Source organism: Hyaena hyaena, unplaced genomic scaffold (genome assembly GCF_003009895.1).
Source record: "Hyaena hyaena isolate Hyena2069 unplaced genomic scaffold, ASM300989v1 scaffold_66, whole genome shotgun sequence".
NCBI lineage: Eukaryota > Metazoa > Chordata > Mammalia > Carnivora > Hyaenidae > Hyaena > Hyaena hyaena.
Window position 1 is genome coordinate 3,126,749 of NW_024080696.1, and position 71,581 is coordinate 3,198,329.

At 43.6% G+C, this 71,581-nt stretch overlaps 2 protein-coding genes and 1 non-coding gene across 4 annotated transcripts in view; 2 read left to right on the top strand and 1 right to left on the bottom strand.

Moving 5' to 3' along the window:
- Positions 1-2,679, top strand: part of GABRR2 (gamma-aminobutyric acid type A receptor subunit rho2) — a 43,404-nt gene extending 40,725 nt beyond the window's left edge. Inside the window, exons 8-9 of the mRNA XM_039232176.1 lie at positions 1-18; positions 2,175-2,679. The exon at positions 1-18 is cut by the window's left edge and continues 179 nt beyond it. Of these exons, the coding sequence (XP_039088107.1) occupies positions 1-18; positions 2,175-2,486 (330 nt within the window). The 3' untranslated portion in view covers positions 2,487-2,679. The remainder of the gene's footprint in view (positions 19-2,174) is intronic.
- Positions 2,680-16,229: 13,550 nt separating this feature from the next.
- TRNAK-CUU lies at positions 16,230-16,302 on the bottom strand. The gene has a single exon. It is a non-coding gene; the product is annotated as a tRNA-Lys (tRNA).
- A 14,129-nt stretch (positions 16,303-30,431) lies between these two features.
- Positions 30,432-58,170, top strand: GABRR1 (gamma-aminobutyric acid type A receptor subunit rho1). Of its 2 annotated transcripts, XM_039232185.1 has the most exons (11): positions 30,432-30,553; positions 43,526-43,541; positions 44,060-44,094; positions 46,124-46,230; positions 47,901-47,968; positions 48,952-49,175; positions 49,973-50,055; positions 52,973-53,113; positions 54,999-55,151; positions 56,557-56,753; positions 57,877-58,170. In XM_039232185.1, the coding sequence occupies exons 1-11, from the start codon at positions 30,432-30,434 to the stop codon at positions 58,168-58,170; spliced, it is 1,440 nt and encodes a 479-aa protein (XP_039088116.1). The 2 variants fall into 2 exon arrangements, with proteins under 2 accessions (XP_039088116.1, XP_039088117.1); XM_039232186.1 differs by lacking the exons at positions 43,526-43,541; positions 44,060-44,094.
- Positions 58,171-71,581: the final 13,411 nt, after the last annotated feature.

Below are 71,581 nucleotides of genomic sequence, written 5' to 3' on the forward strand. Positions count from 1 at the left end.
AGGAAGCTTCGGGAGAAGGCGAGACAAGTTCCATTCATTTCCTGTCCTAGCCGAAGCTACTGGTTGGATGAGAATGGCAGGAGGGAGGGCTGTGTGTCGAAAAGGGCGATGTTTATGCAAAAGGAGGGGTATCTGTTTTAAAGTAGGTTCTAGCTTCTACCACAATGGATCCCAGAAAGCAGAAAGTCTTTGGATCAAGACTAGGAACAAGAAGACTTGGGTTCTTGGGTCCAATTCTGCCACTTATGCTGGGCTTCCCTTTCCTCATCTGTAAAAAAGGTATAGCTGAACCCTCACTCGCCTTCCTCCCAGGATTATTGTAAGGATCTCATGAAATAATATATATAAAAGTTGTTTTGAACCTGTGGGGTTCTAGGGGCGCTTGGGTGGCTCAGTCAGTTAAGCGTCCAACTTCGGCTCAGGTCATGATCTCACAATTCGTGAGTTCGAACCCCACGTCGGGCTCTGTGCTGACAGCTCACTCAGAGCCTGGAGCCTGTTTCAAATTCTGTGTCTCCCTCTCTCTCTGACCCTCTCCCGCTCATGCTGTCTCTCTCTCTTTCTCAGAAATAAATAAAACATTAAAAAAAATTTTTTTTAAGAAACTGTGGGGTCCTAGACAGACATAAAGTATCACTATTATTATTGAACATGTTTAGGGATGGTGCCTCCATGTCCTATGACCAGACAAGGAGAGAGTTCTAGGATTAAAAATTCCTGTATTTATCTGTGCTCTGACCCAGTGAAAATTCAGCCAAATATACCTTTAGCATTTAGACTCATTGGAAATACTATGCTATGTACACTGTACCACCATACTATATTAACCTGCAGCATGAGAGAGAATGCAAATGAGAGATTCAGGCAATGTGCATGGGCCTTTGGCACAAGGAGAGAACATTAATTCCATTCATATTCAGGCTCTAATTAATCACAGCAAAAAATAAAATGCCAGCTTGTTACCAAATCATTGCTCATCATTGCACCAATCAAAATGGGCATTCACCTAAAAGGTATAAAGATCAGGGATATTAAAATCCCACATTTATGCTCATCTAGGTGGCTAGTAGCTCCTTAATATAAGGGAACTTTAAATTTTAGGAAAAGAGGATGCATTACCTTTTCAAAAACAGTCTTTCAATGCCCACATCATACCTGTTAAATATTTCTACATTGTCTCCAAATAGGCTAAATTGTTTAAGGATTTATTTTTAAAATTCTATTCAAACTTTTTCTACTTTAGCACTTGAGTAGTATTCACTCAGATTTTCAATAATCTGCACATTGGTCACTGTCAAATGATTTTGGATTATATTTAAACACTTTTGATTTATAATCCAATGAACTTTCCTGAATAGAGCTGCTGAGAAAAATACAAGCCTTCATCTGACAAATATGGACTCATGACTTGTTGAATGGTGCCAGCTAGAAGCCCACTCTTGGCTGACTCAAATTTTGGAAAGAAGTTAAGTGAAACCATTTCCTTCCTTAAAAAAGGCATTGCAGGGGCATCCAGTTGGCTGAGTTGGTAGAGCATACGACTCTCTATCTCAAGGTTGTGAACTCAAGCCCCACATTGGGCATGGAAGCTACTTAAAAATAAAATAATAAAAAAGGATTGAAGGCACCCTGATGTTTTATGCTTAAATTTAACTCTTCAGAATTACTATAAAATTAGCCTAATTTGAATTTATGCTTAAATTTAACTCTTTAGAATAAGGATGCTCTCCTACCTAATCATCTTTTGCCTCATGCACAAAGAGGTGGAGACCCACAACTGGAATGAAAATGCATACGTTTAAAGTTTTGACTCTGACACTAGCTATTTAATCTCAGGAGAACTATATGGTCTCTCTGGGTCTTAGCCTCTCTATAGTTGAGAGCATGTGAACTAAATCAATGATTCCGGACCGCGGCTGCACAGTAAAATCACCTGGAGAGCTTCAAATTAATTAGTTTAGAGTGGAGCCTGGGTGTGGCCATTTTAAAGAGCTCCCTGGGTGATTCTAATATGCAGCCAGGGTAGAGAGTCATTGGACTAAGTGACCTCTGGAGATCCTTCTAGTTCTGCCTTTCTGAGTAGCCAGGAGGTTCTGCTCTCCGCCCACCACCTTCTTTGCCCGTCCACAAGGTCTAAACATGCCTGCCATCCCTCTTGTGTTTGCTACCCACAGTTCCCCTGCATGTGTGGAATGCTGCACTCGAGAACCATGATGCTGGATGGAAGCTACACCGAGTCTGAGGCCAACAGCCTGGCTGGGTACCCAAGAAGCCATGTTCTGACAGAAGAAGAAAGACAAGACAAAATAGTGGTCCACCTGGCTCTGAGCAATGAATCCAACTCCTCCAGGAAGAAGGGGCTTCTGAAGGGCCACGTGGGTCTTCGCATCTTCCAGAACACCCACGCCATTGACAAGTACTCCAGGTTGATATTTCCGGCCTCCTACATATTTTTCAACTTAATCTATTGGTCAGTGTTTTCCTAGGAGCCCTGAGGCTATGCCTGGGAAAGGACATAGACATCAACGGGGCCTGGCCAGCCGTCTGCTCGTGGACCTGCTGCGCACCTCTTCCCTCACCAGAAGGAGCAGCCGCCCCTGGACCACCAGCTCCTGGACCACCATGGCAGTACCTCCTCTCAGAGGAGCCCAGGAGCCCTCCAGCTCCCCTTTCCCTGACCTCATGGGTTTGCTCCTCATTAATGGTGTGTTTTGTGTCCTACCTCATGTCTCATTGGGACTGTCTTCTTCTGTTCTCGTGTGCAAACAAGAGCACAAGAGCCTCCCTCCTATAAAAAATGACTCAAATGCCTCCTGGATATTGAGACCCTAAGAAAGCCCAGGGTTCGGTTGCAAAGAGACAAGAAAGAATGAAGGGTAAGCTTAGGGGCTTTCAGAATAAGATATAGGAAATAGGATTCAAAATAGGAATTAAAAAATCTGTAAACCCATACAACTAGGTTCAGTGCCTACCCAGGAAGGAAAAAAAAGCTCATATCCCAGATGGGAAGTGATTTGACCTGTGTGAGTCTGGCAACTCACATATTTTTCAGTCCATTCGATCATTCATTAAATATTGAGCACCCATCCTGTGCCAGGTACTGTGGAAATGAACAAATAGAAGTCTCTTTTCTTAGAGAACTTCCTAAGCCTGCACGCATTCTACATATGGCAGAGGATACTTCTGCCCTTCTCTCTCTCCCGGCCCCTACTTATCCCACGGATCTGTTCTGTCTGCTGGTGCTTTTACTCCTATGTCTGCTTAGAAAAGCACTTCCAGTCTCCCAAGAGGCCCTCCTGAGGCCAGCCTGATGCTTCTCTCCTGGAATCTCCATGCAGGGCAAGTATAGTGCTGGGGAGAAGGCCAGGGACTTGAGAATGGGTGAAAACAGAACCCAGTCGTAGAGACGAAGGAGCCATGAGTCTGCTGTGGAAACGTTTTCCACACGCCATCCTACTTTCATATCTGGATTTCTCCCCCAGCAGGCAGATGTCCTGTGTCCAAGCCCACCCCGGGGACCCTACCTAACCAGAAATGCCCCCGGAATGATTTCGCCTCTCCACAAGGCAGTGACTCTCCTCTAACGTGGCTGAGCTCAGATTAGGAAAGCAATCTGATTTACTGGATCTACAGTAAGTTGTGAATGACCATTTCTCTTAACCCTATTTTAGGTGTTTGCTAGTTAACTCAAGTGAACTTCTAATTAGCAGCATCTATGGAAATATAAAGGATATGGTTTTGAGAAGGGGGCCATTTCTTTAAATCACAGCACTTGGAATCAGAGGGCTGATCTGGGGAATAGAGAAGGAATGCCCAGCTCAAATTCCTTGCTTAATCAAAGAAGCAGTTCTGCTCTTTCCCCTGCCTACTGCCCCTTCTGCCTTCCTGTTCAGGGTCTGAGCATCTGGTCCTTTGGTCACAAGTATACAAATGGTACAGCAAAAGTAAGAGTATAACCCTGCCTTAAATCAGGTGAGCTCTGGCCTGTGGAGCTCCTGACTCCCAGGGGCAGGAATTCTTAGTTCCTGAGGAACAGAGCACAGGGGGGTACCAGAGCCTCCTTAAGTTTCAAGTCAAGGACCCGTACATCCCTGATCTGCTCCCTTCTCCCTCACCACAACTGCCACACAGCTGCCCCATGCGTCTCAGCTTCCCTGGTCTTTCCTTTCTTCGGTTCCCCACACATTTCCTCTGTTCCCATACCCATTCCTTGTGTGATCCGGTCCCAAACACCCCCTTGCTTCACCACTCCATTGCCCATATTGAGACCCAGACTCAGCGCCTCTGGCTACCAGCCGTGATGTGAACTGGGGCCTCCAGCCCTACCAGTCCGGAGGCGGTGTGATCAGGGCTGGGGTCGGAGGAGTTAAACTCTCAACAAGTCATGGGGCGCCTGGGTGGCTTAGTCGGTTAAGCGTCCGACTTTCGCTTAGGTCATGATCTCGCGGTTCGTGGGTTCGAGCCCCGCGTCGGGCTCTGTGCTGGCTGCCAGCTCAGAGCCTGGAGCCTGTTTCAGTCTGTGACTCCCTCTCTCTCTGACCCTCCCCTGCTCACGCTGTCTCTCTCTCTCTCCTAGAAATAAATAAAACATTAAAAAAAAAAAAAAAAAACTCTCAACAAGTCAGCCTCCAGGCAATCATATGGCATAGACTACCTGGGGCAGCTGTGAGTTTGGGACCTTCCCAAGAACACTCTCAGGTTTAATAATTCACTGGAAGAACTCTCAGAACTCAGAAAAGCCATTATACTCACAGTTATGCTTTAAAGTGGCAAAAGGGTACAGATTAAAATCAGCGAAGGAAAGCAGCATTTAGGGCAGGGTGCAGGAGAGACCAGGCGCGACTTTCGACTGTTCTCTCTCAGTGGAACCATGCAGTTAGTGCTTATGCCGCTCAGCAATGATGTGTGACAATATGCACCAACTATACGCACCAAGGAAACGTACCCAAGTCCATCGGGATGTGCAGAGTTTTTATTAGAGACTGGCCATATAGATAAAGCTAACTTTCCACCTGGCTGACCTTAGGCTCTAGCCCTTTCAGAGGCTGAGCTGAGAACTCTTAGCCTAAGGCCTCCATCATAAATCACCCTGTTAGCATAGACTATTTGGCTTGGAGCCCAAGGCTCCAAGGTAAAGACTCTCCTATTAGGCAGGATATTCCAAGGGATTAGGAATTACCTCCAAGGAGCTGAGACTGACCCAAACCCTTTCTTTTGTCAAAGTTAGTCCTTTCCGACACAGCAGTTTTTGTAAATTGCTTACTGTTAATGCTGATTGCTGCGTTGCTATTATAGACTCATGCAACAAACATTTTAAAGCATCCCTTGCACTAGGATGTTCAAATTAAGGACAAGTCAGTTACCGCTGTCACAGAGGGTATACATATGTAGAGGATAGCGTACACAAATGCCTACAAGTCAAAAAGTGTTAGGTGCTACAGTAGTGGTTCAAAGTGCAGTGGGCATTCAGAGGAAGGAGAGAATGATTTCCACCGGGAAGACTGGATCTCATGGAGGAAATAGCCCCTGAGCTGCTACCCCTTGAGATTTGGAGATGTACATGCTAGATGAACATGTAGAAAAGTACATATTGGGTCTGTGCTGTCCAACATGGTAGCCACTAGCCGTGTAGCTATTGAACTTTAAGTTAAATTAAAGTACAATTCTTGGCACTGCACTAGGCACCTTTTCCAAGTGCTCTGCTCAACTGTTGAGGATAGTGCAGACCTATAGAATATTTCCACAATCACGGAAAGTCCTATTAGATAGTGCTGTTGTGGATGAAGGGGTCAGCCTAAGCAGAGGCGTGAGAGAGGCCGGGAAGCCTGGGGCTGCACAGGGCAGGGTTTGTGGGACAAGCCATCTGTTTTCGCTGGGCCCTAGGCTATGGGAAGAGGGAGTGAAAGACCAGCACTTTCCACAACACTAGGGTCATGGCAGGCTCCCCCCAAGGCACTGCCAACAAGGACAGTGTCCCCTCCCTGGAGTTGTCTGGCTCAGAACCGCTGGATTTCCCAGCTTCATGGACAGATGAAAGATGAAACTACATAAACAAGGATTATTGGGTGGTACAGGGCATCTGGAGTCGTTTAGAAATGTTTACTCTCTGTAGATTCTCCTAGGCCACAATGCTACTCAAAGAATGATAATTATGTTGTCATTAAATATATTGCTGTAGTTGTCTTATTTAATTCCAACACTGCTCTGCTTCTGACTATGTTGTCTTCATAAATTGAGGCTCATATGACATGGTGGCCTGTTTACACTTAAACAAATAAAGATGTATTTTAACTAGCTTATATATTTAACTGGAGTAAATTATATAGCAAACATGTTTATAATCATAAGCAGCATTTTATCATGTAGAATCATAATATAATGACAGCACTGTATTTAGCACTGCCTTACTGCAGTGTAACACAGTTTGACTCTACTTGAGAAAAGTAGAAAATTGAAAGGAGGTAAAGAAGAGACAATAGTAGGGGTGTCCGGGTGGCTCAGTCGACTAAACATCTGATTTGGGCTCAGGTCATTATCTCCTGGTTCACAAGTTCAAGCCCAGCATCAGTCTCAGTGCTAGAAGCTCAGAGACTGGAGCCTCCTTTGGATCCTGTGTCTCCTTGTCTCTCTGCCCCTCCCCTGCTTGTGCTCTCTCTCTCTCTCTCTCTCTCTGTCTCTCTCTCTCTCTGTCTCTCTCTTTCTGTCTCTTTCTGTCTCTCTCTGTCTCTCTCAAAAATATAAAATTAACAAAAAAAAGAAGAAACAACAGTGGGAACTAAGGAAATGCCGAGGACATGGAATGATTCACTCTAGAGGCAGGAAGACAGCAGTAAACATGATTGTTATCAGGGATGCTTGAATGATACTTTATTTTACTGAATCTAAGGCACCATCAACGTAAGATGCACCCATATTTTATGTACCACAAAGAAAGAAAAAAAAAATGCTACTAATTAAATTATAGCATGCCAGGGATTATGAGTCCTGATTTCACCAGTGTTAAATTGTGAAAAAATATGCATGTTGGATAAATGAAATAGGTATCATACAAAAGCTGGTGATTGGACATACTTCTTTGACACCACAGAACCAACATTTATTATGTGCTTGTCCTCAGGGTCTCGTGCCTAGGTGGGGGATGAAGTGATGGCAGATAAATAAACGGGAAACACCTTCCAGTGATTAAGAAGTTTACACTGCAGTGGGTGTGTTTCAAAGGAGGGAGAGATCATAGAATCTGAGGAATAAATGCCATTCGTGGGACATTTGGAACAATGGATCGATATGATTTTGACTAGTAGCAAAGGAGGGGAGGAGGTGGTAACATGGCAGAAGGAAAGCTGAGGTGTGTTCAGGGGACAGTGCGCAGACACCCTACCAAATGTACAAAAAGCCTCAGGTTCTCATCTTTCTAGTTCCATGATCCTGGTATCAAGGTCCTTTTAGGTTCATTCTGCTTAGAATAAATGTGGGGGTGAAATTTGTCTGGTCTGGTCTGGGTCACACAGATTGAAAATGATCAGAGCTCTGTGTTATGTGTAAATTTAGAAAGTTAGAACTCTTCCAAGACATTTTGATTTGGTTCAGTCTTTTTGCAAACATCTGCAAGAGGGCCAGGAATTCAAAACCCGGAAAGCTGCGTAGTCTGAGGGAACCAGTGAGGCAGAAAAATAATGGTAAGTATAGTGGAGAAGGTTCACGTTACGTTCAGTTACGTGTGAGAGCCACAGCCTGTGTGGGAAGCCAGGGGAAAGAACTATTCCATGTGGAGGGAGAGGAGTTTGAAAGACAAGTGCAGATGTGAATGAAAGTCATAAATGTTCGTCTGGGGCTGGAGGGAGGTAAGGACCCCTCCTAGATGGGCTCAGTGAAGCTATCAGAGTGGGTGGACTCCAGGAGCAAAGCAGAAGAGATGAAGTCTGCAGACAAGAGCTTAGGACTATATATTTAGGTGGGAGGAGAAGGACTGATCAGAGAGGTAGGAGACACAGAAGACTGTTATGCCTTAGAAACTGGAAGAAGGGAGGCTCTCAAATGGAGGAGGGTACAGCTCGGGGTAAACGATAACCATAAAAATAAAGAAGGATAAACACCGTGATCAGACATGGCAAGAGGGGGGCCAGAGGCTTGGTGGGATCCGGCACACAGGTAGATGTTAAAGAAGAGGGACCTTTTTCCTAACTATAAGTGATTTAGGAAAGTGGAATGGAAAATGCTCAGAGAATTAACTGCTATTGATTATGGAAATATTTTAGACTCTGTTTTCTTGGAGGATTTAAACCTAACACAGTGGCATATCTGGCCTGAATGAGGATTGTGATCTCAGTGGTTGGTGTCCCAAGCCATTATGCTGGCGTTCAGGGGACCGGTCTGAAAACAGTGCTTATAACCTGGTCGCCAGGCCTGTGGACAAGCATCGGTCCTGAGGACTTCTGCTATCCTCTGTCCCCACGTACATGGAGACAGTGTGGCCGCTGCTTCAGCCATCATGGAAGATAGAACGGATGTTAAAGCAACCTCGGTGTGTAAAGGGCCAGGTACTGAGTGCATTCTCTGCGCTTGGCACCACGGTGAGAGTGGATATATGGTTCCCAGCTCAACTCTCACGTAAACGCCGCTGAGGTAGGAAGGATTGCTCCTCCTACATACCCACTAAAGCACGCTGCCTTCCAGAACTGTATTCAATACATTTAGGTAGGTGGATTTCATGAAGCAATTATTTCCCATAGTATTTTCAGGCAAAAGGGCAATTTATTCCCTTACTTACATGGATGGAGATAAGGTTGGAAAGAGTAGAAAGAAAACCCACTCTGGTCTGGGTTGCGCTGAGAAACGTGGACATGGAGTCATCCCTACACCCAGGTAGAAACTTGGAGTCAGTTAGGACACGTGGTTCGCTCTTGAGGCTGGAAGCTGGCCCATGGGATCCGCAGCTATTCAGCGCGGCCAGGACAAAGCAGGATGGGTCTCCACTACCTGTGCTGTCACAGGGAAGGAAAAGGTTTTCCTCGACCCTCTTAGAGTCCCTGTCTGAGCCTGCAAATGAAGCTGAAAAAGACAGAAAGACAGATTAAGAGGAGAAAAACATACATATTCATCTAAGTTCACATGACACCGAGCTTTTGTAAAGAAACGAAGACCCAAAGAAACAGTTATGCCTGACCGTTTTTGTGCTAGATTTGATGAAGAGTGAAGAGTCATGGGAAGATAGGACAAAGGGTATGAGACAAGTGTACCAAATGGGGGTGGGGGACTTAGAAAGCCCTGTTTCTTCAGATTCCTCCCTGTGTCCCTTCATCATTGGAGATAACGGTGCTCTTTTCCTGTGGGTGTGGAAGAGACACCTGTCACATAGCAGTTATGACTTGCTTCAGAGGGTGGTTAGAAAGTCCTTCCTGCACAAGCTGTTTCTCAAATTCCTTACTCTTGAAATAGTCAATAGGCTATATTTTGGGGGTTGTATGTCTTGTTTAAATAGTACAGACCAGGGGCGCCTGGGTGGCTTAGTCGGTTAAGCGTCCGACTTTCGCTTAGGTCATGATCTCGCGGTTCGTGGGTTCAGGCCCCACGTCGGGCTCTGTGCTGACTGCCAGCTCGGAGCCTGGAGCCTGTTTCAGTCTGCGACTCCCTCTCTCTCTGACGCTCCCCTGCTCACGCTGTCTCTCTCTCTCTCCTAGAAATAAATAAAACATAAAAAAAGAGAAATGTTTAAAAATAAAATAAAATAAAATAAATGGTACAGACCAGCAGGATTCCCAGCCCCACCACCATCCTGGAGACTTCTTCCTCTTTCCTTTCGTTGCAAGAGAACAGACAGCTGTGGTTGTGGGATCAACACTGGATTGGAAGCAGCAGACGCCCCCACCCCCAGGCGATCACTAGGAAGTCTGGCAGGAGTCAAAATGGTTCCCACAAGGAAGCCTGTGTGAAAGTGCTACCTGAGGGTGAAAGTGCTGGCCGGTTCGCACAGAGACCTACATCCCGAGCCAGGAGGCTCCGTTGTCCCAGCCTGTCCCACCCCCGGAGTCACCGGGGAGCATCTGCATGGGTAGTATAAAAACATTCGCCATTAGCAGATTGGATAAAGCACTCAATCCTCACCCTCAGACCTTCAGATGTCATTACGAAATGACATTTGGGTCAGCCATTGAGAACATTAGGTTTGGGATTTATTTTAAAAGAGAAATTGAAAGATCAACCTTGGCTATAGTAAACCCTTGTTTAATCTAAACATACCAGGTTTGTGGCGGCAAAGCTCTTCTCCACCTTGTCCATTTAGACCAAGACTCTGCAGGGCACATGAGTAACCTGGGGGCTTGTTAACATGCACACTCATGTCCAGTAGGTGTGGGAGGGGACCCAGATTATGCATGCCCAGCAGGCACCTGGGAGATGTTTGACCTGCAGACCACGCTTCAAGTGGCAAGCCCTAGAGACCCCTGCTCATCATTTAAAGTTGAGCTTAAATGTCACCTCCTCTCTGTTGATCTCCCGACATCCTCTTCCTTCTCAAAGCAGAATTTATTACTACTCTACTGGCACCCCCAAAGTATTTTGTGCATTTGAGCATTAAGAAATTTTCTTTATGTTGTGATTATGCTCCTTAATCCATGCTTTCTTAGCTCTGGCAAAATAGTAGTCACCTGGGGAGTTTAAAACAAATCTCAGTGCCTGAGTCCCATGACCTCAAGAGTTTCTGATTTTATTCTGGCCCCCACTCTGGCAGCTATGGCAGAGGGGAATCAGAGCACCTGGCTCCTGGGGTCCCACACAGACCAGGTTCAGCCACTCGTCACTGACAGAACCCAAAGGCAGAGAAATGGAGTGGTGGTGAAACAAGAAAGTTTATTTCAGGGAGGCTGATGCTGAGCAGACAGCAGACTGGAGTCTCGAAGACTGTCTCCCAAGTGCAGAAAATACTTCCCGGTTTATATGAGAAAAATGTGGGACAAACGCTGGCGGGAAAGTGCAGAAGGGCAGCAAAGATCAAATTGCTCATTGTCTTGGAGTCCGCCAAGCTATGAAGTCTTGCTGGCTCAGGGTGGTGCTTATTGCCTCGGGGTGGGGGTGGGGGGTGCGTAGTTTTAGATGCAGCAGAGGATGCTCTCCCTGCAGGGTCTTTTGCCTGAGTTAAGAGATAAACTGGAAAGAACTTAGTGAATTAGAAAATTACAGACCAAGGTCAGAAGGGAGGTAGTTGAAGTGTCTTTCACTCTCTTAAATAACACTAATGCTTTTTGGGAGGCAGTTACTAAAATCTGAAATACATTTCTTTGGGAGAGTATTGTCTCGACCTGATTTGCATGGTTTGCAAACTGTGTTCCCTGGGACCTAGTGGGCTACTCCAGGGGTGGGAGATAGGAGACTAGAAATGCGCAGAGGGAGTGGGGACAAGGCAATGGACCCAGCCAGAATGGGGGAACAGTAAGGAAGGAACAGAAGCTCATCCTTCCTCTTTTCCCAACAAAATTTTTCATCCTGCTCTTGGGCAAACCAACTAGTGCAACAAAGAAGACAACCTGACCTGCTGTAAGCAAGTGCCCAGTGCTTTAATCTTTCCAAGATCCCCGTGAAGTAAGTTCACAGAGGAGATAAGAGGTAAATATGGCAAGTTACAGCGCCAGGACTGCAACAGGACTTTTGACCCCAAGTCCTTTCAGCTGGCATGGTTCCCTGCAAGAAAGCTGTGGAGTCTGAGACACACACCCCCACCCCCCAGGGAAGCCTCGTCCTCTCCCATCAGCACTGCTCGGATCCGTCCTGAAGATACCTGGCTTCTTGGTGGCGCAGGTGGAATGGAGGTTCAAAGTGGGAGGGACAAGTAGGCACCAACCACCCACAGAACTTCAGGTTTCTGCACCGACATCGGATCTGCCCAAACTATTTGGAAAATCTTCCAGCTCTGGGTCCTGGTCTTCTGGCCCCCAGCCTTCACCTACTTCTTCCAATCCCCATCACCCCTCCTCTTCCCTAAGACAGCACCACTGCCCCCACTTCCGGTAGGAATGCCGGCATGATGACCCCATTTCTCCCCCGATGTCTGCTCTGCTGTTGCAGGGTTGTAGAGGCAACATGGCCGCAAACTTCTCTCATTCCTCCTCTCCACCCCTGGGTGAGAGCTGCGGCAGAAGATGCCATCACAGCGGTAATAAGCCCTACCTAGAATGTAAGCTCCACAGGACGGGGATTTCCATCTATATTCTTATCTGCTGTATCTCCTGGTATCTCCATGCTTGGCACATGGCCCAGTAAGTATTTATGGAAGGAATAAATGAACAACTACTCTTTGTGAGTACCCACTATGGGCTAAATACTGTGCCTGGTGCTTTACTTACACTTTGTCATTTCCTGCTAGCTACTGAAATGTCTTACTCATGTCCCGTGTGGAGGCAGGAGGCTGGCGATTCAGTGAATGCATTTTGCTAACTGTGTGACATTGAGCAATGTACTTAATCTCTCTGAGCTTTAGTTTCTCCATCTGGGGGTAAAAAAAAGACGGTATTTCTGGCCTCTTAGGGTGGATATGAGGAGTAAGTGAGTTAACCGGTCTAAAGCACTCAGCCCAGTGCTGACCCAGAGAAAATACAATGAAATACAATGTAGACAAAGGAGAGGAGTCGAAGAGCAGATGAGGAGGAGAAAGGTCAAGAAGGAAAAAGAGAGGAGGGAAGAAAACATTTAAAAGTGCGCTACAACCCAAAATACCAGTTCCATCTGTAATTGCAGTCATTTCTCAAACAACAAATATTTTAACACTAACCTGATCACAGAGTATATAAAATTCTTGGCAAGAGAACCCAGTTTGCCTTTTAACCAGACGTTTTCATCAAAAAGGTAGATGAAAACTTTGTCATGGACCAATCCGTGCTTTGGGGGACCACCTTCCTTTTTCTAAATGTTTATTTGTTTTTGGGAGAGAGAGAGCCTGGAGGGGAAGAGGCAGAGAGAGAGGGGGACAGAGGATCTGAAGTGGGCTCTGTGCTGACAATAGTGAGCCCAAGTGGGGCTTGAACTCATGAGCCATGAGATCATGACCTGAGCCGAAGTCAGATGATCAACTGACAGAGGCACCCAGGCGCTCCTGGGAATTATTTTTCTGTGAGGAGGATTCATTCTTCATTTTGCAGAAGAGAAAACAGACCCAGAGAGGTTGAGTAACTTGCATACTGGCAGACAGCTAATTTTTAAAGGAAAAGTGCTTACCCAGATACTCTTTTCTGGCAGTTATAGAATCCAAATTAGTTAATATTCCTCAAGTGACATGAATTGGTAACAGCATGTGACCTGGGTTAAGACTTCTCCCTTTGGCTAGAGACTTCATCCTCTCAGCCCTGTGACCCACTGGGACACCTACAAGTGTCTAGCCTTTGGTACTTCATGTGTTTTTTTCTGAAGTTGGAATGACGACATGGGTCACCTCTCAAGATTCTTCACTCAATCATGCTTTTCACTGAGTTTCCTAGAGCATATCTCTGGCCTTAGGAAAACTCCTTTGAAAAAATGTGCTTGATGTCATTGAATACTACTTGTTTTTAGTGACCTCCTGAATGTCACCTACACCAGGTTCAGTTAGATTCAGCTACAAGTAAAGAACATGGGCTTAAAAAGAAAGAAGTCTGGAAGAGACAGTCCAGAATGCTCTAGCAGCTTTCTTCCATGTAGTCTCATGAAAACTCAGGCTGTTTCCAGCTCACTGCTTGCTGCCTTTTGGGGTATGGCCCTTGACGTCATGGTCCAAGATGGTGCTAGGAATCCTAGAGTTCTTTCTGCAGTTGAAGAGGCAGGATGCTTAAGGGAAGGAAGAAGGAAAAATGGAGCATGCCAGCTATCTTTCAAGGAAAGTTCCAGGGAGCTGTTGTACACTTCTCCATTGGCTGAAGCTTGGTCTTATGGCCACATCTAGCTGCAAAGAATGCTGGGAAATGTATTTGCTCTGAACAGGCATATACCTAGCTAAAACTCAGGTTATTCTGGAAGAAAAAGAAAAACATATAGTGTAGGTAAGAGTGGTTCCCACCACGCCACCCAAGAACACACCCACTTGTATCCATGAAGCCCCGGCTGAGAACAGCAAGGAAGGTCATAAGAAAAGACAAAATGTTCAGCCATTGCCTCATCCCTCCCTCTCGTCCAGATACCTTCTTGTTACTATTCTCAAATGTGAAGCAGGGCAGAGATACACGGGTCTTTCTAAAGCATTGTGTTGATGCCAGGAGCTTCTGTTACTACTGAGCTCAGAGACTTGGAATGTTTCTAGACCCAGAAATAAGACCTGGGAACTGAGTCCCTGCCATCGTTTATTTTGAAAGAGGGCGGGCGTTTTCCTTTCCCCCCAACTCTGCCAATTTTAGGGACAAGCAAATGGGGTTAGCAAATCTGAGGCAATTCTCCTTGGTATAGACTGTGAGGGCCTTAAAGCCCCTGCCCTCACTACTGCTCCACCTGTTTGTGTGACTGTTGTCTCCAGGGGCTGAGCTGGCCTGTCCCCCTCACACTCTCTAGTATTCTCAGGGGCCTTGAATACTAGAGTCAAGAGAGCAAAACAGCCTCCAAAGTGATTCTCAGTCTGAGGTTTTTTGTCCAGGAATAATGAAGGGTTGGCCCTGAATCACCCCATCCTCTTAGTTAACAGTAGTACATTGTTTTGAGATTTCCTGCTGGCTTGAAGGATGTAAATGTGACACAGAGGAGAGCTTCTTCTGAGTCTGAGTATCTTTAGAAATTCAGCTGGTCGGCAAATATGATATACATACATTAAAAATAAGGGGCGCCTTGGTGGCTCACTCGGTTAAGTATCTGACTTCGGCTCAGGTCCTGATCATAAGGTTCCTGAGTTTGAGCCCTGTGTTGGGCTCTGTGCTGACAGCTTGGAGCCTGGAGCCTGCTTTGGATTCTGTGTCTCCCTCTCTGCCTCTCTCTCTCTCAAAAATAAACAAACATTTAAAAAGTAATAATAAGAAAAATACCAGAGTAAGATTAAGTAGCTGGAATCTATTGTTTTGGAGCTTCTTTCTTAATAAAAGAAACAAAACTACATTTAAAACAATATATTGTGAATAACAATGTGTTTGTTAATTACGTTAGTCACGTGGGCCGTTGTGTGCCTGTGATTCAACTTACTGCAATACTCTTCTGTTCCTGTCTAGTTCATGTTAATCAATGGTCCACACGAATATGGGCATCTAAATGGTTGGCATGTCTAGTCATATCTGTATTTCTGGAAAAGCTACCTTTTAGTAAACTATTAGTTTATTGTATAAACTACCTACAGCTGACAGCTTTTATTGATGCATGCTCTACATGCAATGAAATGCACAGATCTTAATTGTATCATTCATTGAGTTTCAACAAGTGTGTATTCCCAGTAACCCACCTTCCCAGCAAGAGACAGAACCTTTCTGACACCTGTTACGCCTTATTTCCAATCATCCCTTATGTCCACCTCCCCCTGACCTCCCAGCCACTGCTCTGAGTTCTATCACCAGTAGATTTGAGTTGTCATTTCTCAGACTTCATATACACGGAATCGAAAGGTATGTACTCTTTCGTGTCTGGCTTTTTTCATTCAACATACATTTTTGAGATTCATTCATGTTGTTGCAAGTACCTGTAGTTCATTCCTATTTGCTGCTGAGTAGCATCTCGCTGTATGAATAAAGCATGATCTCTTTCCCATTCTCTTGCTGATAGACATTGAGATCATTTTCAGTTTGGAGAAGTAAAGCTTTTTGTGATAATTACAATAAATAACTTAAATAAACCTATAAATAATAAATTTATAGTTTATAAATAAAGAGACTGACAGGCGTGAGTGAGGATATGCTTGACTAATCACAGAAGCATTCTCATCAAAGACACTCCACTAACAACTAACGCTCTGAGGCACAAGCATGCATCTGGAACGTGCTTTGGTGAGTGAGGAGTTTGTGGATGATGGCAAGTTTGAGAAAGTGAACAATTACCAATTCATGCACTTAAAAAAAGTTTATTTATTTTTGAGGGGGGAGAAGGAGTGGGAGAAATCATGAACTTAAAAACAAATGTTTATTTTTGAGGCGGGGAGGAAGCAGACAGAGAGGGATACAGAGGATCTGAAACTAGCTGACAGCAGAGAGAGCCTAATGCAGGTCTTGAACTCATGAGCCATGACATCATGACCTGAGTCAGATCAAGAGTTGGATGCTTAACTGACTGAGCCACCCAGGTGCCCCAGAGAAAGGAAAAGTAACCGCCCAACGTGGGGCTCGAACCCACGACCCTGAGATTAAGAGTCTCATGCTCTACCGACTGAGCTAGCTGGGCAGTTCATGCACTTTTGAAAAGTTGTTGTCTTCCAATTGCAATCAAATGAAGGAAGTAGGCTTGGTTTGAAAATGCTTTACAACTTAGAAATGAGTCACTCCTGATTAATTGCCCCATTTTACAGTGGAGAAAATTCTTGGACTTTTTGTTTTCTTATGTGTAAAATGGAGGCACTAGTTTCTATCTAGTCTACTTCACAGGTTTTTTGGTTTCTTCCTTTCTTTCTTTCTTTCTTTCTTTCTTTCTTTCTTTCTTTCTTTCTTTCTTTTTGAGAAGCAAATGAGAGAAAGCACACAAAGTATCTGTCAGCTGAAAGCTCTGTGTACGTGCAAGGTGGTAGTGTTGTCTGTGACAAATTCACAGTTTTCCCTTGAACACTTATAGTGGAATATTTCACATGTGTCATGAATGTTTTGTTTATTAACTCATCTACCTTCCTAAAAGGTAAACATTATTGCTATCATTCCCATTTTACAGATGAAGAACTCGAGGCCTGGACAGGTGTACCTCCCAGAGGCCACACAGGTATAAATGGCATAAATGGGATTTGAATCCATAGAACTGGCTCGAATCTCAGCTGTTACCATTGTGCCATCTGCCTTTCTAAAAAGATGTCATTATACCTCCTCCTAGCAGCTCACTTTACGGTAATCATCTTCATCTACTGCCTTTATTTCCTCGTGGGAGGGTTGCTATTTCAAATTTGCTGGTAAGCTGTCTACAAGATATAACAGAAGGAAACGGCAAGTTTGCCTAAAATCTTACTGACTTCCCATTTTGGTCTTCCTGGAGGGTTGTGGTAAGACTGTTGGGTCAGCCATATTCTTAGCAAAAACTCTGTATTTATGAGATAATCAGAACCACCCACAGGATGCAACAGACCCTGTGAGCTCCTACTTTCCCAGGATACACAGTTTGATGCCCCGCTGAGGTAGGAAACACTCCCGTAGCACTGAATGCTAAGAAGGAAGCATCCCCATATCCAGGACCATTTGGTCATTTACTGGAATGTCTATCCTCACTGCCTGGACATTTGGCCTTGCTTCTTACAGACCCTTGCACCTTAGGCTGCACCCCCTTCTGTTCAAGAGGCTGTGAACAACTGAGTCAGAAGGCACCTTACATGACTGGGTGGGGATGGGGGAGGGGGATGGACAGCACAGCATTTATTTTTTTTTCTTTCTTTTATTTATTTTTTAAATGTTTATTTACTTTTGAGACAGATAGAGAGAAAGAGCATGAGCAGGGTGGGGTGAGAGGGAGACAGAGGATCCCAAGCAAGCTTGGCACAGACAGTGGAAAGCGCCACGCTGGCTCCAACTCATGAACTGTGAGATTGCAACCTGAGCTGAAGTGGGACACTTAACCTACTGAGCCACCCTGGTACCCCTTTTTCTTTTTTCTTTTAAAATTACTGGGGACCACTCCTTAAAAAAACAAAGTGAGGGCACCTGGCTGGCTCAGTGGGAAGAGCCTGTGACTTTTGATCTTGGGGTCATGAGTTCGAGCCCCACGTTAGGTGTAGATATTACTTAAATTAATAAATAAATAAAAACTTAAAATAAAATAAAAATCCTGGGGACCACTAATTAACACCTCCAAATTGATCTAAAAATGAAGTTCAGTTTTTAAGCAAAATAACCATGGTTGTTTAAAATATTGCATGTCCCTAACACTGAGGTTTCAGAATGTGAGCTGTGGAAATTCTTAAGTTAGGTGAAACTTAGCAACTCCTGAAACTGAATATTCAATTCTAGAAGAACCAGCTGAGAAAACCACCTGTGCTGTTTTCTTTAGCATTTTCTGCAGAAAAATTAGAAGCAGAAGTTATGACCCCCCAAACCACATCACCAGGGATTGGCTACCTATCTTCAGCATTGACTAAAACAGGAAATTACCAGTAGTACCTAAATGGAGCTAATAAGAATGAGAACCTCCTACAACTTTGTAGCCACTGGGAAAAAGGAACCCAAGGGGCGCCTGGGCGGCTCAGTCTGTTAAGTGTCTGACTTCAACTCAAGTCCCATCTCACAGTTTGTGAGTCTGAGCTCCACATCGGGCTCTGTGCTGACAGTTCAGAGCCTGGAGCTGTTATACCCAGATCGCAGTATCCTCACCGACCAGAGACCACTGGGGAGACCGAGTCACGCATGCAAAGGCAAAGGGCTTTATTACGGGCTCGAGCTCGGGCTCACAGACCTCACCAGTGCCATGGGTCCGTGCTGAGAGCCCCGAACAAGGGCAGAGTAGGGTTTTTATGGGGTTTGAGACGGGGGAGTTACAGAAGTTGTGACATGGGAACAGTGATCCAATCATAATTATACAACATCATTGAAAGCGGGTTTGACCATACACATTGTCTAGAGTATTCGTTACTTTCGGCGGGATCCAATTACAACGCTTAGAGTACCTTTAAATTCAATCACAGAGCGAGCCTAGGGTCTTGTTCAGCGACAAAGGGGTTAACTTTAACATTAGGTAACAGGGTCCTATCTATAGTTTCTATCTCCAGGCCTCTCCCTTAGTAATGTGGAGGGTGGTCGCTGGCCTTTCCTGATTGGGTGTTACAAGGGTGGTTTCTCCTGCCTTGGGCAATGTGTAACTGCCTGATAGTTTCCGGGGAAGCCGAAACTCAGGCCTTCTAGTTTAGAGGGGAAACTTAAAGCCTGTCATGGAGTCAGTTTGGTTTAGACGTTTAGACTTGTGGCCTTACAGAGCCTGCTTGGGATTCTGTGTCTCCTTCTGTCTCTGCGCCTCCCCCAGTTGTGCTCTGTCTCTCTCTGTCTCTCAAAAATAAATACATGTAAAAAAAAATTTGTTTTAAAAAGAAAGAAAAGAAGAAACAAACCAAAGTACCCATCTGGACTTGTTTTCTGTTCGTAAGTGAGGTAGGTGAACTTGGGGAACACCAACTCCTCCCCCAGCTGGAAGGGCCATGATTCTCTCCATCGATGATCAAGGACTACAGTCCTCCACTAACCTGTGAGTTTCTATCACACGGGAGCCGTCGTGGGTGTTTTCCTGGTGGGACGGCGGCATGTGGAGCAAGATTCAGGGTGATTTCCGAAGTCTCTAAGGAAAGCCCAGTGCTGGCCCTCAGGGGACAGAAAGTGGACACAAATCTGCAAAAAAGCATTCATTTCATGGACTCTTAAGGGTCTCCAGTGTTTTTTCTCTCCTTAAAGCAAAGAACCAAGTCATTTGAAAAACTGGAGACAAATGGATACTCTGTGGCTTGCCATTTTGTTTTTGTTTTTCAACAGATTCAAAGAGAGAGTGGAATTTATGTTAATTTGTTTTAAGAAATTGTATGCAACGAAAATCTGGGAATCAAGGTAGTCACATGCTTAACAACATTTTGTTTTGTTTTTTTAATTTTTTAAATGTTTCTTTATTTGAGAGAGAGAGAGAGAGAGAGAGAATCAAGAGCAGGCTCCAGGCTCTGGGTTCACTGCAGAGCCCACAGAGGGCTCGAGCCCACAAAGGCTCGAACCCACGAACTGTAAGATCATGACCTGAGCCGAAGTTGGACATTTAACCAACTGAGTCACTCATGTGCCCCTAAAAAAAGATAAATAGTCAGACATTAAATTGCACAACTGTTAAGTCCTTCTTTTCTGCTGCTGAGTTCAGTTTAAGCCTGTTGTTTATTCTCTGGTAAAATTAAATGACATTCTTTCTTTCTTCAAGAGTTGAGCAGTTCTAAATGTGGCTTCTTATTTAAAGAATCAATTCTTACCCTAGCCAAAAAGCCTCTCTTTCATTTAAATGAATAATTTCCCCTAATTAACAGGGAATAATCTGAAACTAATTAACTAAGATCTAAGGTGTCTTCAAAATGCTTTGGGCAACATGTTAAATAAGAAGATTATGTGACAGGGGCACCCGGGTGGCTCAGTCAGTTAGGTTTCTGACTTCAGCTCAGGTCATGATCTCCCAGTTCATGGGTTCGAGCCTCATGTTAGGAGTGTCATACTCTGTGCTGACAGCTCAGAGCACGGAGCGTGACTGTCTCTATCCCCCTCCCCTGTTTGTGCTCTGTCTCTCTGTCTCTGTCTTTCTCTAAAAAATAAATAAACATTAAAGAAATTTTTTTTAAAAAAGAAGACTGACAAATAAGATGATTTTGCAGACCTGCCATTTCAGAAAGGGGGCGGGGTTAGAGTCAATGGAAAAGCCCAGGTCCTGGGATCAAAAGTAGAAGTTTTCCTGTTTATTAACCACATGTCCTGGGAGAAATAACTTAATGTCTTGGGGCCTTGGTTCCTCGTGGATAAAGTAGAAGTAGTGCTCCCGTGCCTGCTTTCAGGCCTGGTTTGGGGGCCACACGGAACCCTGTATATAACAGTGTTTCGTAAATGCCAGGGGACCACTCAGTTGCAAACTGCAATTATTCAGTTGGGTGGCTTTGGGGACAACAAAAGAAGTCCTTGTTTTTTGCATTTAGCCCTCAGACCACATAATACCACAGAGGGAGCCTCACATCAACACCCCTCTTTCATCCCAGCTACCCCATGAAGGGATCCAAATAGTCACTGTGGCTTTAGGAATAGATCTCCTGGTATTTGTTTTTTTCCCCACAGCGACTCCCCTAGAACTGTGGCAAGCATATCAAACTCCACTGACAAGAAACTGGGGGACTTTCTGTGAAGTTCTGCCTGAACCTAGAAGCCTTCTGTGTTTCAGAAAAGGTTGCCTTAACAATTTTATCTTGATTCCAGCAGAGGGAGACAGGGCTGCGCCGACTCCCCATGGGACCAGTAGTGTTATTCATAGATTTACATCACAAACAGCCTCTCTTCCTTCTTTCCTTTCTAATCAGGTGACTATAGTCATAATTTTTAAAAAATGTTTAAATGTTTACTTATTTTGAGAGAGAGAGAGAAAGAGCAAGCAGGAGAGAAGCAGAGAGAGAGGGAGAGAGAAAATCCCAAGCAGGGTTCCAGCTATAAAAGCAGAGCCCCATGTGGGGCTGGATCTCACAAACCACGAGTCATGACCTGAGCCGATATCAAGACTCCGGTGCTTAACTGACTGAGCCATCCAGGTGCCCCTGTAGTCATAATTTTAATATCACCAGCTGGAGAAAACATATGGGTGAAGGTCCTTATGAATTCAGTTGCACTTGCAAAACATTTCTAAAATGTGTTTGCATTTTGGGGTGCCTGGGTGGCTCAGTCAGTTAAGCATCCAACTTCGGCTCAGGTCATGATCTCACAGTTAGTGGGTTCGAGCCCCACATAAGGCACTGTGCTGAAAGCTAGCTCAGAGCCTGGAGCCTGCTTCAGATTCTGTATCTCCCTCTCTCTCTGACCCTCCCCTGCTCATGCTGTCTCTCTCTCTCAGAAATAAATAAAACATTAAAAAATTTTAAATAAATAAATAAATAAATAAAATGTGTTTGCATTTTATTGATCACAGGAGCCACTAGGGCGTTTGGAAACAGAGGCAAAGGCAGGTCCTCACAGTGCCATAGTCTTCACAGTGCACAGGCTTCACAACTGTGGTGGGTACCACTGGTGGCTGAGCCAGCTTTCACCCTGTTTCCTCCTTCCTGAATCACAGCTCCGGTTTTCTTCACGCATCTGCCCCATTCCCAGTCCAGAGGTGGATCCTGATGATTCTAAGTCAGTCAGATCACATTTTCCCCCAGTGAAGGTAACTGGTCCAGCGACGGACTTATGACCTTACTTGGCCCAGTCAAACTGAAGAGAAGACCTTATCTTTTTCCCACTGGATATGAATAAGGAATCTTGTTGCTGTTGGCAGCCATATTGCAACCATGAGTAAGGAAATAGAAGACACATGAAAGAATGAGGAAGGAAAGAACCTAAATTGTTTTTTAAGAACCTGAGTTTTTGATGACTCTGCTAAATCAAACAAACCTGCAGCCTGGATATCTTGCTTTGTGAGATAATATGTTTCTTGTTAAGCCTGCTTGAGTCAATTCTCTATTTTTTGCAGATATAGTATCTGTACAGATTGATGGACTCCCTTGGCTTTTGCCAAAGGCAACCAGTGCTCTTCAGTTCACTGGGTGGGCTGAAATACTGGTTGAGAACCACAACTTTTTGTTTCTATTTTTTTAAAAAAACTCCAGTATAGTTAACATACAGTGTTATATTAGTTTCAGGTGCACAATATTGTGATTCAACAATATTCTATACAGTACTCAATGCTCATCATGATAAATGCACTCCTAAATCTCCATCACCTAATTCACCCATCCCCCCAACTCCCCTCTGTTAACCATCAGTTTGTTCTCTGTAGTTAAGAGTCTGTTTTTTGAGAGCCACTACTTCTGACTACTTTTTAAACGATCTATTGGTTTTCCGTGGGTCACTTGTTGAGGAGGTTGTTGCAAATTATTTCTGTGATATTATTATTTTCATTGACATAGCACTTTATAGATACTTATTATTTATTGCTAGTCCTAGATGGATCTGTGACTTAGAAGGATTATTCCAAATGAAAGATTGCAGTACAGCAAGTCAAAGTCACCCAAGATGTCCATTACTGTGCTGAAAATACTCTGTATACCATAAGTGCTCCTCTCATTACTAGTTCTAGCCTGATGGAAGGAAAAATTCAAGTCATCTAAAATGGCAAACCATGATAATTTAAAAAATAGGAATCATTAGTGCTGTCTTCTTTCATTCTCTTTTTCAAGGGTGGGGGTTGTATATGTGTTTTTCTTACTGATTCTGTTGCTAGTTGATGTTCATAACCTCTAGTCAAATTAAACTAAAAATTACATTTTTTTTAAAATTTATTTCTAGGAGAGAGAGAGACAGCATGAGCAGGGGAGGGTCAGAGAGAGAGGGAGTCACAGACTGAAACAGGCTCCAGGCTCTGAGCTGGCAGTCAGCACAGAGCCCGACGCGGGGCTCAAACCCAGGAACCACAAGATCATGACCCAAGCGAAAGAACCGCGAGATCATGACCCAAGCAAAAGTCGGAAGCTTAACCGACTAAGCCACCCAGGCGCCCCAAAAATTACATTTTAAAAACTCACTTGTGGCTCCTACTGGAAAGAACTTGCCAAAACAGGAAGTAGGGGTTGTCTCCCAGGAAGGAGACCAAGTACCCAACCTCCCAAGGCCCAATGTTTGAGAGATTATTCAGAGAATCACCAGATAAGCATTAATGAAACATTTATTTTTTGACCATAATTATGAGAAATAAAGAATCAAAAAGGAAGGAATTTTTCAACCAACAGTGTACAAGTTCTTGGGCTGGATGCTAGTGTGATAAAAAGATGAAAAAGATACAGTTGATGACATTTATATCAGAGAAAGAAGGTTAATACAGTGTATGTGAAATAAGTAGCCAACCATTTTAGGCAGTAGATAATTAAATGCTAAAATTTGGAAGGCCTGACTGACTCAGTTGGTTAAGTGTCTGACTTTGGCTCAGATCATGATCTCACAGTTCGTGAGTTCAAGCCCCATTTTGGGCTCTGTGCTGACAGCTCAAAGCCTGGAACCTGCTTCAGATTCTGTGTCTCCCTCTCTCTGTGTCCCTCCTCCACTTGTACTCTGCCGGGAGCCACACCAGCATCTATGGATGGCAGTCACAGCAAGGAAATGGCAGTGTTTGCACAGCTCCTGCCATGAGAAATGAAAACTGGTATCTCCTGCTACTACTGGCTCATGTTGTGCTGGTATTGACCAGGCCTCACAATATTCCATATCAGACCAATATTCTGAAGACAGATACCGCATAAGGAAAAGCATATTCCTGCCTTTACAAGAGAGATTTTAGATGAAAGCTCTACGGATGATTGTCAAAAGGCTCTTCCTAAGGGCCTTGCAGATCCAAGACTTAGGGGGTTAAGAACACAAGAATTACAACTGAGCCTGGCCCCGAGACAAAGAGCCTAATTTAGAGTTAAGGTACAGATAAAGGCAGAACTTAAGTTAATACTTACACCTTCTCCTAATTGGTGATGTATGGCAGTCCCTTCCCCAAGTCCTACTTTCTGCAAACACCCTCCCTTACAGGTGGCTGGGATAAAGATAGATAAGAGTAGCTAAAGCATTACCCACAAACAAAAGGTGGACATATTTAGGGCCTCCATGGTGTTCACACATTCAACATCAAATAGGTTTCCACAAACAACTTATTAACCAACTCAGAAACATTCATTTGAGAGCCAGACAGAATGACCCTTAGCCCATCTATACACTTAACCTATGACCTAACCTTAAAGTGATTAACTTAGAACAAATATGTATCCTGTCTTTTACTAAGAATACCCTGCTAAATCTTTAGTTATAAGATTTACTTAACCTCACTATAATTGGAATAGTTCTGCAAGAATATTTCTGTAAAACCTGCTTCTGTACACTTTCCAAAGCATCTTATCACAAAGAGTTATCCATTGTAAAAATTCCTTTTTCTGATGTCATGTTATCATTTAACCTATAAATAAAGACACCAAAACCGACAGGACAGAGATGCCTGCCTGGTGATCAGAAAGAATCTCGGGGCTCTCTTTCTCTCTCGCCGACACCGTCCATCCTTCAGGGACCCCTGGACCTGCTGGAGCCGGCTCAGCCTCCAGCAGTACTCTCTCTGTCTAAAATAAACACTTAAAAAATACTAAATTTGCGATATAGAATAAATGATACCAGTACACAGAGAGAGAATTTAAGATGAGTTATTGTGATCAGAAAAGATTATTTTATAAAAAAGATTATTTGAATTTGGATGAACTTTCAAGGTGAGAGAATGGGGGCAATTATGGTATTGTTTAAAAACTTAAATCAATGTTAATCAAAAATAATTTTTGTTTCAAACATTGTTGAACGTTTTCCTAAAATGTATCAATACATGAGTATCAGAAATTTTCTCCTATGCTTTGAAATGCTTCAAAATTAAACTTAGAAAAAATTTAAATGTATTTATGTATTTTCTTCCTTAAGAAATAAAAGCATTGGGTATTTAATAGGTTCATTCACTAAATATTTATTGAGCACCACCTGTGAGCAAGCTAGGATTCTAAATGATGAGCAAAAGAGATATATATGCCTCACTGATAATTGAAATCTTGTTCAGGGAGATAACAGTAAACAAGTAATTAGAAAGGGAAAGAATAGACACAAAATCTATTGATCACAGGAGCCACTAGGGCATTTCTTATCTCTGATTTCCTACCTAGCAAACTTCAGTACAAAGCTGAGAAACCACATTTAGATACTAAGCTCAGAGCCAGAGCAAAATTGATGTCATGTACCTAGAGAATGTTCTGGAGTGAGTAACTTAGAAACAGTTCATAAAGGCCCAGGCCATTGTCTTGGAGCAACCAGGAGTGTGATGTCTGAAGTTGACTCTCTTGGTCAGTGAATGCCTTGGGCATGGAGTGTTGGGCTGGTTCTGAGGGCCAGAGTTAAGGAGACACATGAAGAGTCTAGAAGAAGCAATGAAAAAGCCAACTAGCCTCAACTGCTGCCTTTTCCTTTCTCCACTGAAGGAATTATGACCCTGGAGTTCTTGCATTGATGTAGAGAACGCCAGGATGACTGAGGAATAAAAAAAGAAATTGGAAAGAGAGGACATTGGTGTGCTGAATAAAGGAAAAGGAAGATTTGGCCAAAAATAGTGGTTTTAAAATTGTTCTGGAAATACTATACTTGAGTAGGTCAGTGTGGGTCCTTGATAAGCCTTGGGTCATGATTTCTAACCCCTTTGCCTTCCTGAATATGGATATTAGCTCCAGCTGGTTCTCTTAGGCCACGTGTACTCTTTATAAATCCCTATTATGTCCTTGTCTTGCAAAAATGACATGGATATTCTCTGCAATAGAGTCACATGATACTGATGGGGGAAAAACATTTATTAAGAACACTTTTAAGTAGGGTGGCACCTAGGTGGCTCAGTCAGATAAGCATCCCATTCTTGATCTCAGCTTAGGTCTTAATCTCATGGCTAGGAGTTCAGGCCCCACCATGGGCTCCACACTGGGTGTGAAGCCTACTTAAAAAATAAAGGGCATTTAAAAGTAGAGCAGTAGCAAAGTGCACATGACTTTTTCACTCATCATGATCCCCTCAAGAAGGGTACTGGGGCTAGATATGGTTGGCTAGGGCCAAATGAAAAAAGTGCTCTGAGACAGTTTCCCTCCCCTTAGGGCTATGCCATTGGAGCTTTCTGGTGGGGGAAGTGGCCATATTGGGAAGGCTGGGCACCTAGCATCAGCCTGTCCTTCCATTGAGCTAACTCAGACTTGCTGAGCTGGCTTTCTGCTAAGCTACTGAGACAAGATAGGAAATGCGTATTTGAAGCCATCTGGATTTGCTCTCTTCGGTTATGTTCAGGGTCCTCCAAACAAGAAAGAAATGCATTTTCCAAAATGAGTATCAAAGAGCCATTTAATGGTCCCATGGTCCCCTCCATGACTTCTTGTCCTAGAGATTTTTATGTACTCATCCCCAGAATCTTTCCCCTTTGCCACTTTGGTTCTTCAGGTCACCAAGTCCCTACCAACTATCTAATCATGCTTGGCTTTCATTGACTTCTGGAAACATCATATATTCTGCCTTTATTTCTATATGTGGAATTATTTTCTTTCTTTTTTTAATATAATTTATTGTCAGTTTGGTTTCCATATTACACCCAGTGCTCATCCCAACAAGTGCCCTCCTCTATGCTGAACTATTTTCAACATCTTTTTTTTTTTTATTTCTAGGAGAGAGAGAGAGAGAGAGAGAGAGAGCGTGAGCAGGGGAGGGTCAGAGAAAGAGGGAGATACAGACTCTGAAGTAGGCTCCAGGCTCCGAGCTGGCAGTCAGCACAGAGCCCGATGCGGGGCTCGAACCCACGAACCGCGAGATCATGACCTAAGTGAAAGTCGGACGCTTAACCGACTAAGCCACCCAGGCGCCCCTCAACATCTATTTTTGAGTGCTGTTAAAGGATAATTTATATAAGAAGATCTAATTACAACTCATATAACTATGACACATGTCAAAGTTTTTATTTAACTCATTAATTGGTGAGAGGACCAATAAGATGTTACAACTAGTACATTTAAGGATCTGATTTACAGAGATTTGTATTCTTTACTGGAGAAAAGGAATAGTTTACATAGCTATGGGCAGAAAAAATATATTACTGTCAGTTTTCTACATGTTAATGTCTACCATTACAGAGTCGTAAAATAGCCTGGTCAAAGGCAATCAAAGGCCACATCCCTCTAGAATGAGAAGGGCCCACTGGACAAAGCTTAGCATTCCACCGTAAGGACACCCCATAATCTGTTTTGGCCATTTCAATATCTGACAGTTTTTACTAACAGGCTTACTCCTCCCTGTGATTATACATAATTTCAAAGATTATTCTTGGTCACCAAAAAATGCTGGTCTCATTAGGTTTGGCTGATTACTTAAGTAGGTGCATCAAGAATGTTGATCAATCAGACAGCCCTCCTTCAGCTTGCTTTGCAAAAGCTAGGGTTTTACAGTATCGAATGATTCCAAGTTAACTTCTTTCTAGAAGTTATGATAAGAAATCTCAGACTGGCCTTTGAAAAGCATGTCTTATTTGCTGTTCCAAGATACTCCACCAGACTTTAGCTGCAGTAACTTTGGGCAAGTTCCTCTCTTCCTGAGGTTTTGAAAAATACCCCAATGGCTTGCGTTTGAAGGACCTTCCCTACTACCTGACAGGGTGGTCCCTATAAACTGGTCCAGATCAGTTTTCCTAAGAGGACTTTGTAGGCACTGACTCCATAATTACAGCCAAATTTTGTTCTTTATTTTTAAAATTGATTTAATTTTTAAAGATTTTATTTTTAAGTTATCTCTAGACCCAACATGGGGCTCTAACTCACAGCCCCAAGATCAAGAGTTGCATGTTCTACCAACTGAGCCATCCAGGTGCCCCCAAACTTTGTTATTTAAAATAGCTTGTCACATCTAGTCAACTGAGCATCATTCTCAACTATAATATTCCAGGCAAGATCTTGATTGCATAATGGAGTCTTCTAGTTATATCCTGGCAAAAAGGAGGACAGATTTTTATTGAATATATGTAAATAACTATATTGAAAAGTAAAGAGACTAGGTAAGTTTCTGTATTCTGAGGAGGGTAATTGACTGTGTCAGTGGGAATCATATCATTTTTAAATGTTTCATTTTAGTTTACAACAGCAGAATTTACAAAATTATTGTGAATTACAGAGAGCATACAAAGAAAAAGGTTTCTTTACACATCCAGTAAACAAGGCAATAAAACAAATCAACAATATTCCAAATAACCTCAATAAAATTTCCTGCACCCATTGGTTCAGTCTTATGTAATTAATTCTCATTCTGATGGATGTTGGGTTAGCAGTTTCATGAAACTGTCTGCTTTTCAACTATAAAGAGCCCTGGAAATCCTGACTAACTTCTGCCAATATGCTCTGAAAATTATCCAAGCCATGTCAGCCAAGATTTGAAGAGTCAGTAGTTTGAAGGACCTTGGGCTATCTTCTTCCACAAGGTCTGAGACTGCCCTTCTATGTTGAAGACACAGACTCTGGCCTGTTGATTATAGCGGTCTTTGAACAAGTATCAAAGAAAAAGAAAAACTATGATGTTCAAACAATTCAACTGAGGAGGTACCTGGGTGACTCAGTCGGTTAAGTGTCCGACTCTTGATTTTGCCTCAGGTCAAGAATCTCATAGTTCAAGAGTTTGAGCCTAGCAATGGGCTCTTCACTTTCAGTGCTTGGGATTCTCCTTCTCTCTGCCCCTTCCCTGCTCTCTCTCTCTCAAAATAAATAAATAAACAATTTTAAAAATTCAACTGAGTATATTTTGAAAATCTTATTGCCTTTGTTCAATGATTCATGAATCAGGCAACATCTAATCTAGTAGCTAGGAGGGAGCTCTGAGGAATTCTATAAAATGAGAGATTTGTAGAAGCAGAAGCACAGTGTTGGAGGGGGGGACAAGGAAGTTATACTTGACATAAAAGTGGACTGGTTATTGCAAGGTTGCTTTCTTTTAGGGGTCTGTCAGGTAGATTACCTAACTAATGCTAATTAGGTGGCTCCTGATTGACTGGTTTAAGATTCCATTTCTGGGGGCTCCCAGGTGGCTCAGTCGGTTAAGCATCAGACTCTTGACTTCAGCTCAGGTTATGAGCTCACAGTTCATGAGTCCGAGCCCCATACTGGGCTCTGCATTGACAATGTGGAACCTGCCTGGGATTCTCTTCCTCTCTCTGCCCCTCCCCTGCTCATGCTGACTCTCTCTCTCGCTCTCTTTCTCTCAAAATAAGCAAAAGTTAAAAAAAAAGATTTCATTTCTGGGAGAGCTTAAACTAAATCTCGATTTGGTGACATGGAGCTTAGCATAAGTGACTCCATTTTGGGCCCATTGTTCTTAACAGTAGATAACACAGACTTGGTGGCTACTGTTAATTTATTTCTGGTATTTTTTTTTAATGTGAAAAGTCTGACATTCATAATACAAGTAACATAGCTGACAAGAAAATTTAGTTCTTTTTGTGCAAAACACAGACAAAAAAGCCTCTTCCCCACTAGCCCTCTCAACCTTAGCCCCATGGACAAACTGCCTAGGTAGGAAGCCCTGAGGTTCTGTGGATTCAGCATAGTAAGGAGTGGGGGTGGGGCGCTGTACAAATCCAGCCCTCAGCTAAATCAAATAATAATGGCTGGAAGCTTAAAATAGATCCAGGGAGGAGCTCATTTAGTTGGCATAGGAAACGGTTCGGTTCGGGAACCTCTGGCACTTCTCATTTTGGAAATTGCTTTGGTCTGTTTTCCTTCTATTCACTGGACCAGAAAATACAGACCTTTACTAACATACTCACCGCATCTGATGATTAACTAATTTAAACCAGCCGAACTAATTGTTCAACAAGAACACAGGGCTTCAATCTCAGTTCAGAAAATCCCTGACATCTGACGTAGGAGGATTTATAGGTTTAGTGGAAATTGCTTTCTCCTGCTCTCCAGATTACATACTGTGGGTTGATTTTTTTTTTTTTTGCATGAGTAAACATCCTTGTAATAATGAACAGACCAATAATGTCTTAAGAGAGAAAAAGAACATCCTTTTCCTTTTTTTTTTTTTTTTTTGCTGTTTCTTGAGAGAACTGTTTGGATTTGGAAACCCATGTTGGCTGTCCAGAATATGAAAGTTGGAGTCTTCCTGTTGTGGTGGGGATGGGTTTTGGCCATTGAAAGCAGAGTGCACTGGCGAGGAAAAGAAGTACACGACATGTCTAAGAAGGGCAGGTGAGTGGACTTTTAGGGATAGAGCCAATGGTTATTGCTCCAGAATCATTTCCATCATACTGTGTTTTATGTGGATGCCTTTCCCCACCTTTCCCTTTGTTCTCCTGCTTCCTCTCTTTTAGGAAGTTAAAATTATGTTGTTGTTTTTTAATGATGCTAAATGAGATATAGTGCTATCTTTGCATATTCTTAAATCTCTTATGAATTGTCCTGGGTGAACGGTAGACTCTGGGAAAAAAGAATATACGCGTGCACTTTTTTTTTTAAATTAAGGGCAATTATTTGATGTCTGCATCCTACCTCTGCAAATTCAATGGGACCTCTAATTAGTGAAAATGATTCTCTTGTTCTAATTATTTCTGTTAGATGTGTGAGTCCTTATTAACATCTTTTGAAAGAAAACAAGGCAGCTTTCTTCAAGCTGTCTGGCTAGATGGATCATTAGATTGTCCTCTACCAGGAAATGGAAAGGGTGCAAGGATGGAATGCCTGCAGACCAGACGCTTGCTCGATGCCAATGGTACATGCCACCCTGGCCGAACCAGTGCCCGAGTGGTAGCTTAGGCAGAGACAGACGTCCTCTGGCACTGGGCCTCCCAGGCAGCTCGGTTGACAGTGCTGGTGATTAAGTGCATACTTGCACACCTGCTTGCCCAACATTTATCAATAAAATAGCCCATTTGGAGAAAACCTAATCCAGCTCTCTGTACTGATGAGGAAAGAGGAAGTAAGGGCATCTTGACTCAGTTTCTTTATCAGCGTCAGGTCCAAATTAAGCTCCAGGTCTCTTTATCTCTGGATGTAAATACGAATAGAGGTCAGAAATATCAGTTTATGTGGAAGGAAATCCAGCTTTCTAGAATTCAGGGCTAATGAGAGAGCTGGGTGTCTAGCTCCTCTGTGTCCCCCTCCTGGGTCTTGAAAGGCTCCTCCCCACCCCAGCCACACCCCACCATGGGCTTCTGACCACCAGCTACAGCTCACAGCCCTCCTTGCAGGATGTTTTAGCAACATCACAAAGCTAAGAGCTGAAATATTCAGGGATCACGGTAAGTCCCGGACTGCTGAGAGGACTGCCTTGTGCAAGCCATATGCCCTGGCTTATCCACAGTGGAATCTGTGGAACGGTACAGCCACAGCGATTATCTGAGCCAAATGTGCTCGTGAGGATTAAAAGCAACAAGAGCAACCAACCCTATTGAGTCTCGTCAAAAACTTCTCAGCCTCTCCTAAACTAGAGTTGGAGTGGCGACCAACTGATAAACACCAATGATGAAGAGAAGTCCCAGAGAGGAAACAGATTTTCTGTAAAAAAAAAAAAAAAAATTACTTAAAAGAATTTTCATGTTTTTTATTATGAAAGTTATACATGACCATTATTTAAACTTTTTTAAATGGGGAAAAATGTTTTAGAAACACACAAAAATCACCCATAATCCCCAAACTCAGAAGCTTAAGGGTGTTGACATTGTTAACATTTTTGTGCTTTGTTTTCAGTCTTTTTTTTTCCTCCTAAGCATGTCCTGAGTATTAACTAGTTAGGGATTATTCTATACATCCAGTTTTGTAAACTTATTATATTTAATATGGTTTTGTCTGCATGCTTACTTAAAGTCTATATGATTATCATTTGAGTGACTGCATTATAATGTATCATAATGTATAATGTACCACAATTTAAGTATTATAAATATTATCCATGAATATCTTTGTACATAAGAATAGCTGTTTAAATACATGTTTATTTTTAAGTGAGCTCTATGCCCAACATGGGGCTTGAACTCAAGACCCTGAGATGAAGAGTCACATGCTCTACCTACTTAGCCAGCCAGGTGTCCCTACATATGTGATTTTTTAATTAGAACAGAGGAAGTGTACTGGGTCAAATGGCACAAGAACTTTAAAGCTTCAAATATATTTAGTCGAACTGCTTTCCAGAACGGTGGACCCAATTTCTGTATCCACCAACCAGGTTAAATTTTATTTTTATGTAGCCTACATTTTTATCATTTTTTATAATATTTATTTATTTTTGAGAGACAGAGTGTGAGCAGGGAAGGGGCAGAGAGAGAGGAAGACACAAAATCCCAAGCAGGCTCCAGGCTCTGAGCTGTCAGCATGAAGTCCAAGGTGGGACTCAAACTCACGAACTGTGAGATCATGACCTGAGCTGAAGTCAGATGCTTAACTGACTGAGCCATCCAGGGACCCATATGTAGCCTAGATTTTTAAAGGGCTCACATAATTTCATCCAGATTCTAAACTCATAAGCTGCTAGTCATTTGTATCCAGGCTTCTTTTCATAATTTATCCTAATGAAATGGGAAGCAAGGTGAACATACTCACACAACAGGGTGAAGCAAGTGAAGTGTCCATGGTGCAAAATTTAAGGAGGCACTTGCACGATCCAGAGACTGCTTCCTTAGGGTTTTTCCTCACTTGCCTCACTGTAGCCTGCACCCTGGTAAATTATTTAAGTGCTTTTCCCCAAGATCTCCATGGGAGGCACATCCAGGTGGAATTCCTTTCACAAATCATGTTTGATAAATATCAGAATGCCAGGGCATTGAACAGTGTTTCTAAGAAGAATCAGTTGTTATTGTCTCTCCCTCCTCCTTGGAGGAATGGAGGCATAACCTGTCTAAACCACAGGCCCTGGGACAAATGCCAGCTCTTGCGCTGGGAGGGCAAACTGATCTACCAGAAGCCAGAAGTACTATTATTATACTTGTTTTGCTATACTACAGAATTCAAGTTTATTCTGAAGGTAAAGAGGGTCTGAATAGCTTCAGTGGACTTCCAGTTTTGGCGAGATCACACTGGTAGCAGTGTGGTGGGAGTCTGGGAAGGGTGCTAGAGGGGAGACAGAGAAAGCAATCCAGAGTCTAAGCCTTAACCCAGGTGAGAGATGCTGAAAGCCTAAAGTAGGATATTCGTGGAAGGAACAGGACTGGGAGGGATGGACCTGAGAGCTTTAAGGGGCTAGAATTGTCAGAATTAGCTTGCGTGGAAGACTAGTAGGTATTTGGATTGTGTGACTGGGTAGAGGGTGGGACCAGGGAAAGAGTACAGGAGAAGGAGCAGATTTGGCGGAAAGAGGCGTTTCGTACGAGCATGTGGACGTGGATGTGCTTTCACAAGATGCTAAGAGGTAGCTGTCCAGTCACAGGCCTCCAGGTCTGCAGCTCAGGAGGGAAATCAGGCTTGGAGATGTAGATTTGATGGGAGTCCTCACAGGAGGTGACCCAAAGACCAGGTGACCCAAAGACACCATGTCGCATGAAATAAGAAAAGGATCAAGGACAGAACCTTGGGGATCAAGGACAGGAACATTTAAGGAAAAGACAGAGGAAGGAGCCTTGGTGAAGGACACCGGAAATGAGGGACCAGAGAAATGGGTGCATGACTGGAATAGAAGGGTGTCAGAGAGGCCAAAAGAGCCATTTATTCAAGAGTGGTCAGATGCTTGTTATAGGGCCGGCATGACACTGGGCCATGAATGCTTCATGGATGACTAAATAAGATACAGGTTTCGCCCTCAAAAGGCTTACCCACCGGAGAGGCATTGTACAAAGTGGTAAGGGTTTCCAGAAGGAGGGATTGAACAATAGGGTCAGATCACACGGATATACAGCAGCCAAGAGCCACCTGATGATCTCAGAGAAAAGAAGAGTGGGGTGGTGGGCTGGAGAGCGGGAAGAAGTTGGGGCAGGTAGAGGTAACTCGTACAAAAAACTTGGCTTTGCCCGGAAAGGCTGCGACTGGAAAGGTTGATGGGCAAGAGCTTTCAGGCCAGAAGAGACCCAGCGGGTTCACATGATGAAGGGGGAAGGCCAGGGGAAAGGTGGTGATGAGGCAAGAGCTGTTTGCTGTCAAATCCCTGTCCTGACAAAGCACAAGCCACTCAGTTACAAACTGGGTCTCTGATTGCCCTGAGTGTCTTGGAATTTGAGTTTCTCCTAAGTGAGTGAGTAGTGTTCTCGCTTCATCTTGTCCCGTCATTCTTCAGATGGTTTGCCTCAACTGTTGACTCTTCTTTGTGTTCCTGGTTCTTGTCCAGTTATTACCTGCCACTCAGTCTTAGCGTTTTCTGAGGCCTGTGCGTAAGCTGCTCCCCATGCTCATGACCCTCTTCCCTTTCCTCTTTCTCCTGTTCATTTCTTTTCCTGCTCCCATGCTCACCAGACATGTCACCTCAGAGAAACCTTCCGTCTCCACCCCTGCCTCTCAGTCTCAACTGGGTGACTGACTTCTGAGCTTCCACAGCTCCGGTCTGTCCCATCTCAGAGGACTAATCTCTCACGTTAGCACTTCCCCCTCATCTGCCTTGGCTTCTAGACTATGAGCTCCTGGAGCGCTGTGTTAGTCTGCTCAGGCTACCATAATGAATTACCACAGACTGGGCAGCTTAAACAATACACAGTTATTTTTTTCACAGGTCTGGAGGCTAGACATCCATGATCAAGGTGCCAGCAAATTCGGTTTCTGGTGAAGGCTCTCTTCTTGGCTTTTAGACCGCCACCTTCTTGCTGTGTCCTCACACGGCCTCTCTTCTGTGCTTGCCAGCAGGGGCCGAGGGGGCACCTCTGGTGTCTCTTCCTCTTCTTGTAAGGACGCGAGTCCTATTGGATCACAGCCCCATTCTTATGATCTCATTGAACCTTAATTACCTCCCTATAGGCCCTCTCTCCAAATATAGTCACACTGGGAGTTAGGGCTTTAACATATGGATGGGGGGGAGGGGTGGGGAGGGCAGGGTCCAGTGGATGACAAGGGCTCAACTAGCATCTTTATTCTTATCTCCTGAGTTCAAGTATGATATCCAGTACATGATAGACACTCAGGAGGCGTTAAGCATGGATAAATGAGTGAGTTCTGACTCTTGCTATCCTTGTACTTCATTTGCCCAACAAATATGTAGTCATTACATTATGCTCCAGGTACTGTGTCCAGGGCTTGGTACAGGCAATGGTGGTCCTTTGAGATGCTGAGTTTAGTGGGGGATGACAGACATTTAATCAAATAATTTTTATAGAATGTCAGAATTTCAAAGGCCTTAGAAATCCCTTCATTTTAAAGATGAGAAGAGAAAGGCCCCCAAATATACAAAGCTTGTGGCAGTTCATGAAAAATCCCTTCAGAACTCCACACCCCTCTTTTCTCCGTGTCCAGTGCCCTACTCTCACCATGATAAAAGGAGAAGAGGACATTATATTGACAGATGTAAGATGCGGGTGGAATTATACGAAAATATTTTTCTAGGTCAAAACCAATTGAGTGTCAGCCATTTTATGTGGTTCAAACATCTTCTTGCTTAATCCTTATAGCAATATTATAAAGTTAGTATTATTTCCCCATCTTATAGAAAATTGAGGCACAGAAAGATCAAGTAACCTACCCAAGGTTTATAGGTAGTTTGTGGCTACCCTGAGATTCACACTGAAATCTGACTGGTGCCAAATTTGAGTCCCTTCCCATACTGTAAGCTGCCTCATCGAAAAAGCCTAACTTCAAACAAGTGATTGTGACTTGTAATTACTAGGACATCAAGTCCCCTCACTCTTCTAGACCTGGTGCTGTTCCACTTCCAGGTGAGAGGGCGAGAGGTGGGGGTAGGTAGAGAAGTTAACTCAGTAACTCCACTTACCAAAATGCATTGCAAGCTGTTTCCTTGACAAACATACCCTTTATTTGCTTGCCTGTTTTGGTTTTGTTTTTCTTTAATTTATTTTTTAATTATTTTTAATTTATTTAAAAAAATTTTTTTAACGTTTATTCATTTTTGAGAGCCTGAGAGATAGAGCATGAGTGGGGGAGGGGCAGAGAGAAAGGGAGACACAGAATCCAAAGCAGGCTCCAAGCTCTGAACAGTCAGCACAGAGCCTGACACGGGGCTTGAGCTCAGAACGGCAAGATCATGATCTGAGCTGAAGTCAGACACAACTGACTGAGCCATCCAGGCACCCTGGTTTTCTATTTTTTAATTTTTTAAATAGTTTTCTTTTTTTAATTTTAGAGAGTGATAGAGAGTGCACAGTGCAGGGAAGGGGGACAGTGGGAGAGAAGAATCTTAAGCAGGCTCTACTTCAGCGCGGAGCTTGATGTGGGTCTTGATCTCACAAACCTGGGATCATAAACTGAGCCAAAATCAAGAGTTGGATGTTCAACCTACTGAGCCACCCAGGAGCCCCTGGTTTTGTGTTTTTAACAGCTGATACATTTAATTAATGATGGGAATTCCACTCAAAAGACATTTATTGAGAGCCTAAAGTGTTCAAAGGCATGTAGGTACATAGGTCAGCATGTTCTTGCTGTGCCCTGTCACCGGGGGTGATAGGGGCCCAGGCCTGTGTGCCAACGACCTGCCAGGTTGGTGGGAACAGAAGTCGGTCATGGTGGCAAGAAGAAAGCTTGATCAGATGCCCTTGAGCTAGGACTCTGAGATAAGATCAGAAGCCAAATGAAATTGGGCTGGTCCACCCACACCAGATGCAACCTCTGCTGTCTCTTGGTTCCAGGAAGCTTAGGTCTGCACAGGTGTGCAGACCTTAGGTGTCAATGAGTATTCACACCCTGTATTAGTCAGGGTTGTTCAGAAAAATAGAAGCAGTAGGATGCATGTCATATGTATCTATCTGTTACATAGATATATTGCGTGATATCGTGAAATATATACATATGTATGGAGGGAGAGGTGGGGAGGAGGATTTATTTCTTTGAAAGAATTGGCTCAGGTGGTTGTGTGGGCTACCAAGTATGAAATTTACAGGGCAGGTACCAGTCCAGAAATTCAGCGGAGATGATGTTGCATCTAGAGTCTGAAGACAGTCTGGAGGCAGAATTCCCTCTTCCTCAGAGGACTCCGCATTTTCGCTTAAGGCCTTCAACTGATAGGATGAGACCCACCCACGCCATGAAGAGCAGCCGCTGTGCTGAAAGTCTACTAATGTAATGTTAATCACATCCTTGAAAATAACTCACTGCAACATCCAGGCTTGTGTTTAGCCAAAAACTGGGTACCACAGTCTAGCAAAGTTGACCCATAAAATTACCCATTACATATTCTTAGAGGTTGTGGTTTGAAACGCAGATTATTGGTTACTTACCTAAAAATCCGCTTAGTAGGAAATTGAAAGAAATGACCTATTTACCCCCAAGTGAAAATACAGAATACTTATGCACTATGTAGAAAAATGCCCAGCCTCTATAGCAATTCAAGAAATGTAATATAAATAACACTGTGGTAACATCCTTATTAGAGAAATAAAAGTTAAATGCACACGTGCACACACACTCACGCACACCCTGTGCTGGGGGTCTGTGAGGAAACCAAAACCATATTTGAGGGGCTCTGCCAGTGGACTGACCCTTTCCACATTGCCAGCCACCCACAGCCACAATAAAGTGCCTTTAATAACATAGGGATGATGGGGCACCTGGGTGGCTTAGTCGGTTAAGCGTCCGACTTTCGCTTAGGTCATGATCTTGCGGTTCGTGGGGTGGAGCCCCGCGTCGGGCTCTGTGCTGACTGCCAGCTCGGAGCCTGGAGCCTGTTTCAGTCTGTGACTCCCTCTCTCTCTGACCCTCCCCTGTTCACGCTGTCTCTCTCTCTCCTAGAAATAAAAATAAAACATTAAAAAAAAAAAATACCATAGGGATGATGTCTTCCGGAACAGACTTGAAAGGTATCCAAGCTCCCCCATGACCCAATCCCTTGTTTTGCAGCAGAGGAAAAGAAACAGAGAGCAGAAGCATATGGTGTTCTGTCATCAGCCAGAAAAGCTGGGGCTTGAGACCATGTGTTGGCAAGTGTCCTCCCTGCTAGGTCAATGCCTCAGAGAGCAATGTGTACAAAATATCAGAGCAGGGCGCCTGGGCGGCTCAGTTGGTTAAGCCTCTGACTTCAGCTCAGGTCACTCAGGTCATGATCTCACGGTTTGTGAGTTTCAGCCCCGCATCGGGCTCTGTGCTGGCAGCTTGGAGCCTGGAGCCTGCTTCAGATTCTGTGTCTCCCTCTCTCTCTGCCCCTCCCCTATTCATGCTCTGTCTCTCAAAAATAAATACATGTTAAAAATTTTTTTAATAAAAAAAAAAAACCCATATCATAGCAGCATTACTCCCAGCGGGCACACTGGAGGGCAGCCCCATGTCCAGTCTCAGGAAAGCAGCAGAGCAAACTCGGCTGGTCTGGACGGTGTCTCCTCCCAACCTCCCTTCTACTGCCACACGGGCCTCCTTGCTGCTTCTGGAGCACCCTGTGCGGCCTCACCTCATGGCCTCTATCCACTCTTTCCCAGCATCAGGAGGTTGCTTTCTCATCTTCTTCAGGCCTCTGTTGAATTGTCACTTTCAGGGAAATGTTCCATGGCCATCCATATAAAACAGCCAGCTAAGCACCCATTCCCAAACCCTTACCCCACTTACCATTATAGCTTGGAATTTACGTACCCATAAGGTGGAACCCTGGATGTGTGTCCATGATGGTTTCCTTTGAAGTTTTGGCTTGGGCAGGCATGGCTACAGGCTACAGGCAACCCCAAGAATCCATCCCCAAAGCCCCTCAGCCAGATGGGGCAGTAGTGGGAAGGATGGCCCCAAATGGTAAGAAGGCCTGGCTTTGGGACTTGGAGCTGCCACATACCCACTCCATGACTTTGGACAAGTCACGTGACATCCTCAAGTCTGTTTCTTCTGTAGAGTGGAGTCAATTATGCCTGTCACCTCAAGGTTATTGTAAGGACTGTGTGAGCCAAACTATGGGAAAGTGATTCGGATATTGTAAAGCTCAGGAAAACCCTAAGGACACTGGGCCCACCAATGCCATTCTTGTCAAGGGCACAGATAAGAGGCTTCTGTGCAGACTCTCATTCCACCTGCACCCGCTTAGGGCTTGTCCCTGCTTTGAGGACAGTTGCACAATGCACATCACCCAGTGACACTCCCTGGATCTGCCAGATGGAGGCCCCAGCCAGGGAGCGGGGATCATTTGAGGATGTCTTGCTCTGTCTGAGCTCTCACTGGTTTCATGCCATTGACAGAATGGGACACAGCAATGTTCCTAAGTTGTCTTTGTAATAGAAGTTCTAGCATGTGGCCAGGAACCAACCTGGAGATCAACTTCCACAGCTTTCATGATACCCTTTGTTCTTTGGATGATCAAGAAAGCATTTTCTGGGGCGCCTACGTGGCTCAGTCAGTTAAGCATCTGACTTCCGCTCAGGTCATGATCTCACAGTTCATGGGTTCGAGCCCCATGTCGGGCTCTGTGCTGACAGCTAGCTCAGAGCCTGGAGCCTGCTTCAGATTCTGTATCTCCCTCTCTCTCTCTGCCCCTCCCTTGCTCATGCTGTCTCTCTCTCTCTCTCTCTCTCTCAGAAACAAATAAATACATAAAAAAAAAAAAAAAAGAAAGCATTTTCCTATCTTCGGTTTTCTGGCCTCTCTCTTATTTTCCAGATTTTCTCTGCTGCAGAATCCTTAAGTTTCCCAAGCTATATTACATCTGGGTCTGTAGGGTTGAGTTCCATTTAAAAAAACAAAACAAAACAAAACAAAAAACAATTAGCACAGTGAGTGGTTCTCAACATAGGCAGAGAGGTTAGAAAGCTGTTGGCGGCTGGGTCCCATTCCTGGTGTGGGGTGTGGCCTGGGAGGTTTCATGCTCCTCGGGTGACCCCAAAGTGCATTCACACTGAGATACTCTGAGTTAGATTATCTCATGCCAGCATTTTCGCTAAGCTGGGCAGCAGCTGCTTCTTTTCACTGCTCCCTTCCCAACTTGAAGGCCAGTCTCTGATGGAGATTGGATTCTATTAGCAGAGTCCCAGCCTGACCCTAATCGCTCATTACCATTGTTCCCTCCCCTCCAAGCAGCATATATCCCTCTGCCGACTCTCCTGGCTCAGAAAACAACTTTAAGGAAAGCTTCTTGTCTTTAGCACCTTTCTTGAGTCTCACCTTGTTTAAGCCTTGGCCTCCTTGGCACATTCCTCTCAGGTCCATTCAACTCTTCGGGATATACCTTTAGGTTTGTTTCTCCTTTTATATTTTGTATGTATTTTTGTGAAATCTGAGTTCTGCACACTGCCAGGAGCTGGGGCTACAGAGATGTATGAGATAGGTCCCTCCCTGATAGAGTTCATGGTGAAGTACGTGAAGTGGTCAGAAAGCCCCTGGCCGGTGCACATTCTAATAAGGCATGTGAAGAAGAGAAGTGTTGATTTGGGCCGGAAGGATGGAAACTTGAGAATTCTTCCAGGAAGAGGTGATACTTGATCTGGGAGCACAGGGCATTGTCTGGGTAAGGAGTGTGAAGAATGGTGGCAAGGACCTTCCAGACAGATGGGACAGCAGGAACAAAAGCAGAGACATAACCGGCAACTGCAAGAAGTGGGGAACAGAAGTAGGGGGAGCTGAGGCGGGGAAGGAGCCTTTATGTATACGTGGCTATTGCAATGCCATGAAAAAAAGAGTGTTTCTATTAGCTAGTTGAAATATTCCTTCCTTGTCAAAATTAAGTTCTCTATCTTCTCAGGGATGACCTCATCAGCAAAGTGAAGTATAACTTATCAGGTGCTCTGCTATTAAGCAAATGAGGGAGACTTCCAGCAGACCCCTTGCTCATCATGGGTTCCCAACCCTGCTCTATCTAGCCTATGAAATGTGCTTTGGGAAAACACCATCCACATACAAGCTGACTAGGAGCTATAAGAAGGAAACATCAAGATGTACCATAGGACAGAACTTTTCATTCTGTCGTAAAGGATAGAATGAACATGGGTGTTCAAATAATGTATACCCGGGGCACCTGAGTGGCTCAGTCAGTTAAGTGTCTGACTTTGGCTCAGGTCATGATCTCACAGTTTGTGGGTACGAGGCCCACATTGGGCTCTGTGCTGACAGCTCAGAGCTTGGAGCCTGCTTGGGATTCTGTGTCTTCCTCTCTCTCTGCCCCTCCCCCACTCATGCTCTGTTTCTCTCTGTCTCAATAATAAGTAAACATAAAAAAATTTTTTTAAATGTACACCCCAAAACTATACTGCCTGAAAAGCTGTCTCAAATGTCATCCTATATCATCATAACTTGGGACATGTCTTGTGCTTTCTTCATAACTTCCCAGGGGCTCATTCAATAAATGAGTGGGTATCAGTTTTGGGCAGAGTCCATGCAGGTTTCCTATGTGAGGGGAAAGATAAGCTTGGACCTTTTGCATCTAACCCAAATTCCAGGCAATCAGATCTTCCAACAAAACACTGTGCCAACCTTGCTTCTAACCCTTGGAGCCAGACTGTCTGGGTTTGACTCCTCAGTCCATCACTTTTACTAAGTTATTCAGACCCTCTGTGTCTTAGTTTCCTCATATATAAAATGGGAATAATGATAAAGCCTGCCTCAAAGTTATGAGGACTAACCCTAGTTAATACATGTAACGTAAGTTAGTATAGTGCTTGGAAGATAGTAAGTACTCCAATTATTTTCTGTGAGTCATACTTCATTTCAAGATTAATAATCAGGGGTGGCTGGCTGGTTCAGTTGGTAGAACATGTACCCCTTGATCTGGAGGTTGTGAGTTCAAGCCCCACATTGGATGTGGAGCCTGCTCAGAAAAAAATTGAATAATCATACTCCCGGCTGGTAACAAGATGCCAATGCCATGTAGAATATTTCATGATATATTGCAACTTGAATTTAAAAGCAAGTTACAGTATCTCCTCTTTTTTTCTCTCTGTCCTTACAAAGAGTCTTTCTTGTTTAAAATTTATTATTTATTTTTGAGAAAGAGAGGGAGAGCAGGGGAGGAGCAGAGAGGAAAATCTCAAGCAGGTTCCACGCTGTCAGCGCAGAACCCGATGTGGGGCTCAAACTCATGAAACTGTGCGATCATGACCTGAGCACAATCAAGAGTCCGATGCTTAACTGATGAGCCACCCAGGTGCCCTGGGAAAGATTATTTTCGAATGGGTTTTATTTTCTCCTTTATGGTTAGATCAATTTTATAGTTTTTTCAACACGGGCATATAAGGGGAAAATGTTATTTAAAAACAATGTTTTTAGGGGCACCTGGGTGGCTTAGTCGGTTAAGCGTCCGACTTTCGCTTAGGTCATGATCTCGCTGTTCGTGGGTTCGAGCCCGCGTCGGGCTCTGTGCTGACTGCCGGCTCAGAGCCTGGAGCCTGTTTCAGTCTGTGACCCCCTCTCTCTCTGACCCTCTCCTGCTCACGCTGTCTGCCTCTCTCTCTCCTAGAAATAAATAAAACATTTAAAAAACAATGTTTTTAAATGTCATTTAAATGATGTTGTTTAATAACAACATCCATGAAAAAGACTTTAAGGATCCCATTTACCAGTCTTTTCTAGTCTAGAATCTAAGCTTCAGGATGAGGAAGGCAGTGGCATCTCAGAGCCCAGTGCTGTTTCAGGTTGGCCCAAAGCCGAGAAAGAACTGGGTAAAGCTTAATTTCCATTCCAAGCCCTTCTTTCGGTTCCTCCTGCTTCCCTTTTCAGATGCCCATCTAGGGGACTCTTTCCTTCCTTCCTTCAACTAACATGTGTTGAGAGCCCACAGGGACCCAGCACTGTACAAGGTGCTCAAGAGAAAGAAGACTCTGTCTTCGGTGGCCTGTGGTCTCATTCCTGCCCCTGCAGACCATCAGTTGTGATGGCCTGTAGCCCAGGGAGCAGCCTTCCCTCCAATCTTAGCTCTTCCCTACTCCTGGGACCCACTCTTGGAACCCATTCCTGCTGAGCTCCTGCCTCTGTCCCACTTTGCTACTGATGACTTAGTCCCTAAGCACCAGTCCCCATGTGTGTGCACCATGCGAGTCCTGGCAGAAAACAGCAGTGCGCTCAAAAGGGCTTAAACAATACTTGAACAAAGGGACTACTCACAGCTGTGGCCAAGGTTCAGGGAACTAACAGTCATGCCCATGTCCTCAAGGACTAGGAACAGAAGGAAGCCACGGCGACCCACAGGCCTGGAAGGGAAATAGTATTATTGGAGATTATTGAAGATACTGTGATTATCTGTAATCACAGAGCAACACAGACATTGCGAGTCCCTGGCGTTGAAGCAGGAAGAGAATGAGGAACAAATGTCCTGCTCTATCATCTCTGCCAGTCCCCGTGTGGCCGAATCCCCAAGCCAGACGCCAAGGATGCCCGAGTGATACAGTCCACCTGGCAATGTGTTACTCTCTGTAGTAACAGTTTTGTGATAGATTCAAGGAAAGAATGGTGTCAATTTCTGATCTGGGCAAACTGAAGGGGGAGAGATTTTTAGTGAGACCTCCTCAGACCAGTCTTCCTAAGTCCTCCAAATCCCTGCTCCTGTGGGTACTGGGAAAATGCTCATCAAAAGGCTAAAGCGTCATAGTTTTATTTTTTTCCTTTCACATTTTATTCTGACAAAATGGGCAGTAGATCTGAAGGGTGAAGAGTACTTTGTTGATGTGAGTACCTAGACTGTCTCTAGTGCGCCTTTGCTTTTAATTTTCGTTGTACACAGAGATGGAAGCACACAAAGATGCCAACAGACAAGGCAAGCGTGGCCATCAACACATGCACACCGTTCTAAAGACATCTCTTCCCCCACACGTCACCTATGGTAATTTTCAGCAGCAGCCCCCACTCCTGGCCAAGGAGCAGGAGGCAGAAGGTGGGGCACCAGAGGAAGGGAGGACTGGACAGGAAAAATGGCAGGGCTCCCGGCTCCAGCTGGGTGAGAGAGAAGATGAGTGAGGCGACGGGGACCAGCTTTCCTCCTCTCGAAGCCCCTAGCTTCTTCCTCCCTTACATGCATAAGCAGCGCAGCTTGGTCCTGGTTCACTAGTTCAAATTTTTCCCCTGAAGTGCTTCCTTTGCTGTGAGCACATTAGTTTTCTTACTTTGGAAGGAAACTTCCTTACCAGCTCAGTAATGACAATGGATCCTTCCATTTGTGTACCATTAGAGTTTAAAGAGTACTTCCACACACTTTATCTCGTTTATTCCTCACACCCCGACGGGTCGCAGAGCTTACCTCCTATCAGTTGAGGAAACCAAGTCTCAGGAAACAAGTTGCCTAAAGGCACCAAGCAGACAGCATCAGAGTGGAGGTCAGAGCCCTGTTTTTCTGTCTCCCTGCCATATTTTTTTCTCCCCACAATGAAGAAGGGTTTCTTTAGGAAAGAAGATGGCAAAGGACTTTGGGGTGGACAGAGATGGTTATAAAGGAGGAAACCATATATACTGAGGATAAAATGAGCCAGGGCAGTGGCCCCTAAAGTATTGTTTCCAGATCAGTGACATCAGGGGCATCTGGGAACTTCTTAAAGGTGCAATTCTTGAGCCTCAGCCCAGACATAATGAATTAGAAATCTCAGAGGAAAAGGGAGTTTCAGGAACCTGGGTTGGAACAAGCCCTCCAGGAGATACTGATATATACCAAAGTTTGGGAACCACTGCATCCAGGGGGAAGGTGTGTGTGACGGCACCCTGAAGGGAACACGTGACCAGTGTTAGCATAAGGAGGAGCAGAGAAGGTAGTCAATTATCGAGATTGTGCTGATGGCTGGATGAAGACAATTCAAGGCCATTGCAGCATTGTTTGTAATAGCAGAAGACTAGAAACAATTCAAATATCTACCAATGGAGAATGATCATGTGAATTATGGTGCATCCATGTAATGGATACTATGTAGTATAAAACAGAACAAGAGGCTTAGGATAATTAGATATGGGGAAAAAATCCAAAGAATATTTAAATAAAGAAAAAGAAAAATCAGGAGAGTTTATATGTTAACTTTGGGTCTTAAAAAGGGGAGGACTAAGAACATGTATTTGTATTTACTTGTACCTACAAGAAACTCTGCAAAGGGACAAAAAATCATTCAGAGAGGTACCTGTGGATGGAGAAGGTGGTAGATGGAGGCAGAGATGGGAGGTGACTTTTCACTGCATTTCCTTTTCTAAAATTGTCCAACCCTGTAAATATATTACCTATTTAGAAAATGTAAAAATAAATAAAAATGGCCCTAGGTATAATTCAGCAGCAGAACAAGAAGCTGCCTCCGATGGAATAAGGATGGTGGACATTTCCAAGGGCAAGTCCATCCTCTTTCCACAGAATGGGCCAACAGAGGTCAAGGGTACCAAGCTCTGCCCACACGCACTTCCTCTCCCCTCTAGCTCAAACCCTCCAGGAATGGCCTAGGTGCTTTGGAGGGGATTAGACTTCTTAGACCAAGACCAGGAGTTCCCAGCATTAGCTACACATTAAAATCATCTGGGAAGCTTTTAAGAATACTAATTGCTATGCCCCATTCTCAGAGCACTCAAATCCAAAGCTCTGAGGTGGGGCCTGGCCAGTGATATTTTTAAAGCTTCTTAGTTATGATTCTAAACTACTATCTTGGGCCTTCTGGATCAGTTGATTTCTCTAGAAAGCTGGAGAGAGGGAAAGGAGATATCCACTAGCTTAAAAGAAGAAATGATACATCCCATTGAACCTGTCAAGATCAGATCCGAATGCAAAAAAATGTTTATTCTGGTTTGATTGGAAAATGTGCTCAAACTGTTTCTCTTCTCTGGCAGTCCAATTCTGAAACGAAGCCCTGATATCACCAAATCGCCACTGACAAAATCAGAGCAGCTTCTGAGGATAGACGACCAAGATTTCAGTATGAGGCCTGGCTTCGGAGGTATGCGACACGACCCACGGTGGTCGTCGTCTCTTTTCGGGTCTGTCCACCTGCGCATGGGTAGAAATCAAAGCGAGGGACCACCCAGCTTTGCTCTCCCTTGGTCAGGTCTGCCTCTGTTGTGCTTGGTGGCCAAGATGGAGCCCACAGTGTCTTCTGAGCATCACCCCTGCCCAGCCCCACCGTGGTCCCTGCTAAACACATTCTTGGAAGGTGTCTGCTGGCCGATGGCAAGGGTAAGCTAGCTGATCTGTCCTCGGGCCACTGCTTCTGACAAGGAAGCCTTGGGATCAGTGAGGCCGGCAGCTGGCTGCGGGAAGAAGGACAAGGGGACGATGGGGCTGCTACAGCCCAAAGCCATCTCCTGAAAATGCTCTGAGACCGCAACCTTGTACTAAATTCATTCTCATCTGGGAGCTGGCAGACAGAACTGGGGATGTGTATCTGGGGGCAGAGTGTGGCCTGCTGGGTTTAATTAAATGAAAATAGCTTGAGAAAATAATGATCTAGTGCAGAGGGATGTCACAGCACTTGAAGCTTAGCTCGCAGCTGCTGGATTTTAGCCTGCTTAGTGTCAAACTGGGTTTTCATCCATATGGGTTTCTTCCTGCAATAAAAAAATTTATTTTAGAAATCATTCTCATGTTTTTGTTCTTTCTAGCCCCCTTCACCCAAAGAATAAACAGATTCTAGAAGAAAGTCTTTATTTAATCTGTGACCTGCTGCTTTTGGAGCCAAACCTACCTCAATCCATGATAATCTGAGTCGTCTCCATGCCTGTCTCCCATGCCTGAAAGCAGGGAGAAAAGGGGGCAGCAATCTACTCCCCCTATAATGCTCTCCTTCCCTTTACGAATATTAACGTTTCATGGCTTAGAGATGCCAAAGGCCACCCTGGTACATCACGATGCCCTTGGAACATGGCAAAGATGCAGATGTGTGGTCTTGGCTAATGACCTGAATGTGGCTTTGATTCTGGGCACCCATTAACCCAGTAGAGCCTTTCTCATGGCCAGACAGACACACTGGCTTCTGTGACACAGAGGCGGCAAAATCAGGAGGCAAATATAAAAAGTAAAGTGGCTGATCCCATGCTAAGGAGTTACTCCTTAGGTTAGACCCGGCATTGAGCTAGGTCCCCTTCGTACCTTTAGGTGAGCAGGTGCAACTGGAGAAGAAAGCTTTATATTAACCTCATCGTCTCAGAATCACCTGAATGATTCCGACAAAGAAGACAATTTTTTAATTTAAATTTTTACTTATTTTTGAGAGAGAGAGAGAGAGCACAAGTGGTGGGGTAGGGGGGCAGAGAATGAGGGAGAAGGAGAGAGAATCCCAAACAGGCTCTGCACTGTCAGTGCAGAGCCCAAACTCACAAACCACGAGATCATGACTTTAGCTGAAGTTGGAAGCTTAACCAACTGAGTCACCCAAGCGCCTCAAAACTTTTTTTTAAACATTTGTTGGAATATTCCAGGGAGACAGCCTACAATTCAACCCTTTGATTTCTGGCTTCATTTGAATTTGACATGTGGGGACACCAAACCTTCAAGCCTGACAGGAAACTGAGGAACCTGGGGTTCCAGAGGGGAAACGCTCCTGTGCTTGTCTTTTCCATAGTACAAATTCAAGTAAAAAGAAGAAATGTTCTTGCCATGCCCCATTTGCAGGTCCAGCCATTCCTGTGGGTGTGGATGTGCAGGTGGAGAGCTTGGACAGCATCTCTGAGGTCGACATGGTAAGTCCTTTTTTTTCTAGGGCTGCAACAGGTGGATTCACACACACAGAGCCTGACTCACTGGGTCTCCCTACTCTCTGGCTATGAGAATGCCCACATTCAGTTTATAGGTGGCTCAGGAAGGTTAAGATACTTGCCCAAAGCTGCCCAATTGATATGAGGCAGAACCGGATGACAAAGTTGATCTGCCTCCGGTGCCTTGTCACCGGGATGTGTTCTCTGGGCAAAGGCTCAGAGAACAGTATCGTCATGGTTGTAGCTGTCCAATATCCTACAACTGTAGATCTTATATCTGGCTGTGGAAATGCAGACAAATTGCTGAAAAGTGTCCCTTTTTTTCCCTTTTAAATGAGTTTAGGTGGAAAAATGGAATGTTCTACCTCTCCTTGACTTACGAGAGCTTTTACAGCCTTATCTTAGTTTGGGTTCTCCAAAAAGCAGACTTGAGAGAAGCATTCTAGCACAAGTCGTTTACTTGAGAGGCGATCCCAGGAAAAACGAGAAGAGAGTGGGGGGAGGCGAGATGGGGGTGGGGAGGAAGCACAAAGACATGTTCCCTCAAGCCAGTTACTACTATGACTCTCAGTCCCACTGGGGGTACTCCAGGAGTCAGCAGAGAACACGTCTTACAGTTGTCCCAGCTGAAGGGCCAAGGAGCTGGGGTGCTTACCTAGCCCCACCCCAACCCCCCACTGCCCCCAACATGTTGAGGGTCACAAGCGCTGACACTAGGGCCTTGTCATGTGGAGGCGCGTGGCAGGGGATGGAGTGGGGCTCAGGGACAGAGGTTTTGCAGGTGGTCTCTTGCTGTGTCCCTCCCATGTGGTCCCCTTCCTACTGCAGCAAACCCCGGGGACTAGAAGCAAGACCTCCACTCTGCTGTTGCATTCACAGCCGGTGATGGCTCCATGGGGTGCACAGTGTCCTGCTGAGACCCAGTAGGTTCAGTGTGTGGGGCTCTCCTCTCTGCCCTTCCCCTCCAGGACTTCACGATGACCCTCTATCTGAGGCATTACTGGAAAGATGAGAGGCTGTCCTTCCCGAGCACCAACAACCTCAGCATGACGTTTGATGGCCGGCTGGTGAAGAAGATCTGGGTCCCCGACATGTTTTTCGTGCACTCCAAGCGCTCCTTCATCCACGACACCACCACGGACAATGTCATGCTGCGGGTCCAGCCAGATGGGAAAGTGCTCTACAGCCTCCGGTAAGGCCCTCTCGGCCCTCAGGCGGTGCCTCTCCTGCTAGGTCCTTGTACACCTGAACCCTGAGCAGAACGGCAAATCATTTGACCAATCACACCTGCAGTTTTGCTTTTGGGCTTTGAATAGCTAGCTGCTGCTTCTTTTTTCAGAAAATGTTTTTCCTATTTATTTTGAGAGAGAGTGCATGTGCAAGCAGGGGAGGGGCAGAGAGAGAGAGAGAGAGAGAAAGAGAGAGAGAATCTCAAGCAGGCTCCCCACTGTCAGTGCAGAGCCCAATGGAGGCTCGAACCCACAAAACGTGAGGTCATGACCTGAGCCCAAATCAAGAATCATATGCTTAGCTGATTGAGCCACCCAGGTTCCCCTCATTAATATTTCTGATACCTTGTATATAAATATCGAATTTTGATAAAAATCAATAAATGAACAGAAAAATTTGACTTTATCCACAAGAGAACAATATATGCTCCTATGATTTCTTTCAAGAAACACTATCACATGAATTTTTATTTCACACTTTTATATTAATTGAGGCCATTGCTTTGGTAATACGCTTGAATGTGATAGAATTTTGCAGAGATAGACTATTTGCCTCACCCTGACACTGGAGTTAAACATAAAAACTAGAGTATTCCAGTGACTTTATTATACAGAAACTATTTACCTAAATCGTGACACCTTGCTTATCAATTATAAGGAGGCAGTTATATGGGAAGGAAACAGAGGCCTTTTCTGTTTATCATTTTGCACTTGTATTTTGCAGCCTCTGAAAATTTGGATTTTGTCTTTTTGTTTCCAGGGTTACAGTGACTGCAATGTGCAACATGGACTTCAGCCGATTTCCCCTGGACACGCAAACATGCTCACTTGAAATTGAAAGTTGTGAGTAGACTGCTCTGGACATCAGCACACAGACCCCGAGTAATCCAAAACCCTCGTAACTCTCAAAAGAGGAATAGCATGTGCTCCTCATTCGTGTCTGCGCTTTTAAGCGATTTTTCAACTATTATTTCCATTTTTTTAAAGTTTATTTATTTAGCGCGTGTGTGTCTGTGTGTGTGTGTATGTGAGAGAGAGAGAGAGAGAGAGAGAGAGAGTATGTGATTTGGGGAATGGCAGAGAGGGAGAGAGAATCCCAAGCAGGCTCTTCACTGTCAGCTCAGAGTCGACTTGGGGCTCAATCTCACCATCTGTGAGCTCATGACCTGAGCTGAAATCGAAAGTCGGATGCTCAACTGACTGAGCCACCTAGATGCCCCTCAAGTGATTTTTTAAAATATTAAACCGAAGTCCAGAGTAATTTTGAAATAAGGAATAAATCTGAAACTAAAACCTTGTGTTCCCATTACAAACCCTGTACTATAGCAACGGTTTTAAACTTGGTTCTGTGGAACCCGAGCTGGGAGGGGAGTCGAGGGCTCAGCAAATGTGGATCTCCTTCTGTAGCTGTTTCTATACACCATCCATCCAGAGAGCTTGTTTTTGGTCTGTTTAATTGTTCCTCCGAATAAGATTTCTGTGGAAGAAAAGATTTCTTGACAAAAACAAGTTGGTAACAATTGGCAGAAGGAGCTGCCAAGGTGAGCGCATGTGATGTTTGAGACTCTCAGGCACGCCGGAGGGGCGCTGGGGCACTTGCACACACGGAAGTCCTGGACAGGTTTACAGGCAGGCCCCAGGAAGGGCAAGCCTGAGGCGGCATCAAGGACTAACCGCTTGCATCTCCAGCTCCCCACACAGCTGCTCTGTGTTTCAATCTTTGCCCAAATGCTTCCACTGGTGGGCACAGTCTGGACTCCCCCATAACTCGAGCTGGTCCACTCCAGCACATGCCCGCTGGCCCTTCCTGGCTGGTGACCACGCCCTAGTGAGGAATCTCTTTGGCCCAGGACACCTTTGTAAGCCTACCTGCACTGTGGCAATGAATCAGGGGTCCCCTGGCTCCAGTCAGCTGGGGCTGAGGAGGACAGCCTACATAGCAGGGGCCAGATAGACAGCTCCTCAGGGCACTGAATGTGGGGAAAGGGAGTAATAAATGCCAGGACCAAGGAAGTGCCTACCCGCTGCATAGTGACTTGCCACCTGCTGTCATGTAATCCTCACCAGGTCCTGTGAGAAGGTTACTGTTATCTCTGTTACAGGAGGGATGTAACTTGCATGAGGACATAGTGCTAAAAAGGACTAAACTCACTGGCTCCAGAACCTTGTTTTTCCTACTACACCCAGGCGGCTCCATCAGGAATGTAGCTTCTTCCAGGTTGCATCAGTCAGGGTACCACAGAGAAGCAGGATATCAGCGATACATAGTAAGAGATATTTAGTGTCAAGGAATTGGCTCACGCAAGCATGGGGGTCAGCAAGGCAAGTCTGACATGTGCAGGGCAGGCTGTCGAGAGGAGTAGCTGGGAACCCTCAGGTGGGACCTGATCCTGCTCTCCACGGGCAGAATTTCTTCTTCCTGGGGAAACCTCAGGTCTGATGTTAAGGCTTTTCAGTCGATTGGATCAGGCCAACCCAGATTATCCTGGATCATGTCCTTTACTTAATGTGAACTGGTGGTAGGTTTCACATCCACAAAGCATCTTCAGAGCAACATCTAGATTCGTGTTTGATTGAATAACGGCACTGTAGCCTAGCCAAGTGGGCTGGATACATGAAACCAACCATCACCCAGGTCAAGGGTAAGAAATAGAACAAAATAGAGGAATGAAAGAGGGCATCAGGGAGTTCTGGCAAGCACTGTTTAGCCCATGAGCAGACGGGACCAGCAACTGTGAGGTTTTGCCTCAGCTCGGTCTAGGCCACAGGTAGGTTTGTTCAGCTGGAATATCATGTTTGCTATTAAGTGGGAGCACCAGTTAGGAAGTGAAGCACCAGAGGGCGTGATCCGTATGCGGGAATCACTTGGATTTTACCCTAGGTAGGAGGAGCAAGAGGAAGCCTGCAGAGAAGGGACTTGTGTCCTGCTGCCATCACTATGTGGCTCCTTTCCTGCTGGGTTGCACCCCTTATTACCTGACAGTATTAAAAGATATTTGCCATCAATGAATGCATTACTACACTTTGAAAGGAGAAAAGAAAAGACTCAATTAACCTGGGTTTGTAAGGCTGAACCATATGTAGTTTTGCAGCAATTTAACCACGTCTGATCTGCAAGTAGAGCACCTTCATTCCTTTTTAAAAAAATTTTTTTAACGTTTATTTATTTTTGAGAGACAGAGAGACAGGCGTGAGCAGGGGAGGGGCAGAGAGAGAGGGAGACACAGAATCCAAAGCAGGCTCCAAGCTCTGAGCTATCAGCACAGAGCCTGACGTGGGGCTCACGAACCACAAGATCATGACCTGAGCTGAAGTCGGACGCTTAACCAACTGAGCCACCCAGGCACCCCCCAACTTCATTTTTTTAAATGTTTGTTTATTTTTGAAAGACACAGAGAGAGAGAGAGAGTAGGAGAGCCAAAGTCTGATGCTCAACCTATTGAGCCACCCAGGCGCCCCCTGCAACGTTATTTGTTTTAACCTAACAAATGGCAGGCTGAATTGTGGCGTGAGTACTTTTGCAGGAATTATGAGCATTTAGGCTTGAGAGCTTGGCTCTGATGACTTCTGGAAGACTGGGGAGAGTTAATGTGGATTTTGTTTTGCTTTGTTTAGACTGTGGCTTGTTTATTCAAACTCTCTTACTACATTCCCAGTCGTCTGGGTGGGAGATCTGGAGCTGCCTCCATGGAGCCCCACAGGCTGGCCCATCCTCCCACGCCCACCCGGCTGTGCCTGATGCTGTCTCCCGTCTTTCCAGATGCCTATACAGAGGATGACCTCATGCTGTACTGGAAAAAAGGCAACGACTCCTTGAAGACAGATGAGCGGATCTCACTCTCACAGTTCCTCATCCAAGAATTCCACACCACCGCTAAGCTGGCCTTCTACAGCAGCACAGGTGGAGGTGGGGGTGGGGCTGGGGGCCTGGTTGTCGAGTGAGCAGAGCTAGAGCACTTGGATTTGAGGCCAGAGGTGGAAATCCCTAAATCAGGATGGCAAACACTGGGGAGAGGGGGTTTTCAGATACCAGCCAAACATTGGAAGTGAACCTAGGAAATATTAGTAAGGACTCAAACGGAAGCTATAAGAGGAGGTTTGTTTGAGCCAATTACTTTGCAAGTTTAGCAGCTGGCATCTCACCCCTGATAGGATCTCCAGGGCCCCTTCCTCTATAGGCAACAAACAGTTCAGTTTTAGGTCTGTGGATTTCCATTCTCTCTGTTGTACTCAACCACTCCTCTCTCTCTCTTTTCTCCACCCACACCCCCACCCAAACAGTCCTCTCTTAACTATACTGCTTGCACAGGTCCTCCTTATGACCTTGTGAGCCTTGGTGCTCAGGTCAGGATGACCTCGCCCCCTCTAGTTGCCTGAGGGCTTGCTCTGTGGTCTTCCTCTAGGCAGCAGGCAGCAGGCAGCAGCCGAGGGGAACTGCTCTCTCCAACCCTTGCCTCTGTCTTGCTAATCATCTTTCAGGATGATATTGTTCAAATCTTTTTGAAGTTTCTATTGCCCAAAACATTGCATGACTGCACAAGGGAGTGCAACCTTTTAAGTCTTTCTAATCTGTAACAAAGGCACTGTTTTATTTCCAACACACATCTCATCGTCTGTTTACATCACTCTGGAGTCTTGATTTTTCAGGGGGTCCCCACTTCATCCATAGCATTCTAACATTTCTTCTTGTCTTAGTCTGTTCGGGCTGCTATAACAAAATACTACAGACTGGGTGTCTTCGGAACAACAGAGATTTACTTCTCAGTTTTGGAGGCTGGGAAGTTCAAGATCAAGATGCTGGCAGATTCAGTGTCTGATGAAAGCCCACTTCCTAGTTCATAGGCAGCCACCTTCTCCCTGTGTCCTCACATGGGGGAAGGCACAAGGGAGCGATCTGGGGTCTCTTTTATAAGGGCACTAATCCCACTCATGATGTAATCACCTCCAAAGACCCCCACCTCCAAATACCATCACACAGTGGATTAGGTTTTCAGCATACAAATCCGTGGGGAACACATCCAGTCTATAGCGCCTCTGCAGGCACTTTCTGGGACTGCTTTACACTGATCACTATTGCATTATAATTGCCTGGGCTGCCAAGTTTTCAAGTTAATGTCGCCAAGTCTCCGTGTATTTTCAGTCCCTGTCATCTCCAGCTTATCCTGCCTTCTCCTTTTCTTTCCATCTTTCCTCTGTTCCTTAGAACTCCTCCATTCATCTTTTTTCCTTGTAGAGAACATGAGGGCAGAGCTAATGCATAGCTGAGCCTGTGACTTATCACTGTTCTTAAATGCAATGTTATAGTTAGCTGGCTATTTTAACTTTGACACATTTTCCTCCATAAGGAAATCCAAAGGGGCTTGTTTAAATAAATGTTTCTCAAGCCTTACTGTGCATATAAATCATGTAGGGAGTATCATTAAAAGGAGATTCTGATTCACTAGTTCTGGTGTGGGGCTGAGAGTCAGCATTCCCAGCAAGTAACCAAGTGATGGTGACCTTGCTGGGCTCTGTCCCAAAGGATGAGTAATAGGTCTTAAATGGCCTTCTCAAGGGGCTCCTTTTATGTAGAAGACAGGAGCCAAGGATTTCTTGAGAGGGACTCACCGATGTGGTACAGGTTATCATGTAATCACTCTATTCCATGGGTTTTTGCTCACTTCCATTTTATGAAGGTATGGCAAGGTTACAGAGAAGTGTCTAAGGCACTTAGGCTTCCCCAGATACAATGTGTTGTGTGAAGGAGCTGAGTGGTGTGTGCTACCTTGTCTCCCTATGTCCCTCAGGCTGGTACAACCGTCTGTACATTAACTTCACGTTGCGACGCCACATCTTCTTCTTCTTGCTCCAAACTTACTTTCCTGCCACCCTGATGGTCATGCTGTCCTGGGTGTCCTTCTGGATTGACCGCAGAGCTGTGCCCGCCAGAGTCCCTTTAGGTAAGGAAAACTCAAGTGCGCATTCCAGGCATCTGAAAACACAAGTGATTTCTTCCAGATTTCTTCCATTCATTTCAAATTGATTCTAAATCCCCCTTGGCATTATAACTTGGAAAAACCAGGTTATCGATTCATAGGCAAAATGCCATTATTAAGAACGTATGTGGCAGAACTGTTTCCAGGACCCCACAAATACTCATACAAACAACCCACCTTCAGTCTTGTTAGAACCACATTCTGGGGTCAGTGGTCCCAGCGTGTGGGTGCTTTCTCTGCTCACCTGCATAAAAAATCACATTCTCTAACAGGATTTCTCAAAAGGTGGCCCAAGGGATCTTTGCGGTGGAATCTCTGGGGGAAATTGTTAAAAATGAAGAATCTTGGGCCCCTTCCACATGTAGAGCATTAGAATCTCTGAGAAAGGACCAGGAACCTACATTCTGAACAAAGTCTCCTGGTAATTCTTATACATATTCACATCTGAAAATCCCTACTCTTTAAACATTCCATGGATAGCTATTTGCTATCAACTCTCTTCCCCACTTTTAAATATTGCACCCACTCGGTCATACCCCTGCCCACTGATGACTTAGAGGCTTCAGGGGAGAGGGTGACCCCTCCCCTCAGGTTTTAGTGACACTGAATTGGAGCTGGCCCTTAAGGCTACCCCAGTCCCCTGTGATTTGGTGTTTGCCAAGCAAACGTTCTGAGCTTAGTTTGAAATCCCAGACAAACACCATTGACAAATACTCTGTCCTTTAATAGTTATTCTATCGCTTGAATAGTGACTGTGCTAAATAAATAAACAATCTAGTTTTCAAAATCTAATCCCCACTAAATGAGGTTAACATCATTCTTGGTAAAACTGACCTCTGAGTCTTCAAGTCAACATTGCTGAATAGCAGCCGGGTCCAGCACGGGGGTGGGTGCCAGAATTGCCCTGACCACTGATCATATGGGCCCAAGACTGCAAGATGAGCAACGAAGGCACAGATATGAAAATATACCTTGGGCACTTGTTTCCCTTTGTGGAGAAGTAGTTACCAGAAACACAAACACACCTGCTCATATATGTAGTCTCTGCTTTAAACAATTGAATGGAAATAAATGTCTTGCTGCCAAAATGTTTGGGGTGGGCTCTCTACAGAAGGACAAAGTGATGTGTTGGCTCTAGTGAATATGTGTGTATACGGAGTGGGGAAAGGGTGTGCAGGAGGAGTGGAGGAGTAAGAGAAGCTTCATAAAAGCTAAATCTTGAAAGATGAGTAGGTGTTTGCTAGACAGAGGGGCAGGGATGGAGATATTTTAGGCCCAACGAGCAGAAAGGACAAAGAACTGAGGCATGAAGCCACCCAGTGTGTCTGCTGAAAGACAAACACAGGCTTATTTCTCACTCTTTTTGCAGGTATCACCACCGTGCTGACCATGTCCACCATCATCACAGGAGTGAACGCCTCCATGCCCCGCGTGTCCTACATCAAGGCGGTGGACATCTACCTCTGGGTCAGCTTTGTGTTCGTGTTCCTCTCGGTGCTGGAGTACGCAGCCGTCAACTACCTGACCACGGTGCAGGAGCGGAAGGAGCGGAAGCTCCGGGAAAAGGTAACCTTACCATGAGTAAAATGTCTGCTCAGGGATAGAGCCTGGTCCAGCTCCGGACCATGAGAAGGTCAGACCTTCTCTGGAAAATGGGGTAGTGACACCCCATCCTCAATCTTCTCCACCAGTTGGTGTGATGAGCAAACAAAATAACATGTTAACACAGTGTTAAATTTACCCTGGGCTACATCTTTCAGTCATTTCAATATTTATTTAGCACCTACCATATACCAGGAGCTAAGCCAAGTTAACTAAGACACAGTCCCTTTAATCTTGGTGGTGTTCATTGTTTAGTGCTAAACATAGAGGACAATTCAACACGGTGGAAAAATTATTTGTGAACACAGAGGTGTGATTAAAAAACCTTCAGGAAAGTACATCCTCCATTCTAGGAACTTTCCTTTCATATGTGATCTTGTACATCTCCCATCATTTTCTCAATCATCTTCCCTCCTGCCTGGCTTTCCTTTCTTCCTTCTATCTGCAGCCACATGATTATCTCTTCCAGAAAACTAGAATTAAATAGGAGTGAAGTTCCTCCACAATGCTACACCTTTCTTTCTTTTTTTTCTTTTTTTAATGTTTATTTTTGAGAAAGAGACAGAGCATGAGTGGGCTAGGGGAGAGAGAGAGAGGGAGACACAGAGTCTGAAGCAGGCTCCAGGCTTCGACATGGGGTTCGAACTCACGAACTGTGAGATCGTACCTGAGCTGAAGTCGGATGCCTAACCGACTGAGCCACCCAGGTGCCCCAATGCTACACCTTTCAATCCCCATCTCAACACATCACACACTGAATGTTACCTGAAAACATTTTATCAGTGTTTTCATCCATTTATGATCTCGTGGAGAACAGGGCAATTAGCTGATCATGAACATTCTCATTGGTCTCTGATGCAACATGATGTTTCCTAAGAGCTGCTTTGCAGACTTCAAACAAAAACGGATGCCTGCTCTTATAGAATGACTACAGTGTCACCATCATTATTTTCCCACGCGCCCTGCCCCTAACTGGAATAAAGAGAAACTAGAAAAGGCAACCCCGTCCACTATTGCAGTTTCTTGTGAAGGACTCTGAGAGATGAAGCTGAGCTGACATCCCAGCGTGTGCTTGCTGTGTTTGCAGCTTCCCTGCACCTGTGGAATACCCCAGCCACGCGGGGTCCTGCTAGATGGCAGCTACAGCGATGGGGAAGTTAATGACCTGGGCAACTACACACCGGAGAATGGAGAGAAGCCAGACAAGATGATGGTGCAGCTGACCTTGGCCTCAGAGAGGAGCTCCCCCCAGAGGAAAAGTCAGAGAAGCAGCTATGTGAGCATGAGGATTGACACCCACGCCATTGATAAATACTCCAGGATAATTTTTCCAGCGGCGTATATTTTATTCAATTTAATATACTGGTCTATTTTCTCATAAGGGCCTGTAACTCTGTACATTTCACATTCTTCTGTATATACCACAGAAATACCTGTATGATGAGAGTAATTTAAGGTTATGATGAAATTCTAAGTCCCCACTACCGACCCTTCTCCAGCTTTCCAAAACGACATTGACAAGACACTTACTGGCTTAATTTGCACTTTATAACCGTCTATTGTGTCCACCGCATTATACTCGGTGTTGCAGAAATAGGACACCTGTAGCAACCGGTGATAGTTTTTACCGGGATCCCCTGGAAAAACACACTGCCAGTGTCGTGGGCATGCTGTAGTCTAAACTCTTTTAGACCCTAGGTGCTTATTCAATGAATGATGCCCTTTATGTGCACATCACTATATTCTCTGGACTAGGTGGAATCGGGAAGTACCTAAAGTTCACCTGCATGGAACATACCTGCACCCAAATTCCCACTTTGGCCAAAATTGATGCTTTACTCTGTAGCCCATTACCTATTTTTCACTGTATCTCCTCATGCAAGGCACTAATAGTATTTCTATTTTCGTTTATGTCTCATGGTTCACAAGGTTTCACCTCTCTGAAGCAAAGCTCTTTAGATTGGTACAATGGCTCTTGATTTGGGGGAGAATTTCTCTGGTAGGGAAATTTTAAAGAAGAGGGTCTATGTATGCATTTTGTCAGTTCTGCCAGAGAGATAGCTAGTCTAGAAAAACTTGTGTTTAAGTGTGTCCTGTACCTTCACCTTGGAGCTTGTCCTTGCTCAAGGTGAAGTCCTTTCTCAGTAGTGTGGTATCTTCACCGAGGAACTTAGGAATAGACAGATTTTTTCCTGCATGAACATTTCAAGAAAATGCATAATTTGAGACTACCTGTAACTCATCAGGCTAAGAAATGCCCACATAGATTCTGAAGAAAACAAGAACACCAGAAAGAAAAAGAAACGGGAAGACATTACTGGACATCTCTATTGGACTTCAGTGAATACCAGCATCTTCTATGAACCAGAAAACAATGGCCACCTCTTGCCAGAGCATGGGATAAAAGAGAGGGTTCTAATTTGATGTGTTATTTAAGCAAGTAAGTTACTCATATTAGATACCTGTAGGATCAACACCCACCAAACTTATCTGAACATTTGTGTAAAATTCACTTGAATAAAGTGAATTCTATACACAACGATGTCAATTTCTTTCCGAAGTTAATTGGACAGAGCATCCATACTAAATATTTCTTCATATTAGAGCTATACTTCATTCTAATCTGAAAATAAGACTGTATTTGCACAAATTCTAATTACAAGGTAATCTTCCATTTCCCCCAATGAAAGCTCATGAAAACAAAGTTTTTTTTGGCAAACTCAAGATACTTAAAGGGATGTAGATGAAATAAACATTAGGTTTTAGTATTTAAAAAAAAAATTGGGGGTGGGCACCAGGGTGGCTCAGTCAGTTATGTGTCTGACTCTTGATTTCAGCTCAGGTCATGATCTCACGGTGGTGAGATTCAGCCCTGCATCGGGCTCTGTGGTACACATGGAACCTGCTTGGGATTCTCTCTCTCTCTCTCTCTCTCTCTCTCTCTCTGCCTGCTCCTGCTCCCCTTTTTGTGCTCTGTCTCTCTCAAAATAAATAAATAAACATTTAAAAAACTTAAACATTGTTTTATTCATGTGTGTTTTCTGAAACTTCAATCAAACTCTTCACAAACATCTTGTCACTCCCTTCTTCCTCAGGACCAGGGGCCACTCTGAGTCATCTAGCAACGTTTCCAAGGCACATGATCTGAATTTCCACCTACTTTGCTTGGGAAACTCATGTACGATGCTGTTTTAGCTGCTCAGACCACCACAACAGGTGGCTTAAACAACAGAAATTCATTTTCTTTTAGTTCTGGAGGCTGGAAGTACAAGATCAAAGTGTTGGCAGGTTTGGTTTTTCCTGACGTCTCCTTCTTCAGCTTGTAGATGGCGCCTTCTTGCTGTTCCTAGCCTGGGCTTTTTCTCTGAGTTCATGCACCCTGGTGCCCTGGTGTCTCTTCTTTTTTTCCCTTCTTTTCCCTTCCTGCCTCCCCTTCTCTTCCTTTCCCTTCTTTCTTTCTCTTTAATTTTAGTGAGAGAAAACATGAGATGGGGAGGGGGACAGAGAGAAAGAAAGAGAATGCCAAGCAGGCTCCATACTCAGCGAGGAGTCCAATGCAGGGCTCAGTCCCTCTACTCAAGGGTCCTGAGCGAGGCAAAATCAAGAGTCAGATGCTCAACCAAGTGAACCACCCAGAAGCTCCCTTAACTGACATTTCTAAGAGTTGCAGTAACACTGAGGAAAACCCACTGGAGCAAGAAAACAGGTTTGGGCAACAAATACAGATATAATCTTAATTTTTTTGTTGCTGCAACAGAGAATCTAGATGAATATAATTCTAAAACAAGGTCCCTAAAAATTATGGATTCCAAGGAAACGGAAATTTTTGTAGGCTGAGTAGTCAATGGAATTATTTGATGAGGATTAAATAAAGAGGCGTGGAAGTTGTTTTAGGAAATTTACTGGCCACAACAGGAAGATTTCTTTTACACAAAGGTCAAGTTTTAAATCTCATTCTGGCATGTTTTAACAGGATTCCACTTGTAATTTTCCAGTAGGTTTCTTTCTCTTAGAGCTTCTATTGGAAAGCAATCAACTTCAGTATTGCCCAATTTAATGATATGCCTAGAAAAATAGTTCAAGCATGATGAGACAAGAGAAAACGATCTCTGAAAATTTCTCAGTCTCCACCCAAAATCAGCACCGTTTTCTTATGTTGTACATCTGCACGCAACTATTCTTATTTGAAAATCAAGTTTAGAGTTCTGGTTTCTCCCCAAAATACCATGACTACAACTTAATATGAACCTGGCTGCATAGTTACTGGCTTTGCCACTTCAGATAGTTAACAATCTTTGCAAAATTGTCTTTAGTTATGAAATACGGCAATAATTATATTCAAACTATGTCCAGTGCATTTACCTAAAAACTGAAGATTTAAGCTGAGAAGAAAAGCTAGTAGAAACAAGGTAAAAGGGGCGAGCCAGATGCCCAAGGCTGGATACTCCCCTTGCATACTTTTGGCTTCTGTCACCTTATTTGCCTCCTGTGTCCACCAGCTGCCTGGATGGCACCACTGATAAAGTCCCCTCCCGTTTTTCTTTTGTCTCTCAACCCCCTACCATCCCAGCCATAAAAGGAGGTCGACGCCAAGGTTCAGGGCTCAACCTTTGGAGGGAACGCTGCTGGGCCAGCACCAGTACGCAATCAACAGTCTTTTCTGATTCCCCGAGTGCATGTAGCTTGTCTCTTTCTGGGCACCGAGTACTTGCTGTTACGAAGGTACAGCTTTACAACTATTTTGAAATTTTGTAATACTGTCCTGTAATACAATTTAATTACCATGACATTCATGTGAAATGTTGGGGTTCAGAAGCGACTGGTCATGAAAGAATTCTTGAGACTGGTGCAAAAAATGTGGTTTTTATTACAGCATGGGGACAGGACCTTTGGGCAGAAGGAGTTGCACTGGGGTTGTGAGGAGCGACTGATTATATACTTTGAAGTTGGGAGGGGCTTAGGGATAGGGTAAGTCTCTAACGAATTTGGAAGCAAGGTTTCCAGGACCTTGCAGTCTGTCTAGTAAAACCTTAGTCATGAGACCCTTCGGACGTGTATCAGTGGGCCATATATTTGGAGGATGATTGCTAACATATTATATTGTAGGGAGGGCTAGAGATAAAGTAAATTTGCAAAGGGAGTTTTGTATGTTAAAGAAGACTTACAGGATCCTGGAGGTCCGGCTAACATCAAGCTAAGGTTGCTTTTTGCATCAAGGGAATTGAGCTTCTGGAGGAAGATCATGCTGCCTATCTCAAGTACTTGCCAATGGGCTGTAAGTTGTAAGGAAGTTGTGGTTGGTTTGTTTTTTTTTCCTTTTTGCCTTTGTCCTCCATATCAGCATTCCTCAAGCTGGACTTCTACTTTGGGGTATTCACTGCATCTGGTTTGGTTTTTTTTGTTTTTTTTTAATTTTTTAATGTTTTATTTATTTCTAGGAAAGAGAGAGAGAGACAGCGTGAGGAGGGGAGGGTCAGAGAGAGAGGGAGTCACAGACTGAAACAGGCTCCAGGCTCTGAGCTGGCAGTCAGCACAGAGCCTGACGCGGGGCTTGAACCCACGAATCGCGAGATCATGACCTAAGCGAAAGTCGAACGCTTAACCGACTAAGCCACCCAGGCGCCCCTGGTTTGTTCTTTTTTTTTTAATGTTTATTTATTTTTGAGAGAGCAAGCGAGCTGGGGCGGGGAGGGGGGGGGAGCAGAAGGGGGGAGAGAGAAGAGAGAGGGAGACATAGAATCAGAAGAAGCCTCCAGACTCTGAGCTGTCAGCACAGAGCCCGACGGCAGGAGGGGCCTTAAACCCACCAATTGCAAGATCATGACCTGAGCTAAAGTTGGAGCCAACTAGCCACCCAGGTGTCCCACTGCATCTATTCTTAATTAGGATAAAAATACAATTTGATTCTCGCAACTCAAATATCTCCAGAGCAGTGTTAGCATCACCCAGGAACATGTTAGGAAAGAAAGAATCTCAGTGCCCGCCTTCTGCCTACTCAGTTAGAACCTGTATTTTAACAAGATCCCTTAGGTGATTCTAGTGGGCCAACCCAGTAGCCCAGACGGTGAAAGAATTCACCCGAGGCAAAACAAGAGTTAGAAGTTTACTGAAACCATTGCAAGGGAGCAGCAGGCTGGACAGCGAAGGAGAGACTGTCTGCTGGGAGGCAGTGGTGAGGGGCAGTTACAGGGTAGAGTAAGGGGACATATGGAATGTTCCCTTTTTTGGCAATATTGGAAACTGCTTCACTGTAAGTAACCCATTAGTCAGGGCCAAGGGCCAATGGCTATTTCAAGGTGGGTCACTTAATGAGCCTCTTTGTATTCAGCTCTGTGTTCACTGTAGGCCCTTTTACCTTGCTCAGGTTTCCATTGCTCAAGCCATTGCCTTTAACGGAGGCTTCCACAATTCATATGTACATTCAAATTATCAATGCATTGAACTATGATCACATAACCATACATCTTTGATTATCATTCACAGGAAGTGACAGAAGAGCTGCATTCATACATTCAACAACTCAATATTGAGTGCTTACTATATGTGCGAAGCACTGTGTTAAGAGCTTTGGCTAATTTGTTGATCTTCATCAAATTGGTCAAGTACTGCCATAAAGTCTACAGCCCTCAAGCACCAAACGCAGCATAAAGAGTACAAATGCCTTTACAAAATGGGAAGAAATGTTTGTCCTAGAATCTCTAAAAAAAATATTTCTCAGGGCACCTGGGTGGCTCAGTCGGTTGAGCATCCAACTTCGGATCAGGTCATGATCTCATGGTTTGTGGGTTCGAGCCCCACATCGGGCTCTGTGCTGACTGCCAGCCTGTTTCAGATTGTGTCTCCCTCTCTCTCAGACCCTCCCCTGCTCACGCTGTCTCTCTCTCTCTCTCTCTCTCAGAAATAAAACATTAAAAAAAAGATTTAAAAAATATTTCTTTACCACAACCCTCAGCTGAGTTAAAAAAAAAAGTTTCTTAATTCTAAGGGTGTATGAATCTCGTTACTTGGGATCTAAGTGCAGATTTGGGAGGTGAATTTCCTTTCCTTTCCTTGTGTGGGGATAATGGGAGGGGGCATACTTGTAAAGTTCAAGTTATAAAAAGCAGAAAAAAACTTCGTAAGCCTATACATTTTTATATAGCTGCCATCCTATTTTATATAAATTGATTTGGATCCTTTTCCATTATATAGCATGGCAATTTTCCTATTAAAAACTCTATATTTTGCAGCCATTAAAATCATTCCGTAGTTTAAATATACAAGGAAATCTTTCCCTTAGTATTGGATAAAAGATAATATGGTGATGAATACTCCTAGACATATATTCTTGTCATACTCTGGACTATTTCCTTACATTAACAATAAATGTCTGGAATGAATGTTGATTTGAGGTCAAAATTCTTCATTATGTTATAGTGGTGTGATTCTAGGCTCCTTGCTATGACTTTAAAAATGACAAATGGGATTAAACTACACCTTAGAGGTGTTTGATAATATAGATATGGAACCCACTCATACTAATTTAAGAAAGAAATAGAAGGATACAGGAGAATCTCACAGATTAAAAAAAATAGAAGTACAGCTGGACCTGCTGAAAACAGGAAAGATTTCAGACAGCTTTTGTTTTTAGGAAGTACAGTATCTTTTTCACTTTTCTGGGTGATTGCTGTCTTTGCTATTAAGATTGTCCTCAGCACATCCATGATCTTCAGCTCCAGAGTTACTGTCTTTAAAATCCTAGTTAGTGCTCATCATCTAAATGACACGGCCACCCCATTCTGAATTCCCAGGAGATCTCATTCAAGAGCCTCCCCACCCGTATCAGAATTCCATTTCAGGGCACCTGGGTGCCGTCAAACATTGACTCTTACCCTGACTCTTTCATTTCAGCTCAGGTCATGACCTGAGCCCCACATATGCTCTGCATTGTCAGCCTGGGATTCTCTCTCTCTCCCTCTCCTGCCCCTCCCTACCTTGCATGTATGCTCTCTCAAAATAAATTGTTTTTTAAAAAAGATAATAAGTGGGGCACCTGGATGGCTCAGTTGGTTAAGCATCTGACTTTGGCTCAGGTCATGATCTCACGGTCTGTGGGTTCAAGCCCCGCATTGGGCTCTGTGCTGGCTCGGAGCCTGGAACCTGTTTCAGATTCTCTCTTTCTCTCTCTCTCAGAAATAAATAAAACATTAAAAAAAAAAAAGATAAATAAGTATGGATGTGACAAATCGAGGTGAGGACAGAAGTTTTGTTACTGAAATTATGTTGTCATTTTAGAATTAGAAATTTCTACTTTTCTTATTACTTGGAATTAATTCAGGTCCAAGCTTCTGTTAACTTTTTTCTCCTTTGATGTCCTAAATTCATTTTTGTCCAATCTTGGGTCATTAGAGAAAAGAAAATCGTATTTAGGCCAGAACTCAACAGCAACATGGAGTCACTCATTTCAAGCAGGGGTCTGTGTCAAGCAATAACACAAGCAGTAGAGGTATTGCGGCTACGAGATATTGTCAGGACCAGCATCAGCTGACACCCCAAAACTGGTAACAAGCAGAAGCAGAGGAGGTCTGTAGGGCCCAAGACCCATGAAATCCCTTTAAAAGGGGGGAGGGGTTTGCAACAAACTGTCCTGCTCTTCAGACATGACCCTCTGTCTGACCACTTAGAGAAGGCAGCTGTCACCCACGGAAGACTCTGGCCAATTGATCTCTCAACAGAAATGAGTTCCTTCACTGCTTGAACGTAATAAGTGCCGAGAGCTGACCTGGACTGGACCAAGGCCTTATCTCAACCGAGCACCCACAAACTGACTTCATGTTGGGATCATTTCCTGCATGCTTGTTGTTGTGTGGCTTTGTCATGCTCTGCTCTGTGTGCTGTGAAAGAAACCAAGTTAATCACATGGGGAAATGTCATTGAGTTTTGAATTCTGAATCTGCTTTATGATCACCTTTGCTTTGTGACCGAATCAAGCGGACGCTGCGGAAAGACAATTTGTGTGCGTCTTTGTAGTGTGCTCTTGACAACATGGCAACATCAGAGGCTGGGGAACATGCACTAAGATCTGACTGGAGATGGCTGCCATCTCTTTCTGCCAGGGATTTTCTATCATAAGCTCTTCATATGTGTGTGTGTGTGTATGCATCTTTTTTTTTTTTTTAATGGAACCTTCTCTTATAGAACATACAACATCTCTTGGGATGTACGGTTTTCCTACCACAACCATGATCTGCCTGTGAGGCGTGTGTGTCAGGTCAGATGACAAAGAGTACACACGAAGTGATCATTCATCCTGAGGCCACAGCATTTACAGGCAGTGACAATGCTTGAATTTAGGTTTGGTATTCCTTGAATAAATTAAGCTCAAATAGGAAAACCTGAAGTTTTCGAACTGCTTTCCATTCTCGAGCTAAACAAAATGCTGCATCAGACATCATTGACACAACAAATAGATAAAAGTTCAAACTCTCTAATGTAATTTATTGTTCTCAGGGGGGCAATGTCTTCTTAGTCTTTGACCAAAACAAGATTCTTGTCTATGTAAGACCCTGACCTTACATTTCTATTTTATATTTCTGAGGTTTATTTTTTAAGGTGATTGGATGCTTTGATCCACTGAACGAACCAAAGCTAATCTTACCTTTCAATCATTGGAAAAAAGGACTGGACCCTATTTTGAAAGCCAGCCTAATTTTTCTCATATGAAGACACTTGTAATTTTTTTCACATGAAGCACTCATTCTTCACCATCAGTGAGAATCTAAAAACCTGTTCTGTTGCATTTTAATTACATAAATTACTTTGTATTCATGTAGAGTTGAAAAAAATATTTTAGTAACATTCTTTTTTTTTTAATTCATTTTTGAGAAAGAGAGAGAGAGAGAGAGAGAGAGCAAAAGCAGGGGAGAGGAAGAGAGAGAGGGAAACAGAGAATCCCAAGCAGGCTCCATGCTGTCAGTGCAGAGCCAAACTTGGGGCTTGACCCCACAAACTGTGAGATCATGACTTGAGATAAAATCAAGAGTCAGATTCTTACGCCTGAGCCACCCAGGTGCCCTGAAAATTCTTTTTAAAGAAACTTTAATACTATAATAGTGTTATCACTTACCACGTACAATTTGCATTGGCATTTTTCAGTTTCTGAAACTAGGGAAACATTCATTTTTAAACAACAGAACTTTAAAAATTGTCAATTATATGAATAATATGACTTTTTAAAAGTTTATTTATTTGAGAGAGAGAGAGAACAAACGGGAGGGGCAGAGAGACAGAATCCTAAGCAGGCTTCGCACCATCAGCACAGAGCACAACACAAGGCTTGATCTCACAAACCACGAGATCATGACCTGAACTGAAACCAAGAGTCAGATGTTTAACCAACTAAGCCATCCAGGTGACCCTAGTTTTTTACTTTAGGTAAACTCCACACCACATGTGGAGCTTGAATTCACAACTTTGATATCTACTGACTGAGCCAGCCAGGCACCCCAACATTTATAGTTTAAAAGTAAATCATCATCTGTAAAACTGATGAAATAAGTGAATAATAGATCACAATTTATTTGGGTAATTGTACTTTAGCTTCATTTATTTTCTTTTTTTTAAAATGTTTTATTTATTTTTGAGAGAGAGACAGAGTGTGAGCAGGGGAGGGGCAGAGAGATAGGCAGACACAGAATCCGAAGCAGGCTCCAGGCTCTGAGCTGTCAGCGCAGACACTGAGCGGAGCTCGAACTCACAAACCATGAGATCATGACCTGAGCCAAAGTCAAACACTTAACTAACCGAGCCACCCAAGCACCCCTAGCTTCATGTATTTTCTTATCTGCATATACACACTGAAAAAAAACACAAGACAATTGCTATTAAACATATTTATTATCACTTTAGATTTTTTCATACACACTTTCATCTGTACATATTAGAATATTACAAGAAACTACTATTACCTGATAGTAGTAGCGACTGCTTAATTTAATATATTACCTTCATACATATCAAAATGCATCATCCTCAACTACATCAATGAACTGCCTGAAGTATGTAAAAAAGATCATTTATCATAACTAACAATCTTTATAAAGAGTTGCTAGCACAAAGATAACTGATTTCTTTTACAAAGAACATTTATTTTGATAGTTTGAAGGCTAGTATGCTATGCAGGATATTTTCCAGAAGAGATTTTTCAAGTAAAAAGTAATAAATGTATAAAACACAACTATCAGAAAGGTTCTTTTTAAAAAAAGAGTATTAGATAATTATTCTTTAACCAAAGAATTTTAATATCAATTTCTTCTATCCAAACAAACGGACATGACTCAGGTATTTTTATTTATTTTTTTGACTCAAAATTTATTTTTTCCTCAAAAATTTCCAAGACAGTAGCTTTCAGATGATTTACGTTCAGATGAAGTAAATCTTATGAGGACTCCCCACTAACCACTAGCTTTTTCAGGCATAAGCTTATTCTTCTTACCACCCCGTGCTTAGAAGTAGGCAGTCCTCCAGAAACATTCACTGAACTCAGCTGCTGAGATTATAACTGTTAAAATATCAACATAACGTATCAACAAATAAATAGGCCTTTGGAAGACTGTGGGAAATCAAAACACTTTCAGTTTATACAAGTACTCATAAACACATGAAAATGTTCTAGTTTATCCTAAATGCCTCAGCCCTTTTGAGTGCTATACAAAGAAGCAATTAAAAGGATACATTTCCTGAGTAGTTCATAAAATATGAAAAGCAGTCCAAAAAGAGGCAAGCTAAATATTAGCTATACTCCGTCCTATTATGTGGTACATAGCAATTTAGTAATTAACAGTACCACATAATTGTTTTATTCACATTCTGTCGTCAGGCCTGCTTTTAAAGTTAAATCACTGAAACCATTTTCAGTCTGTAATTAAATTTAAATCATCAAATTGGCTTCTGCCTTTTAAAGTCTATTAACGATACTGGAGGAACAGACTTTCATTTTAGGATGTAAGCAATGAAAGATCGTTAAAAGGGCGTGTAACAAAAGCATTTTCCATAAAAACAAAGACACCTTACACAGGTCCACCTACATGTCTAGTTTAGGTCAGAAATGAGGTCAATATTTTAAAAATCATGTAATTTTAATCTCTGCACTAAGTCAGCTTGGCCTTTTGTCCCCCAAGAGTCAGGCTTTAGTGTACCGGAAGGAAACCAGATATGCTGAAAAGATCCTGGCTTCAAACAATACAAGATATATTGATGTATTAATATACAGATCTACAGTCTACTGGAGGAGTAACAACCAGCATTGACTCCAAGTGACAATTAAGTGTCATCATTCAACTGTTTCTAGGAGAAAAACTTGGTTGCCCCTTTCCTCAGAACAAAGACACAATTTTTGTCAAAAACAAGATACTAAGTTATGGATTTTAAAAAGTCCTTTTCATTCATTAACCTCCTAAGAACAAGCAATCCTCTTTTACGTATGAAGAGTTCAATATAACCCTTCCTTATCTCAAAGTGACACTGTGCGCCTGTAACCTAGTGCTTCCTTGTTTATCTTCCAAAATCTCTGGAGATTTAATGTATCCTGTGAGGACCAACCAACCATGGTAATTTAAGCCAAGTATAAACGTTTATGAAAATTCAGCATTGTTACCTAGGAAACTTGCCACTGAAGTACGAGGGTGTAGAAAGAACTTAGTTCCAAAAGGAAAATCTGTATTACAAAGGAAGCAGTCTCCTAAATTCAAATGGCATAATGAAGATTAACGATAACTGGTTCCTCTAGAATGAGATTTTGACTTCAGCATTTATGTATATAGTTATTTATACTTTATGGTGTTATGTGTCTCAATTAACTCACTGGTATATAAAAAACCGAAAGGGATTTAAAAATCTGAATTATACTAAATACCATCAAAGTAAAATAATATAAAATGTCAAGGTAAGATCTATTACTAAAAAATACCCGAAACACCACAGGCACCTGGGTAGTTCAGCTGGTTCAAAGCATCGGACACTTGATTTTGGCTCAGGTCATGATCTCATAATCCGTGGGTTTGAGCCCCATGTCAGGCTCTGTGCTTTCAGCAGAGCCTGCTTGGGATTCTCTCTCAAAACAAATAAGCTTTATAAACAACAACAACAACAACAAACACCATACTTCTAGATAGACTCTAGGGCATCAGTTCTCAACCTCTTCTGAGGTGGTAAATCCATGACATGTTCCAGTGAATAAACCCATGTTCTGACCAGAGTTTTCATAAACTGGAAGGAAAACACAGCATTACAGAACTCAGATGGGATGCAAATCTCAGTGGCACATCACATTCTGGCTTACGGTAGACAGTGCTGGTGCAGACTATACCTGCACCGCAACTGCAACTCCACACCTCGTTCTCTCATGCGAGAATACTTCTCAGAGTGGCAAGTGAATTGGTAACAATGTAATTGCTAACCTGAAATTTTCTCTAATTTGTTTTTAAAAGTAAATTAACCACAAACAAAACACAAAATACTTTGTATGAATAACAATGAACTTGTGACACTTCACAAAAAAATAAGAGAACATTAGTGTGCTGGGTTACCTGTTAACAATCACTGTTCTAGAAGTGTTTGTTTGTTCTTCTTGTTATCAAGTCTTTAGAAGATAAAAAGCGTGCCCCTTGGAGTATAGGGCTTATATAAGGCATTTGAAACCTGTAGTTGGGAAAGTTATTAAGTTGATAATGAGGAAACTAATTCCATCCATATAAACAGGTGATCTTGAACACACCCAAGTCTCGGACTAAAGCCTCTGCTGATCCGTTTCCTGTCTGTAAAATATACACCAGTGATGACTATTTGTGGTTATAAATAGCGAGACAAAGCATGTCACTGAAGATCCAGTTCTAAAAGCCGATGGAAAGAGCTGTAAGGCTGGCTTGCATCCAGGAGTCTTAAGGCACTAGGGTAGTTGTATCTCAGAGCAAAGTAAATGCTAAAAGAAACAAACTTCTGAAACGCCGGAACTCCAAAGACAAACTGCCCACGCATTACAGCGGTCAGTGCCAGGGCACTGCCATCTAAACCCTTTCTCCACATTTTCAATTCAGAGGCTTGAAGTTTTATCTTAGCAGAAGATCTGATTATATGATGTAAGTCAAAGAGAAAGATTTTATTTTACCGTTATATAGGACAAAGACTGGTAAGCTTTTTAAAGTAAAGGGCTGCATAGTAAATATTTTAAGTTTTAGAGGTCACATGATCTGTTCTTGGTCTCTGATACTTTTTTTTTTTCCCCCTAGGACCCCTTAAAAATGTAAAGATTACTTTCAGCATGCTGGCCATATAAAATCAGGTGCTTACCCAACGAGGCCATAGCTTGTAGTCCCTTCATATAGAAGAAAAGCAATTCTCAACTACTAACTCACCCCTAAAATATACGTTTCTTTTATTTTCAATTTTAAATAATTTCAGATTGGATAGGAATTAGAGGTTCCAAGGACTGTAGGAATAAGTGATCTAACTTTCCAAGTGGGAAGCTCAAGGTTCAGGAGCCCTGAGTGACTTGCTTGTAGCAAAGAGGCCAAATGCTTACTTTTCTCTTTCCCTTTCCATTTTTGGAATACATTCAATTTTGAGGAGTTCCTTTAAAACAAAGTACTAGAGTTTTAATACATTCACAGCTTAAAGTATTTATTTTGGTAGGTACTTTTTTCACATTCTTTTATTACGTTCAAGAAATTCACACTGAGAACCAAGAAAAATCTTAGAATACTTTTAAATTAATATTGAGAAAGCATGGGGCCTAAGGAGGTTTAGAATTCTGTCCC

What these genes read in the sequence shown, in the direction of transcription:
- GABRR1 (XM_039232185.1), top strand. Translation starts at nt 30,432, where the DNA reads ATGTTGGCTGTCCAGAATATGAAAGTTGGAGTCTTCCTGTTGTGGTGG. An exon ending in GGCCTTCTACAGCAGCACAG is followed by an intron (nt 53,114 to 54,998) that starts GTGGAGGTGGGG and finishes TATGTCCCTCAG; the next exon opens with GCTGGTACAACCGTCTGTAC. An exon ending in GCCCGCCAGAGTCCCTTTAG is followed by an intron (nt 55,152 to 56,556) that starts GTAAGGAAAACT and finishes CTCTTTTTGCAG; the next exon opens with GTATCACCACCGTGCTGACC.